Raw genomic sequence first — 72,089 nt, forward strand, 5'->3', positions numbered from 1 at the left:
GAAGTGTAAGATCAGATTTATATTGATGATACATCAATATTTTCCCTGTTAATAACTACATTTAATGAGAAAGTCTGCAAATGTATGTTCACTTAGGAACTTTTGCGAGGAGTCCGCACCCGGTGGACACCCCGTGAGTACGCCTCTGCACTTGACTATACTTCGAATTATACTGCAAACAGTTGTATTTTAGTTTCCCCGTTTAGTTCATCGATATCATTAACACAAAGAAAATAGATGTTATAGATGCGTATTCTCAGTTCTCGCTTTATATCCGGACGTCTGCAAAAATCTACTCCTTTTCTTTCTTTCACGCATCCACCAAACTAACAATGATTTGTATTATAATATTTGCGCATAAAATGTATATCTCATACCTTCCATGTTCTCAAGTATTCATAGACAAAAACGGTTACTTTCTGCGAACAAATTGTCCAAACACAGTGCAAATGTCATCTATAGATTGTCCTGGTTCCGTCTGCGTGTACATAACAATGCGTCATAATCATACATTGCACATTAAGGATATCAAATAATCTTCCCAAATTCCTAGATATGCCTGGCAAAAGTTCCGCGTGTTGTAAGGATATTACATTTGTACTACCGACAAGGTGGTATCTTCCAACATTGAAGTTCAATAAACCCCAAATGTGTCGGATATAGTATTTGATTTCTTGTCTCATTGTTTGCGTCAGAGATGTCTTCTCAAGTTAGGATTTACGATACATACAGGATGAGTTGTATATATTGTTGCTGCCAGCTCTATATTAATCCCATATTTGTAAACGAATAAAAACAGTATTCTAATTATAACAATGTGCTCACAATTAATTTTATTCTTAATTGTTATACGTATTGTTGATTAAAAATGAAAATGTTGCTAAGTGAATTTTATTAATATTTTCTGTTGCGTGATATAGGAAGTGAGTGAAATATTGGAGGAATATAGTGTGCGTAGCAGATGATGTGCAGTGGCTTTGGATCGCCTGTGATAAGGTAAGGCATTTGCTATTTTAATTAACACATTTTATATACTGTAATCCTAATTATTTTTATGTGAATGTGCTTACTACTTGTGTATTCAGTGGGACCGATGTTTTAATATGTATGGTCAAGCAGTGTCGAGCCTGGTCAGTGTGTGGATAGGTGACCATTTTTTGTAAATCGATAACATTTAACTTTGTAAACACGGATGAAGTAGAAGTATAATTATTTTATTTTTTACCTCAAATATGTAGGACACTTCTCCTTTGTACATCAATTATTATTATTAGTTCAACTTGTTTACAAGTTAAATGAAAAGAATAGTCGTTATCGTGTGATGATTGTGCTCATTAGGCTAAAGAAGACTCGTGATAAGAAAGAAAAGAAGAACGGTGCTCAAGTTTCGTCACAGCATATTCTCAAAAATTTACAGGCAAAATTCAGTGTTCTGCATGAAAAGGCATATTTGTACGAAAAAAAAAAATTCTGCAGACGACAGAATTAAATAAAGTAATACACATGTATTTTACAGTTACTGGTGTAAAATCATTACAAGTGCTTTCCCAGGTGGTCAATAAAAAGCACGAATACTATTTAAGGGAGCCAAAACAGGAGAAAGCTGGGGGCCTGAGCGATAGCAAGAATGTGCGTCCAAAGTGAACAGGAGCGAAGGCGACGCGGGTATACGTATAAGCAAGGGTAGTGGAAACCAGTTAGTTTTCGAGTTTCAATAGCACTTGTCATGCATCCATACTAGTAGCGCCCCGCTTGTAAACATTAAGTACACTATGCAAGAATACACCGCCGGTGGAAAATAGTACCTAATACAGTTATCTTTCATATATACTGACTTATTTTACAGTAGTAACCCAACACTAGTAAACGTAAAATAAAAGTGTATAACTTTATATTTAATTCTATCGCCTGGCTTAGTTTTTCACCTGTAAGATGTACTTATTTAGAGCAAGTTTCTTAACTAGCAAATTAAACCGAGAACCACAGCAACCATATATATATTCTTATGATGTACTTTTCTTTGAGTGGTGTTCTCTGTCTATTGAATAACATTTTCTCAGTTTAATGCTAGCAAAAAACAAAACAAAATCAAAGTGTTTCTATATAAATTTAGTTCACCGTGTTGTAATATCACATGGAATTGAAAAACGAATAGTCGAACCTCTGCTATCTCGATCAAACTTCTCAGGATGATATACTGACTTACCGCAGAAGTTCGACTGAATACGTTTCTCAGTTCCATGGGAGAACCTGGAGAAGCAAAAGCCTGCGCAACGGAAAATACTAAATAAACTTGTAGAGCAGGTCAAGATGTATCATCATGCCAAGTTTCATTCAGATCAGAGAAGTTTGGCTGCAGCCATTTTCATTACAAAGCACAAAATGGATGGTCCCTAACCTCGAGAATCTTCACAATTGTCGACGAGTTGAACTGCACTCATCTGATCAAAATCAAACTTAAAATGGCAGTTCACTTTCAACTGTTAAATAATATGATATGCAGGCTTCTGCTTTCCTAGTTACAGTCTATCCACTGTGGTATGCATATTAGTAGAAATGTGAGAGTGCATATTTATTAAAGATTTGCTTCAAAAAGCGATGAAAGACATAGGCATTGCCGCGGGCGGTGATAACAAGATGCCGGAAAACGAACAAGCAGAAAGAATATGGGCTGAAGAAGTGTAAACGACGACGCGGCGGCCCGTAAAGGTGTTGCCGTCCTATTAAATGAATAATATCAAAAGAAAGAAAAAAAAGTAAAAAATTTCGCGCTCGTAATCAAGACAGAAAGCAACTAAAGGAAATCTTTGTTTTACGTCCCACGTTATGCCGCTTAGGCTAAAAGAGGCGCTGATTATGAGAAATGATTGAAATGGTGGTGGAATGAAGAAAGTGGGAGGAAACGGGAGAACCCCGCGGTAACCCACCGCACATAGTTTTTGTCCACCATAAAGTTAACTTGGCGGGGGCTCAAGATAGAAAGACGGTTGCAAAAACAAATAAACGATGTTGCATCCCGTAAAAATGTTGGCGACCTATGAAATCAATATTTTTTCTTAAAGAAAAAAAAGAATTAAAAAGAGAAAAAAAGGTCAAAATTTCGCGCTCGCTTCGCTCGCGATCAGCAGAGAAAAGAGGACGTGACGCACCCCTAAAAGTGTTGGCGACCGATTGAATAAATATTGTGGGTAAAAAAAAAAAAGTCAAAAATTTCGCGCTCGCTTCGCTCGCGATCGACATGAAAAAGGCAACGACGTGACGCCCGGTAAAATTGTCGGCGACCTATTCAATCAATATATTCGGTTGAAAAACAAAGTCAAAAGTTTCCCAATCGCTTCCCTCCCGATCGACATAAAAAAAAGGCAACCCCTTCACCTCTCCTTATGCATTCATCAGTAAACATACAACCATAGATCACAATACCACTCACATCACCTATCAGTTCTCCACGTCCATCAAGATCCAATCATCGCCCTGGCCCTTTATGATGATACACAACATTACATGTTATTGTGTGCATTGCCCCGCGTTACAATACATGACCAAAAAAAAAGAGAAAAAGAGCTGCACTGCCTTCAGTGTAGACATGTTCGTATTCGTAGAAAATGATTTTAGGTACACGATAGTACAGTAATCTATCTTCACATGCTTCACATGTGAACGATACCTACACATGAAGAGGGCTCCCGAGGTTTCCTTTTCCAATAGGATGGAGCTCCACCACACTTGCAGAATGACGAGAAGTTATGTTAATAAATATATCCCAGAGTGTTTCGTAACTCGCCCTTGGTCCTAATGATGAAGCGTTCTTCAGATGGCCCCGATGTCTCCACACATGATACTATGCGACTTCTTTTCACGAGGCTCTCAAAGATCACGTTTGTGTCCTAACATTCTCTGCAGATATGACACAGCTGCGATAGCGGATCACAGAAGCCTTTCCTCTCCTTACAAGAGACGTGTTCATTCGAGTATGGGAGTAATTCGACTATCGATCAAATATCTCCCGTGTCACGATAGTAGTCACTTTCAATTCTTCTAACGAAGGTAAGAAAAAATGCTATACAAACTTCCTTTCGGTATATAAAGGATTAGGGGCCCAGAGAATATTTTCTTTCAAGAGGATACATTCTTTTTCGAACACCCTGTATATAGATCCTCTAATTATAACTGCAAACAAAATGTTGATTTTGCAATTGCTTCCATGAGAGAAAATTCTGTGCACTTTCTTTCTGAAGGGCCGGGCCTAAACGTTTTCCTTAATCATTAAATTTAGTAGTTATCTACAATTACATAGTTTTCCATTGTTCTCAAAATAAAGATTTTTCTCTATGAATTGTTGAATGTTGCTAGGGATATTGAAGTAATTCTTTTTAGTGTTTTTTTCTTTACAATAATGTACTGAACGCCTGCATTAAGGAAGTTCGTGTGTCCATCTTGCAAAATGTTTCGTCTTTTTTCATGCCCACTAAGGTAAATATTCATTTTGCTCTTTTCTCTGTATGCAAACCACATTTCTTAAAGGCAACATTTTCATACAAATGTAGTACTAAAAACTTCTAATTGGCAACATCTGGGCTGCGAAGAGGAAAAAGAAAGAAATCTCGTACGTATTCGCGCGCAATTCGGAATTAGCCAATGAAAAGCACAAAAGCGGCCACCATCTCTCTCTCTTTCTTATTAACGGTTTTGTACTTTCTGCAGTTCTATCAGTGCTGCTAACCTCTTACTATATCATTGAATATGTATGTTTATATATATATTTTTTTTACAAAAAATCATACTACTACGGAATAATATTAAATGCCTGTAAACCCTCATTTCTGTTTGCACTTTCTGTTACACTACCTTCCCCGAACTTCTTTCAAGTTATTAAGTGCAGAACGGGGAGTTATACATATTTACTTGCGCTTTCACAATATCTGCACATTGTGTAATAATAGGAGACGTATAAAATAAAACTATATACTAATATATATACAGTACACATTCCACTATCCGAGGCTTTCCTTTTCTTTTCTTGCTGACGATAAATTACGCTTTTAGAAATGTTGTCTGAAAACAATAAGAATATGTGCAAAAAATACAATCAGAGGTAGAGGTCTTTAACAGGAAATAAGCAAGGGAGTTGAAAAATTTTTTATGCATGTAAAAAATATAGACATGAACCAACTTGTGAAATAAAAAGACCAGAAAACTACTCTTTCTAAATTATGTGTAAACTTTTTACCGAAAACGAAAGTTGCACGAAAGACTTTTTGTCCCTTTTTTGGCCTCCGGTGCTTGGGGTCCCTGGTTCAATCCCAGCTCGTGCCGTGTGAACTTTGTCGTGCATAAAGACCGTGCTCATGGGTTTTCTCGGGTTTCTCCCGTTTCCTCCCACTTTCTTCATTCAGTACTCATCATCACCGTCTCCTTTAGCGTAACCGGTATAAGTATGGGACGTAAATCTAAAGATTTCATTTCATTTCCCTTTTCTGCTCATACTGCTGATTATGCGCGATTATGCCAACATCCAACTCCGCGGATAATCGTGCGATTACTGTATATACAACTAATACAGATACGTAATTACATTATCAGTTACAGTATCGGTTTTTATTTACTAATTTGCCTCACTTTATTTGCATCCCTGCAGTAAATAATTCTTATCGATAATAGTTAAAATGTATATTACATTTTAGTGCTTCACGACTGAATGATCATCTGCCTTACGTTATCTCGCAGCTGAAGAGGATGCTACACTGAAAACTACCTTGCGTTATAAAGGGTAAGTGAAACATATCTTAAAAATATCTTTCATACATTTCATTGTGTACATTAAAGAATGTAAGTTTGCCTTTTTCCTGTAATCAATACTTAATAAAGGATTTATTTTTATTTATTTATATACAATTTCATACGTGGTTCGTGATAGTAAACTCGATAGGACACAGTGGCACTATGAACATCCGAATCACTCATCATTCGAACATTCAAATATTTATTCGAATATTAGTATATTCCAAGTAATGTTAACGACGTTAATATGCTTGCCTTTATAGTTAATAATGTCAATTCTTACTTAAAACATACTTCCTTAACAGGACATTGAAGAAAAGGTAGTTGCCAACGGCCATACCATGCTGAATATACCGGTTCTCGTCTGATCACCGAAGTCAAGCAGCATCGGGCCTGGTCAGTACTTGGATGGGTGACCGCCTGGGAACACCAGGTGCTGTTGGTATACTTTTTCTAATTTTGTTTTTCACAAAGACGAATATTCTCACATCGTTCACCACGATAATTTCGTAATCATGCATTACTTAAAACAATTAGCAACGCTTTGCACGCGCTGGTCTTTTTGAGTATTCACCGACAAACCTACGTAGCTACAATAACTCACTCGAAGCCATATGCATTCGCCAACGGCCATACCATGCTGAATATACCGGTTCTCGTCCGATCACCGAAGTCAAGCAGCATCGGGCCTGGTCAGTACTTGGATGGGTGACCGCCTGGGAACACCAGGTGCTGTTGGCATCTCTTTTTCAAATTTCATTATCCTTCAAGTACGAAAATACTAGAAACATTAATTTTATAGTACTTTCAAGAGATAATTTATCAACATTATTTCATAGCGATTAATCGATATTCTAAGCGTTATACCCACTATTTCTTACACTAACAGCCTGTTTATTTGCACGGCACATTAAAATAACCTGATTTCCGATCCGTGTGCACCTACTACTATACTTAACACGGAATGTATTACCACTTTTTAAAAGTAAATTATTATGACGAAGTGTAGATCTCCGGCGAGTAAATGCCTTTCGTATACAAGCACGACACATCTCCGCTATGTGCTTTACTTTTTTACTAACAGCATATAGAAATTGGATTTCAAGGTGTTTCTACATAACAGAATGAAGCAAATTTCGTGATTTAACTCTTTCGAATAATGTGTTGGTCCTGACAAGGACCGTTTGAAATGAAAAATCTTGAAGAAGATTTTTACTTAGAGCTTGTGTACTTGGTAACAGCCTTCGTACCCTCACTTACAGCGTGCTTGGCAAGTTCACCAGGCAAAAGAAGGCGCACAGCTGTTTGGATTTCCCGGCTGGTGATAGTTGACCGCTTATTGTAATGGGCCAAACGAGAAGCTTCAGCAGCAATACGCTCGAAGATGTCATTAACAAAGCTGTTCATGATACTCATAGCTTTGCTAGATATGCCAGTGTCAGGATGCACCTGCTTCAAAACTTTGTAGATGTAAATGGCATAGCTCTCCTTCCTCCTCCTCTTCTTCTTCTTATCTCCCTTGGAGATATTCTTTTGGGCTTTACCAGCCTTCTTTGCAGCCTTTCCGCTAGTTTTTGGTGGCATGATGACTCACTCGTTCAGCAAAATTAGATGTGTCCGCCGATTTATCGACTTCATTTAAATTACAGTACGTGTTTCAATTCGCGCCAACTGCCTTGCTTTTCATTTGATGCACTCGGGTGCACGCTTGAAGTAGTAACAAAACTGACTTGATTCATGGGAGGCCGCATACAGCGTCGGGAAATCAGTGAGAAATGCAGTCATTTACTCGCGCTCCAACCACGACACCCGGAAAACGTGTTGTACATCTACGCAACACTAACGGTACTTATCATACCTACGAACGGGAGATTCCTGAGGATCCCAGAAACTTCAATACACAAGATATTGTAGGCAATGACACGACGTGCGCTTGGTGTTCAGGCCCGCACTTAAGATCACATCATAGGGATATCTACGGAGAACCTACTACACCATTGAAGACCATCTCCTCTTCTCCCTCGACACAGCAGACCCCACGAGACTACAGTAAAATGGCGCTTCAAATGATACAATCCGTGTCTCAGGGGAACTCCACCCCCTCTACCTCAACCAGTCCATCAAGATCAGATACACAAGATGCAGAATTTCAGTTACCAAAGAAGACTTGCAAACCATTTGCAGAATCTGTCACTCCGGTTCCTACCTCAAACAAATTTGCGGCTCTTACAGGAGCCAACATCGATCCAGAACCGATGGATGCTACTAACGAAACATCCAAAACTTGGATGTATATATACAACTGCCCGTATTATCGGGGTTATGAACTCATAGCCAAGATACAGCAGAAATGCAAAGAAACCCCCACCTTTCGCCTAATGAAAGGTTTCATCAAGATCAAGTGTACTCTACAGGAGGACTTTTCTGTTATACAAGAAATCTGCTCAGAAGAAAAGCTCGAATACGCAACAGAAATACAGAAAAAGAATGATGTCGTCAAAGCAGTGATTCGTCACTTGCCCCTTGACACCAAAATTGAAGCCATCATTTCAGAACTGAAAGACAAAGGTTATCCTGTCCTTTCTGTCATACAATTATCTAAACGGAACATTCAAGACCCGTTTGGGAAGACTTTCTTCCCCCTTTTCTTAGTGATAATGAGAAAAACACTACGAGCCACATCAATTTTTAAGGAAGACTTACTACTTCATATGAAGATTCGTATTGAACCATATCGTTCTAAAGCATATTTACAATGCTATAAGTGCCAGCGTTTTGGCCACGGCCAAAGCACTTGTAAAGCACATCCCCGATGCGTCAAATGTGCCGGTGACCACTGGACTTTTGAGTGTAAAAAACGAGACCAGCTCACGCCTGCTACATGTGTTAATTGCACGGGAGATCATCCCGCAAACTACTCCGGATGTCCCAAAATTCAACGTCTTCTTCAGGGGAAAACCAACAAGACCGTTTCATCAGAAACAACGCAGACTTCCACGACCCAACAAATCACGCAGCCTATCCAGACCTTCTCCAACACAGATGACGGGACCTCATGGCCCCCTCTTCCGAAGAAAGATACACTTCCTTCAGTACCAGAAGACACTGCTGCTAACTCTTTCAAGGATCTTCTTCAGCTACTGAAAGACTTTGAAATCTTCAAATTACTCCCTCTCCTCAAGAAGTATATGCCGAAACTGAAAGAAGACAAAGACGTGTTCAGCAAGCTGTCAATCTTCATTGACATGCTTAGTGAATTCTTCAATTAACCACGACCTTTCCATACATACAGGATCACACCCTTATGAGGGCCACTCCAGGCCACCTCATTGGTTATCGCCGCTGCCAATCAGGATTCTTCCAAGCTCCCAGTGCTAATACTCTCTCATCAGCAACGACCAGACTCACAGCTGCTCAGGCGTTATGCAAGACTTCTACCAGACTCCACATTCCCTGGAAATCAGCGACAGTGGCTGGTTTGGTTACTACTTCATCTGTTAAAACTTCATATGCTCACACACTTCAAATAAGAGGCAGGGGCTTTAGGTAGCCCGGAACTCCGAATCGACTGAATTGTCATGATAAACTGCGGAAACTGCGGAAGCCGCAATTCCTCATCTAATCATCTGATCTTCTCAAGAAGTTCTTGCAGTGAGAATGAAGTTTAACGCCGAGAGAAGAGAAGACGCCGTGACACACCAGTAAACCTTGCGGTGTTAACTGAGGTGTGCTCCCCAACAAAGTGATCTCAGAGCTGAGATACTTAAAGACTCTGCATTGAGTCAATTAGAGAAGAGAAACTGTGTTTCACTGTGTTCTAATAAAGAAAAATTCACAACACATTTAACACACACCGCTTCCTGTGGAAATAGGCATTGTTTTTCGTCGGCTGGACCCCCTATTGTGAGTCAAGCTTCGCGCTGGCCATATAGGTTGTACAGCCTTTGGCGACAGTCGGCTGACGAGAACGCAATACTATCTCCCCGGGACAGCTTAGAGAAGCACAAGACACTAAAAATTTAGAGACTAACGGGCCCTTTGAAGGACCAAACCACCCCTATAGTGCAAAAGTGACATTGTGTGTACTCAGAAAGTGTGGCCCTTTTCAGGACCAAAGTGCAAAGTGTTACCAAACATGCCGCGTCCAAGGAAGATGACTCCTACCCGGAGAGTGCCAACCGTGCAAGACAAGACGGAGCGAGGGGAAGCTTCGTTCGAGATCACCAACCCAGATGCCTCAATAGATTTTGACCTGCTAGTAACGCTAGTCAACTTTAGCGGAGGGTTCAAAAGAGGAAGGGACATTATGGACCTTGTAGCAAGTAAGATGGACCTAACAAACGTGAAGATGAGAAAAACTGGACACAGGGAAATTACTTTTCTTTTTTCCAATCTTGTTACAAAAAATATGTTCCTTCGGCTATTCAGAGCTTCCGAGTTCGGCCCACAAGCGTACTTCGTGGAAGATGAAGAAGCCAACAACACAGAAGAAGAAGCCCAACAAGAGAAACACGACAAACAAGACCAAGATAAGAAGAAACCAACAACGCACAAAGACGAACCTTCCTTAGAAGAGAACAACACACACCAAGAAACCAATGAAGGAAGAGCTCCAGAAGAATCGAACGGCTTCACCCTGGTGAAGCCAAGAAGACAGAAGAAAGAAGCCAAACAAGAAGAAAAACAAAAGCACACCGGCCCTCTTCAGGACCAAACACCCAGAGAAAATCAGAAGACAGAGCAACGATCACCCACAAAAGCCAGCAACCAAACCCACTCTTCACCCCTGCCACATAATAGAGAGAATCATGATGGACCAATAGCTACAGCAGAATCCAGGAGCAGAACAAATCAAAGCAGAAGAAACAGCACCACCTTTACATGCGTCGTAAAAAGTGTACCAACTAACTTAGATGTGGAAGAAATAAAGTTGGAACTTAGGAAACAAAAACTCAACATCCGGAACATCACAAGAATCAAAACGGACAGAGGCCCAACACCCTTGCTGAGAATTTTCTCTGACGATCCACAGCAAGTGAACCAGCTACTAGCAACCGGAGTGAAGATACAACATAAACTATACAAAGTAGAAACTTCGAGGACGCTCCCAAGGCCGATGCCATGTCATAACTGCTACCAGTACGGGCACCTGAAGTACTGGTGCAAAGAAGAGAGAGTATGCAACCGCTGTGGCAAACAGCACAAAGAAGAGTGCAACAAACAAAGAAACAATAACTTCTGTGCCACGTGCATCAGCGATTCACACCGTACTGGTAGCAGCAGTTGCCCAAAAAGACCGCCAGCGCAACAACCAAGACGACCGCCACCACTAATAACAATAGAAGACAAATCAGATCCAACCACCGGCTCTTTTCAGGACCATCAGTCACCACAAACGCCCACAACAAGTACAGAAGAAGAAAGCACCAGTGAAATGAAGAAATGGATAGAAGCAGCAATAGAAAAAGCCACAAACAAAATAGTAACTTGGACGACATACATACTCACAACAACCACAAGTCAACAACAACGCAGAAACCTCACAATAGCCATAACAGCAGCGTCCAGAAAAATCTTCGGAAATACAGTCAACGCAATTACAACCACTACAGGCCAGATCTACATCAGCAACACCTACGCAGATACTGTGAAGAGGAATCCAAACTTAGACAGACCACCATTAAAGCAGAAGAAGCAGTGCGGAGATAACAGTGTAGAGCAGGGGTAATCAACGCAACTGGGACTGATGCAAACCGATGACGACCTGGCGAGACCATGGACAATGAATACAGATATGCATGCTTAAAAAATAACAGACTTCCCTACTAACAAAACACCTCCCAATTACAGACAACACAGCTAGTGTAACATTTACAGATAGGTTTTGTAATTTAAATTAAAATATAATTTATTAATTTATTAATACAGACATTTTTACATGGATTTTCACCACCCTTCACAAGTGGTTTTGCCATGTAAATACTATTGCATGCAGCATGACCGATACAGGGGGCTTTTTCCTGGATTCCAGGTTTTTTGTCCCTCTATCAGGACAATAAAATCTTCTTACGCGCTTTCCTGTCTTCTAATTTACTCTTCTTTCTTTCTATTTACACTTTATTCACAGATACGCGTGTAAATGTCTTCCGAAAAGATAGAAACCGCGAGACATACCCACCGACAGCAGCTTTAGGCTACTAATTGCATGGGGGAGAGGCATGTAGAATGTTGGTTGATGCCTTACCCACTATCCAGGGCGCGGGCTTTCCCGAGGGGCGTCCTTATTTTTAACTTTCTGTTTCTGGAGGCCGCAATTTTTCCTCTCATCTTATTACGAAAGAATATTGAACAATGTCTGGTCGCGGCAAAGGTGGAAAAGTCAAGGGAAAGAGCAAGTCCCGCTCCAGCAGGGCTGGCCTTCAATTCCCAGTAGGCAGAATCCATCGTCTTTTGCGAAAGGGTAACTATGCCGAACGAGTTGGTGCTGGCGCTCCCGTGTATTTGGCTGCAGTCATGGAATACCTGGCAGCTGAAGTTCTTGAGTTGGCAGGCAACGCTGCTCGTGACAACAAGAAGACTAGGATTATTCCACGTCATCTGCAGTTAGCTATCCGTAACGACGAGGAATTAAACAAGTTGTTGTCTGGAGTTACAATCGCTCAGGGTGGTGTTTTGCCCAACATTCAAGCTGTACTTCTGCCCAAGAAAACTGAGAAGAAGGCATAAATGTAAGACCTATATCTCATACAAATCGGCCCTTATGAGGGCCACAAACCCCTTTATAGAGGAGATTTATGATTGAAATGAATTGTTTTCGATATACAGACTCATCAAAAGTGTCTGAGATAGTTGCTTAGTGTCATTCGAAATTCTCGCTGCTATTCGATTAATTAGTATGTGTAGTCGTCGATCGTAATTGAAGCCCATAGGAAGTCACACTAACTTTAGAATACTCCAAACAGCGATGTGCTTAGTTCCCACTACATTATTAATTATAAGATCATTACCTTTTGTATTGTCGCTAGCTACATTTTTTTGATATTTGCGTACATCGGGCTCATATTACCCAGAGGACAGGACAGTCGAGCCCAGATTCTCAGCAATGGAAGAAAACCTCATACCACATATTCTCATGTACTTCATGCTAGACAAAGGAATTTCCAACATTCTTAAAGCACTCATGTTTCTCTCTTGCGTTGGCTTGGCTGAAATTACTCTGTTCAATATGTTCTCGACATTTATTATTGTTCATTACTATGCCCCAATGACATCATGAACAGAGCGGATCAGAAAACTTTCCTAAATTTCTTTTGCAACATAGTAATGACATTAAATGCACACTTAAGTACGATTTATTCTTTGCAAGGTCGATATTCATATTTGTGTGATATGTGTTATATGTATATGGTTTGTAATACGCAACTACTCTTATTCTCTGATCTCAGAACTCATTTGCTACTGTGCCCAACGAGCGAGCCTAGGTTTCTTGTAACTACTGCCTTTCTTTAGTAAATAATGTGAAGTATACAATGCATTAACCTACATCTCATATTTGTATTACTCTTTATTTTAGTAACCCGCTACGAAGTGTCATTAATTTACATGTAAATCACAATAGACACTACCGCAAAAGAAAAAAATCGAACCCAAGACCACGTAAACAAGATAAAGGACAAGATTCAGGTTTCTAACGCATTATTCGCCCCTCACAGCACAGTATAGAAGTTGTATAAGCCTCTATACGTACATCCTACTGTCAGAACAGAAATTCCGACTTGCGTTTCGCATCTCTCATGCTCGCTACTTCCAACAAATCGCCAATTTCCAACCAGAACCCCTTCTCCAGCATTAATACTGCTACATGATATGAATACGTATACATGAACGTACATAATGTAAAAAAAAACGTATGATTTTCTCAAATTAATCTCTCTACGTCTGTAATTTTGTGTGCATCAAAAGGCTTTAATGTAGTTACAAGAATTCTTATAATCTAACAGAAAATCGCACAAAGTAAATCTTTCCCTTTATATAAATTTGTTGGCTCTGAAAAGAGCCGTTTATGCCAATTTTATATCCAAAATAGGAGGAACCCCAACTTAACCTCCGAAACCGTACAGGGTTCTTCCTTGCCTTTTCAAGGCATACACAACATCCATAGCTGTCACTGTCTTCCTCTTGGCGTGTTCTGTGTATGTAACAGCATCTCTAATTACGTTCTCCAGGAATACTTTCAATACTCCTCGGGTCTCTTCATAAATGAGACCAGAGATACGCTTCACACCACCACGGCGAGCAAGACGCCTAATAGCGGGTTTGGTGATACCCTGGATGTTGTCACGAAGAACTTTACGGTGGCGCTTGGCACCTCCTTTGCCAAGACCCTTGCCTCCTTTTCCACGTCCTGTCATTTCGATATGTTACTGCTTCGCTCACCACACACGAGAAATACAAGCCCAAGCAGCCCAAGACTCGTGGTTTTGTTCCTTCGATCATGCAGGGAAAGCACGGAGGAAAAACACAAAACGTGTCTAAGCCAATGAGAACTGTCCTTTTCGACTGACTTTATCCAATGAGAAATAGCTTGATTTAACGGTTTTGCTCTTTATATAACTTGACTTCATTCAGCGCGCAATTATTTGAAACAAGTCGTGACAGTTGCAATGGCACGTACCAAGCAGACAGCTAGGAAATCTACTGGAGGCAAAGCTCCTCGAAAGCAGCTTGCCACCAAAGCTGCAAGAAAGAGTGCTCCAGCTACCGGTGGAGTGAAAAAGCCCCATCGTTACAGGCCTGGTACTGTGGCTCTCCGAGAAATTCGTCGTTACCAGAAGAGCACTGAATTGCTCATCCGCAAGCTGCCCTTCCAACGACTCGTCCGAGAAATTGCACAAGATTTCAAGACAGATCTTCGCTTCCAAAGCTCAGCTGTCATGGCTTTACAGGAGGCAAGTGAAGCTTACCTTGTAGGGCTTTTCGAAGACACCAACTTGTGTGCTATTCACGCAAAGAGAGTCACAATCATGCCTAAGGACATTCAGCTTGCTCGCCGCATCCGTGGGGAACGTGCTTAAGTTTGAAGTTCTGGCACTGAGTTCAAAAACGGTCCTTTTTAGGACCAATACACTACTTAGAGATGCTGTTATCCTAACAAGGATCTTGTCCATACTTGTTATCTTTTTTTTTAAATTCTCACGCCGTATGTTGCATAGTTAATACATCTACCTTCGTTTTCCTGTCGTTTCGTATATCATCCTATCTTTCAAGTATATTCTTTAGTTTTCCCCTATGTTTACCGATTGATTATCTTCGTTTTATGTGGTCAAGGGTTCGATTTTGCCATATGTTGCATAACTTAACTTCGATTCAACCACTGTTTGCCCTTCTCAACGTTATTAATCTGATAGAACTCGCAGGCGAAATATGTACTTCTTCCAAGGTAGCAAAAGTAATATTATTTTGTCAGAGGTCGCTGCTGTTGAATGCAAACGTTAAACTAAACTTTCTTTAAGTGTCTGTTTGTACTTAACATCAGTTCAATTGTACACCTACATTTCTGCTGGTGTTACTATTTTTCTTTATAGCAATATTACGAATTATAAGACGGTATCCGTGGTTATTAGCGTGTTCCCTTTTCCTAACACTTTCTCATTACACCAGTATTTCCATCATTCATTAGGCGTAATCACCCGTCTCCTTTATCATAAAAATCATAATAGTACGACGTTAAATTGAAACATAGTCTACTTCACTTTCACGAGTTGTAATAAGTTCGAACATTTCTTTCACCCCAGCCTTGAAAAGAGTTGATTTTAGTTTAGTGTCCCTTTCAGCAGCAAGGCTGTTTCAAACGTGGACCTACTTATTAACGTGCAATGCGAAACATTTGAGCTCCCACCGAGAATCGAACCCAGTCAGCCTGCAAAAGTTTTTCTAACAAATGCATTAAGTGCGTTTTCTGTACTGTTTCGCTACTTGAAGATAGGAACAAGGAAAAAGTAAGTGATCACAAATTGACATTACGTAATGTGTTCCCCATTTTTTTTCGAGTACACCATTCTTGACACCCGTGAAAGCTTTCTTTCCCCACCCTCAATTCCCCTCTGTTATAAAGCACTTACATCAAGAAGTGCTTCGGTTAAAAAGAAAACTCAAAGTCCCTTCCGTGTATACTATACATTGCTATGAATGAACATGTGATAATGATAGGAAAAGCACAATTTTACTCTTCTCAAAGTATTTGATGGCTCTAAAAAGAGCCGTTTTAAAATGTCAGATGATTTACTGACACATTTACTTCTTCTTTGGTGCAGCCTTCTTAGCACTTTTCGGTTTTGCTGTAGCCTTCTTTGGCTTCGGGGCCTTTGGCTTCTTGGGAGTTTTTGCCTTCTTCACTTTAGATGGTGATTTCTTAGGTTTGGGAGCAGCAGCCTTTTTCTTTTCACCAGTCTTCTTGGGACGTTTAGCTGCTGGCTTTTTCGCAGGCTTCTTCTCCTTTGATGCTGATCGTTTCGCCTTGGTTGAAGATCCACCTTCAGGCTTCTCCTTCAGCGATGAAGCACTAAGCTTAAACGATCCAGATGCACCTTTTCCCTTGGTCTGAACCAAAGACCCAGAAGCAACTGCACTTCTCAAGTATTTCTTGATAAATGGAGCAAGCTTCTCGGCATCCACTTTGTAGTTCTGAGAGATGTATTTCTTAATAGCTTGCAGTGAACTTCCTCCCCTTTCCTTCAAATTCTTGATGGCGTTGTTCACCATTTCTGATGTTCTTGGATGAGAAGGTGTTGTTTTTGGTTTCTTAGGCTTTGCAGACTTCTTAGGAGAAGCCTGTGCCGAGGCTGCAGGTGCTGATGCCGTATCTGCCATTGCTTTCTGCAATAAACTCAACGATACTGAAGAATGAAATTTTCGCTGGCAGGCAGCGTTGAGTTTGGTTACGGAGCGCGGACTGGATAGAAAGCACTTGCTGAGGCGGGCTGAGGTAAACAGAAGTTCGTAGTTGCCACAACGATAAGTGTGTTTCCTTCTATTTTGATAAACGATTTTTTTCAGGTATTCAATGAATGCACCAGATCCTATTCTTCCTTACTGGCTAGAAGAAACTTTATTCCACATAACTCAAAAGGCATTTGTTTTTATTCGCTTTTCTATTTTATGTTTCAGTCATTGCTAAGTCGGTCACACTACTTTTTCACCCTCCTTGTGCTTATAATTTTCATAATTTAACATGGAAATACTTATCAATAAATAATTATATTACCATGGTAATTAACTTCAATCCTTCCTGTGATTATACGCAAAGTACCATCTTCGTACTGCTTACTATAGTTCAATGAAGGGAATCTATAAAGTAACGCGTGTCGCACACATCTGCCTTGCAAACTCCCTGGCCTACTTCCAATGTATAGACTTTTATTTCAAATCCTGATTTAATTTCATAATTTTCTGTAGATTTTAACATTTTATTACCCAGCTTCTTAATACGAATGACAATCAAGCCTAAATATTTATTCCCTTTAACTTTATTTTTCTTTTTTATTTTGTGCCTTGTTTCATATTTGTTCTTACGTTAGCAATTAACGCACTTACCGTAGTTATGTATGAACAGGTTGTTTCTATATTTATTTTATTCCAAATAAATTAAATATATATACGGATTATTTTATGGTAGTTGATATTTTCTGTTGTTTCCTACGTGAATTGAGAAAACGCACGGACTTTCGCCTAATTCTTGTGCTACTTTCATATGTCTGTATCTGTCGAATGCTGTCGATCTGTCGAAATGTGTATTACTATCTGTCGATTCATCGAGTGAACTGAATTCGTTAACCATTTCACCAGGCGCGCATGCATTTTTTTTTCTTCTAAGGGATCCAAGCTTCGGGGGGCAAGGTTCCAATACTACAAGCCACTATGTCTATATACTATTATTCTGCATTCGAAAACACGATAAATATTCCACTTACTTTTTCACAAAAACATGATACAGACAGAGTACAGATGAAGTGTAAGATCAGATTTATATTGATGATACATCAATATTTTCCCTGTTAATAACTACATTTAATGAGAAAGTCTGCAAATGTATGTTCACTTAGGAACTTTTGCGAGGAGTCCGCACCCGGTGGACACCCCGTGAGTACGCCTCTGCACTTGACTATACTTCGAATTATACTGCAAACAGTTGTATTTTAGTTTCCCCGTTTAGTTCATCGATATCATTAACACAAAGAAAATAGATGTTATAGATGCGTATTCTCAGTTCTCGCTTTATATCCGGACGTCTGCAAAAATCTACTCCTTTTCTTTCTTTCACGCATCCACCAAACTAACAATGATTTGTATTATAATATTTGCGCATAAAATGTATATCTCATACCTTCCATGTTCTCAAGTATTCATAGACAAAAACGGTTACTTTCTGCGAACAAATTGTCCAAACACAGTGCAAATGTCATCTATAGATTGTCCTGGTTCCGTCTGCGTGTACATAACAATGCGTCATAATCATACATTGCACATTAAGGATATCAAATAATCTTCCCAAATTCCTAGATATGCCTGGCAAAAGTTCCGCGTGTTGTAAGGATATTACATTTGTACTACCGACAAGGTGGTATCTTCCAACATTGAAGTTCAATAAACCCCAAATGTGTCGGATATAGTATTTGATTTCTTGTCTCATTGTTTGCGTCAGAGATGTCTTCTCAAGTTAGGATTTACGATACATACAGGATGAGTTGTATATATTGTTGCTGCCAGCTCTATATTAATCCCATATTTGTAAACGAATAAAAACAGTATTCTAATTATAACAATGTGCTCACAATTAATTTTATTCTTAATTGTTATACGTATTGTTGATTAAAAATGAAAATGTTGCTAAGTGAATTTTATTAATATTTTCTGTTGCGTGATATAGGAAGTGAGTGAAATATTGGAGGAATATAGTTTGCGTAGCAGATGATGTGCAGTGGCTTTGGATCGCCTGTGATAAGGTAAGGCATTTGCTATTTTAATTAACACATTTTATATACTGTAATCCTAATTATTTTTATGTGAATGTGCTTACTACTTGTGTATTCAGTGGGACCGATGTTTTAATATGTATGGTCAAGCAGTGTCGAGCCTGGTCAGTGTGTGGATAGGTGACCATTTTTTGTAAATCGATAACATTTAACTTTGTAAACACGGATGAAGTAGAAGTATATTTATTTTATTTTTTACCTCAAATATGTAGGACACTTCTCCTTTGTACATCAATTATTATTATTAGTTCAACTTGTTTACAAGTTAAATGAAAAGAATAGTCGTTATCGTGTGATGATTGTGCTCATTAGGCTAAAGAAGACTCGTGATAAGAAAGAAAAGAAGAACGGTGCTCAAGTTTCGTCACAGCATATTCTCAAAAATTTACAGGCAAAATTCAGTGTTCTGCATGAAAAGGCATATTTGTACGAAAAAAAAAATTCTGCAGACGACAGAATTAAATAAAGTAATACACATGTATTTTACAGTTACTGGTGTAAAATCATTACAAGTGCTTTCCCAGGTGGTCAATAAAAAGCACGAATACTATTTAAGGGAGCCAAAACAGGAGAAAGCTGGGGGCCTGAGCGATAGCAAGAATGTGCGTCCAAAGTGAACAGGAGCGAAGGCGACGCGGGTATACGTATAAGCAAGGGTAGTGGAAACCAGTTAGTTTTCGAGTTTCAATAGCACTTGTCATGCATCCATACTAGTAGCGCCCCGCTTGTAAACATTAAGTACACTATGCAAGAATACACCGCCGGTGGAAAATAGTACCTAATACAGTTATCTTTCATATATACTGACTTATTTTACAGTAGTAACCCAACACTAGTAAACGTAAAATAAAAGTGTATAACTTTATATTTAATTCTATCGCCTGGCTTAGTTTTTCACCTGTAAGATGTACTTATTTAGAGCAAGTTTCTTAACTAGCAAATTAAACCGAGAACCACAGCAACCATATATATATTCTTATGATGTACTTTTCTTTGAGTGGTGTTCTCTGTCTATTGAATAACATTTTCTCAGTTTAATGCTAGCAAAAAACAAAACAAAATCAAAGTGTTTCTATATAAATTTAGTTCACCGTGTTGTAATATCACATGGAATTGAAAAACGAATAGTCGAACCTCTGCTATCTCGATCAAACTTCTCAGGATGATATACTGACTTACCGCAGAAGTTCGACTGAATACGTTTCTCAGTTCCATGGGAGAACCTGGAGAAGCAAAAGCCTGCGCAACGGAAAATACTAAATAAACTTGTAGAGCAGGTCAAGATGTATCATCATGCCAAGTTTCATTCAGATCAGAGAAGTTTGGCTGCAGCCATTTTCATTAAAAAGCACAAAATAGATGGTCCCTAACCTCGAGAATCTTCACAATTGTCGACGAGTTGAACTGCACTCATCTGATCAAAATCAAACTTAAAATGACAGTTCACTTTCAACTGTTAAATAATATGATATGCAGGCTTCTGCTTTCCTAGTTACAGTCTATCCACTGTGGTATGCATATTAGTAGAAATGTGAGAGTGCATATTTATTAAAGATTTGCTTCAAAAAGCGATGAAAGACATAGGCATTGCCGCGGGCGGTGATAACAAGATGCCGGAAAACGAACAAGCAGAAAGAATATGGGCTGAAGAAGTGTAAACGACGACGCGGCGGCCCGTAAAGGTGTTGCCGTCCTATTAAATGAATAATATCAAAAGAAAGAAAAAAAAGTAAAAAATTTCGCGCTCGTAATCAAGACAGAAAGCAACTAAAGGAAATCTTTGTTTTACGTCCCACGTTATGCCGCTTAGGCTAAAAGAGGCGCTGATTATGAGAAATGATTGAAATGGTGGTGGAATGAAGAAAGTGGGAGGAAACGGGAGAACCCCGCGGTAACCCACCGCACATAGTTTTTGTCCACCATAAAGTTAACTTGGCGGGGGCTCAAGATAGAAAGACGGTTGCAAAAACAAATAAACGATGTTGCATCCCGTAAAAATGTTGGCGACCTATGAAATCAATATTTTTTCTTAAAGAAAAAAAAAGAATTAAAAAGAGAAAAAAAGGTCAAAATTTCGCGCTCGCTTCGCTCGCGATCAGCAGAGGAAAGAGGACGTGACGCACCCCTAAAAGTGTTGGCGACCGATTGAATAAATATTGTGGGTAAAAAAAAAAAAAAAGTCAAAAATTTCGCGCTCGCTTCGCTCGCGATCGACATGAAAAAGGCAACGACGTGACGCCCCGTAAAATTGTCGGCGACCTATTCAATCAATATATTCGGTTGAAAAACAAAGTCAAAAGTTTCCCAATCGCTTCCCTCCCGATCGACATAAAAAAAAAGGCAACCCCTTCACCTCTCCTTATGCATTCATCAGTAAACATACAACCATAGATCACAATACCACTCACATCACCTATCAGTTCTCCACGTCCATCAAGATCCAATCATCGCCCTGGCCCTTTATGATGATACACAACATTACATGTTATTGTGTGCATTGCCCCGCGTTACAATACATGACCAAAAAAAAGAGAAAAAGAGCTGCACTGCCTTCAGTGTAGACATGTTCGTATTCGTAGAAAATGATTTTAGGTACACGATAGTACAGTAATCTATCTTCACATGCTTCACATGTGAACGATACCTACACATGAAGAGGGCTCCCGAGGTTTCCTTTTCCAATAGGATGGAGCTCCACCACACTTGCAGAATGACGAGAAGTTATGTTAATAAATATATCCCAGAGTGTTTCGTAACTCGCCCTTGGTCCTAATGATGAAGCGTTCTTCAGATGGCCCCGATGTCTCCACACATGATACTATGCGACTTCTTTTCACGAGGCTCTCAAAGATCACGTTTGTGTCCTAACATTCTCTGCAGATATGACACAGCTGCGATAGCGGATCACAGAAGCCTTTCCTCTCCTTACAAGAGACGTGTTCATTCGAGTATGGGAGTAATTCGACTATCGATCAAATATCTCCCGTGTCACGATAGTAGTCACTTTCAATTCTTCTAACGAAGGTAAGAAAAAATGCTATACAAACTTCCTTTCGGTATATAAAGGATTAGGGGCCCAGAGAATATTTTCTTTCAAGAGGATACATTCTTTTTCGAACACCCTGTATATAGATCCTCTAATTATAACTGCAAACAAAATGTTGATTTTGCAATTGCTTCCATGAGAGAAAATTCTGTGCACTTTCTTTCTGAAGGGCCGGGCCTAAACGTTTTCCTTAATCATTAAATTTAGTAGTTATCTACAATTACATAGTTTTCCATTGTTCTCAAAATAAAGATTTTTCTCTATGAATTGTTGAATGTTGCTAGGGATATTGAAGTAATTCTTTTTAGTGTTTTTTTCTTTACAATAATGTACTGAACGCCTGCATTAAGGAAGTTCGTGTGTCCATCTTGCAAAATGTTTCGTCTTTTTTCATGCCCACTAAGGTAAATATTCATTTTGCTCTTTTCTCTGTATGCAAACCACATTTCTTAAAGGCAACATTTTCATACAAATGTAGTACTAAAAACTTCTAATTGGCAACATCTGGGCTGCGAAGAGGAAAAAGAAAGAAATCTCGTACGTATTCGCGCGCAATTCGGAATTAGCCAATGAAAAGCACAAAAGCGGCCACCATCTCTCTCTCTTTCTTATTAACGGTTTTGTACTTTCTGCAGTTCTATCAGTGCTGCTAACCTCTTACTATATCATTGAATATGTATGTTTATATATATATATATATATATATATATTTTTTTTTTTTTTTTTACAAAAAATCATACTACTACGGAATAATATTAAATGCCTGTAAACCCTCATTTCTGTTTGCACTTTCTGTTACACTACCTTCCCCGAACTTCTTTCAAGTTATTAAGTGCAGAACGGGGAGTTATACATATTTACTTGCGCTTTCACAATATCTGCACATTGTGTAATAATAGGAGACGTATAAAATAAAACTATATACTAATACGTATATATATATATATATATATATATATATATATATATATATATATATATATATATATATATATATATACAGTACACATTCCACTATCCGAGGCTTTCCTTTTCTTTTCTTGCTGACGATAAATTACGCTTTTAGAAATGTTGTCTGAAAACAATAAGAATATGTGCAAAAAATACAATCAGAGGTAGAGGTCTTTAACAGGAAATAAGCAAGGGAGTTGAAAAATTTTTTATGCATGTAAAAAATATAGACATGAACCAACTTGTGAAATAAAAAGACCAGAAAACTACTCTTTCTAAATTATGTGTAAACTTTTTACCGAAAACGAAAGTTGCACGAAAGACTTTTTGTCCCTTTTTTGGCCTCCGGTGCTTGGGGTCCCTGGTTCAATCCCAGCTCGTGCCGTGTGAACTTTGTCGTGCATAAAGACCGTGCTCATGGGTTTTCTCGGGTTTCTCCCGTTTCCTCCCACTTTCTTCATTCAGTACTCATCATCACCGTCTCCTTTAGCGTAACCGGTATAAGTATGGGACGTAAATCTAAAGATTTCATTTCATTTCCCTTTTCTGCTCATACTGCTGATTATGCGCGATTATGCCAACATCCAACTCCGCGGATAATCGTGCGATTACTGTATATACAACTAATACAGATACGTAATTACATTATCAGTTACAGTATCGGTTTTTATTTACTAATTTGCCTCACTTTATTTGCATCCCTGCAGTAAATAATTCTTATCGATAATAGTTAAAATGTATATTACATTTTAGTGCTTCACGACTGAATGATCATCTGCCTTACGTTATCTCGCAGCTGAAGAGGATGCTACACTGAAAACTACCTTGCGTTATAAAGGGTAAGTGAAACATATCTTAAAAATATCTTTCATACATTTCATTGTGTACATTAAAGAATGTAAGTTTGCCTTTTTCCTGTAATCAATACTTAATAAAGGATTTATTTTTATTTATTTATATACAATTTCATACGTGGTTCGTGATAGTAAACTCGATAGGACACAGTGGCACTATGAACATCCGAATCACTCATCATTCGAACATTCAAATATTTATTCGAATATTAGTATATTCCAAGTAATGTTAACGACGTTAATATGCTTGCCTTTATAGTTAATAATGTCAATTCTTACTTAAAACATACTTCCTTAACAGGACATTGAAGAAAAGGTAGTTGCCAACGGCCATACCATGCTGAATATACCGGTTCTCGTCCGATCACCGAAGTCAAGCAGCATCGGGCCTGGTCAGTACTTGGATGGGTGACCGCCTGGGAACACCAGGTGCTGTTGGTATACTTTTTCTAATTTTGTTTTTCACAAAGACGAATATTCTCACATCGTTCACCACGATAATTTCGTAATCATGCATTACTTAAAACAATTAGCAACGCTTTGCACGCGCTGGTCTTTTTGAGTATTCACCGACAAACCTACGTAGCTACAATAACTCACTCGAAGCCATATGCATTCGCCAACGGCCATACCATGCTGAATATACCGGTTCTCGTCCGATCACCGAAGTCAAGCAGCATCGGGCCTGGTCAGTACTTGGATGGGTGACCGCCTGGGAACACCAGGTGCTGTTGGCATCTCTTTTTCAAATTTCATTATCCTTCAAGTACGAAAATACTAGAAACATTAATTTTATAGTACTTTCAAGAGATAATTTATCAACATTATTTCATAGCGATTAATCGATATTCTAAGCGTTATACCCACTATTTCTTACACTAACAGCCTGTTTATTTGCACGGCACATTAAAATAACCTGATTTCCGATCCGTGTGCACCTACTACTATACTTAACACGGAATGTATTACCACTTTTTAAAAGTAAATTATTATGACTAAGTGTAGATCTCCGGCGAGTAAATGCCTTTCGTATACAAGCACGACACATCTCCGCTATGTGCTTTACTTTTTTACTAACAGCATATAGAAATTGGATTTCAAGGTGTTTCTACATAACAGAATGAAGCAAATTTCGTGATTTAACTCTCTCGAATAATGTGTTGGTCCTGACAAGGACCGTTTGAAATGAAAAATCTTGAAGAAGATTTTTACTTAGAGCTTGTGTACTTGGTAACAGCCTTCGTACCCTCACCTACAGCGTGCTTGGCAAGTTCACCAGGCAAAAGAAGGCGCACAGCTGTTTGGATTTCCCGGCTGGTGATAGTTGACCGCTTATTGTAATGGGCCAAACGAGAAGCTTCAGCAGCAATACGCTCGAAGATGTCATTAACAAAGCTGTTCATGATACTCATAGCTTTGCTAGATATGCCAGTGTCAGGATGCTCTTGCTTCAAAACTTTGTAGATGTAAATGGCATAGCTCTCCTTCCTCCTCCTCTTCTTCTTCTTATCTCCCTTGGAGATATTCTTTTGGGCTTTACCAGCCTTCTTTGCAGCCTTTCCGCTAGTTTTTGGTGGCATGATGACTCACTCGTTCAGCAAAATTAGATGTGTCCGCCGGGAAATACGGAAATACGGAAATAAATTAGAGAATAAAGAGGGCCCCTTAGCAAGAAAGCTCGCCCCCTTGAGTGATGCACCAACCTATATCTACGTGCACCTCCTACATGCAGTTAGAGATCTAAAGCAGCATGTCGTCTGTGGTGTCGCGCCGCGGTTTTTATCCTAAGACATTTACCGGACAGTGTGTATTAGAGAATGAAAGAAGGGTAAAAAAAGAAGATAGGAAAGCGCGTGAAGAATTTTTCACCTCACCATTGGCTTGGGTAGTAGGAGGAAAAACCCCGGAAACACATGGAGTCCAGGAAAACCCCCTTTATCGGTCATGCACATGCTCAAGTTATTTACATGGTAAACCACACAAAGAAGGGGTGGGAAAAACCATGTAAAAGCATATTTTACTGTCTGTAATATTTCAACTTTAAAAGCTGGGTGTGATTTAATCTAACTTGTTAATTGTCTGTATTTTGGTGGGATATTTTGGTTAGTGGGACATGATGTTATTTTTTAGCATGCAATTTGGCTTCTTCTTCTTCTCCTTCATCCCGTTGCTGCCTGGTTTGGTGTTGTCTTGGTCGGTCTCTTCCTCTCTCTCCTTTGCTTTGGGTCAATGTATTCTGGATCTGGGATGTACATGAATCCGTCTGAACTGGTTATTGGCTGTAGGTGTGCGTTGAGGATTCTCAGTGATGCTATTTTGATGTCTTTAGCTAGTTGTCTGCTGGTTTCTTGGTTTGTAGCATTGGTTAGTAGGCTGGATACCCACACTATGATCCTATTGGTGGCTTCTTTTATGGCTTCATTAACATACTGTTTGATGTGATCTGGTACTGGTATCTGCTGTTGTGGTTCTTTGTCTTGTTGACTTGTCTTCTGTTTCTCTTGTGGTCTGTGTGTCACTCTTTGATGCTCTTGTCGTTTGCTTTCTACGGTATGCTTCTTTGTGAAGATCGTCCTTGTTTGTTGTGGAGGTTCTGGATGACGAGGCCGTTTGGGGCAGTTTCCACTTCCGGTCCTGTGTCCGTCCATAGCACAAGTAGCACAGAACATGTTGGAGATAGGTCTGTTACAGTTGTTACTGTGTGATTTCCCACAACGAAAACAAACTCTTTTCTGGTTACACTGGTGCCTATGGTGCCCATACTGGTAACAGTTCCAGCATGGGTCTGGTCTTGCCTGAACTTTGGATTCCTCTACTCTGTGGAGCTTTCCCTTGATGTGTAGTCCGTGCATTATCAGAAAATGGACCTGCTCTGGATTTGTTGTGAAGACCCTTAGCAGCGGGAGTGGGCCATCTGCTGATCTTATTCGTATGATATTCGAGAAATCAATGCTCTTCTTGCGTAACTCCTGTTTAATAGGTTCTAAGTCTTCATCTAGTGGTATTCCCTTTATTACATAGGTAAATGTTGGGGTTCTTTGCTTCTGTTTGCGGTCGGGGCCTGAACTCCTTTTCTCCTCTGGTCCTGGAAAGGGCCGGTTGGCCTGCACTTCTGGCTGAGCTTTCTTCTTTCTTCTAGACTTTACTTCTTCAAAGCTCCCAGTTTCTTCTTCTTCTACATTGTGGCTCTGAGAAGGGCCACTCTCGCTGTTTGTGCACTTGGAAGGAGTAGCGTCTTCTGCTTGTGGTACCTTTGGGGGAAACTTTCTATTGAAGGCCTCGAGTTTCTCTTTAAAAGCTGGGCTTGCATAGAAGTCTTCCTTCCTCTGACGCTGTTGATCCTCTTCTTGGTTTCTCACCTGTATTTGATCTTTCTCTGTGTGTGCTGGTTGGCTATTCACCTGTAAGGTTTCCTCCTGTGTGTGTGTGTTTCCATGTCTCTGAAAAGGGCCACTTTCTTCTGGTTCTTCATCAGAGCTCGCCGTTTCCTCCCCATCGTCGATCACGCAGTGAGCTCCGAAGTCTTCATGGCTGAAGATGCGTAAGAATAGCTCTCGAACAAGCTGAGAGGGGAAGTTTATCATAAACCTTCTTTTTCTGATTTGTGTTACTTCCATCCCGGAAGTGTCCATCTTCTTTTTTATCTCGGTGACGACGTTCTCTGGGGTCTGAAATTTGTGGCCAACGGAGTACATCACCACGGGTAGACATTCGCTCCGTCCCTTCTCTTGTTCAGCTACTACAGTTTCATCTGGGTTTGGGTGCTGTGGCTCCTCTAGGTTTGGTGTCTTCTCTTCGGCAGGGTTCTTCTGTCCCTCCTTCTTCTTAGCTGGTCGCTTCTGCTTCGGCATCTTGGACAGTTACGCTATGTTTCAGACTGTGGCTCTAATAAGGGCCGAATATCTATATAGGTATTGTGGACCTAAAAAGGACCTTATTTGCTCTACTTTGTGTGTGTTTTGTCTCTATGCGAACTAAAAAGAATAGTACTGAGTTCCTGTCAGCCGACTGTCGGCAAAGCCTGTTCAACCTATACGGCCAGTGCGAATCTTGGTCCGCGATAGGGGGTCCAGCCGACAGAAAAACAATGACTATTCCTTATAGAAAGCAGTGTGTGTAGGTCAATGTTGTGTTACTGAGTAACTTTATTTCGCAAATCTTCTCTTCTCTCAGCAGCCTATCTGAAAAGACTGGCTACTGGCTCTCTTCTCTAAAGCAACTCCTTCAGTTGGCACCGTTAGGTTTCCGGAGTATTAAATTGCAGGTCATTTGATCTCGAAGTTCTACGACGAAAAATCTTCATCCGCAATCTTCTCTCTGTGATTTCTGCTGCTCTCACTACACACGAGCGACCTCCTCTCTCTGCGCGCTGCCAAATAATTGCCGTGTCCGCCGATTTATCGACTTCATTTAAATTACAGTACGTGTTTCAATTCGCGCCAACTGCCTTGCTTTTCATTTGATGCACTCGGGTGCACGCTTGAAGTAGTAACAAAACTGACTTGATTCATGGGAGGCCGCCGCATAGACATCGTTGGGAAACCACGAGAGCAGGAACATATTACTCGTCTGTTCGACTATGTCTGAATCACAGAAATTAGTCAGTTTACGAAATGGTAAAGGTGAATATAAAACCTTTCGCATCACAATACCTCAAGACCCTGTCTCACTAGACACATCTAGCATCATGGAACGTAAAGTGACGTGCGGCTGGTGTTCCGGCCCCCACCTCATGCAACATCACCGAGCCGTCTACGGAGCAATTCCGCCACCACTGAAGCATCTCTCTCCAGCTTCCACCTCTACTCAAGCACCATCAGCTACTCAAGCAGATGTATTGGCCCATCTTCGCACTGAGTCTGCGAGCACCACCCCCAGTGCCTCATTGCACGCCTCCCAAGAGAGCTTGGCATCACTAACAGATGATTTTCGACCCCCGAAGAAGACATGCAAGCCACGTGCACTATCTCCCTCACCGGTCGACACATCCAACAAGTATGCGGCTCTTACCAGAGACGGAAAGGAAGAAAAAGAGGAACCAATGGAGACCACAGCAGTCCTCTCCACCAATTGGCTATATGTCTATGACTGCCCGTACCAAAAGGGCTATGAACTATTAGCTAAGATGCAGGAAAGATGCAAGGAAACGCCAACCTTTCAACTCATGAAGGGATTCATCAAAATCAAATGTCGATCACAAGAAGATTACACTGCTATACAGGACATCTGTATCAACCAAAGACTCCAATATGCCACTGAACTTCGCAAGAAGCAGGATATAATCAAGGCAGTGATCCGCAACCTGCCCACTGATACCAGCATTCAAGACATCCGTCGCACTCTTCAGGACAAGGACTATCCTATCCTATCAGTTACCCAATTGACAACTCGAGATAAATCATCTAACAAGGGGAAGCTCCCTCTCCCCCTTTTTCTAGTAACACTGAGGAAAACGCTCAGAGCGTCTAATATTTTCAAAGAAGACCTCCTCCTACACTGCAAAGTACGAGTTGAAGCCTATCAGTCTAAGCAATATCTCCAATGCTACAAATGTCAGCGTTTTGGCCACGGCCAGAGTACGTGCCAGGCTAATCCAAGATGAGTAAAGTGCGCCGGTGACCACTGGACGTATGCCTGTACCAAACAAGACCGCAACACCGCAGCTAAATGTGTGAATTGTGCCGGGGAGCACCCAGCGAATTTCTCTGGCTGCCCCCGAATTCAGAGCCTTCTCAAAGGCAAGAAACAACTGACTGTCACCCCAGCCAACAAAGATGCCCAGAAGTCCACGCCACCGCTTGGACCGAACCTCAACAAAGATGACAAGAAGACCTGGCCCTCTCTCCCCCGATCTGAGGAGCCCACTCATTCACCCGTTCAAGACACCACTGCCTCCATCAAGGAACTCTTGCACCTCTTACAAGATCTCGATCTCTCAAGAATAGTGTCCATCCTGAGACGTCAAGTGCCCAAGTTAAAAACTGAACAAGACATGCTTCCAAAGCTGACCATCTTAATCGATATAATCTCCGAGATTTTCTCATAATCCAAGACCAGCACATGTACAGGACCACACCCTTATGAGGGCCACTCCAGGCCGCCTCATTGGCTAAGCTATCAACCACTCAGAACTCAGAATTGCTCCCAGCGTCAACTCTCCATACAGCCTGCAGCCCCAGACGTTGTTGAAGTTTCTACGTGAAAGCCAGCTTTTCAGGCTACATCCATATACTTCAGAAGTTACCACAACTTCTCCAAGAGGCTAAATTCAACTACCTCAGCAGTAGATCACAAATACCCGCAGTAATCAGCGACAGTGGCTGATTCGGCTGTCACTCATGGGGATGCACATCAAATACTCCTTTTTCATCACAAATACGAGGCAGGGGCTTTAGGTAGCCCGGAACTCAGTACCGATAAATTGTCAAGATTAACCTGGAACCTGGAACCTGTAGGCCGCAATTTTTCCTCTCATCTTATTACGAAAGAATATTGAACAATGTCTGGTCGCGGCAAAGGTGGAAAAGTCAAGGGAAAGAGCAAGTCCCGCTCCAGCAGGGCTGGCCTTCAATTCCCAGTAGGCAGAATCCATCGTCTTTTGCGAAAGGGTAACTATGCTGAACGAGTTGGTGCTGGCGCTCCCGTGTATTTGGCTGCAGTCATGGAATACCTGGCAGCTGAAGTTCTTGAGTTGGCAGGCAACGCTGCTCGTGACAACAAGAAGACTAGGATTATTCCACGTCATCTGCAGTTAGCTATCCGTAACGACGAGGAATTAAACAAGTTGTTGTCTGGAGTTACAATCGCTCAGGGTGGTGTTTTGCCCAACATTCAAGCTGTACTTCTGCCCAAGAAAACTGAGAAGAAGGCATAAATGTAAGACCTATATCTCATACAAATCGGCCCTTATGAGGGCCACAAACCCCTTTATAGAGGAGATTTACGATTGAAATGAATTGTTTTCGATATACAGACTCATCAAAAGTGTCTGAGATAGTTGCTTAGTTTCATTCGAAATTCTCGCTGCTATTCGATTAATTAGTATATGTGTAATCGTCGATCGTAATTGAAGCCCATAGGAAGTCACACTAACTTTAGAATACTCCAAACAGCGATGTGCTTAGTTCCCACTACATTATTAATTATAAGATCATTACCTTTTGTATTGTCGCTAGCTACATTTTTTTGATATTTGCGTACATCGGGCTCATATTACCCAGAGGACAGGACAGTCGAGCCCAGATTCTCAGCAATGGAAGAAAACCTCATACCACATATTCTCATGTACTTCATGTTAGACAAAGGAATTTCCAACATTCTTAAAGCACTCATGTTTCTCTCTTGCGTTGGCTTGGCTGAAATTACTCTGTTCAATATGTTCTCGACATTTATTATTGTTCATTACTATGCCCCAATGACAACATGAACAGAGTGGATCAGAAAACTTTCCTAAATTTCTTTTGCAACATAGTAATGACATTAAATGCACACTTAAGTACGATTTATTCTTTGCAAGGTCGATATTCATATTTGTGTGATATGTGTTATATGTATATGGTTTGTAATACGCAAGTACTCTTATTCTCTGATCTCAGAACTCATTTGATACTGTGCCCAACGAGCGAGCCTAGGTTTCTTGTAACTACTGCCTTTGTTTAGTAAATAATGTGAAGTATACAATGCATTACCCTACATCTCATATTTGTATTACTCTTTATTTTAGTAACCCGCTACGAAGTGTCATTAATTTACATGTAAATCACAATAGACACTACCGCAAAAGAAAAAAATCGAACCCAAGACCACGTAAACAAGATAAAGGACAAGATTCAGGTTTCTAACGCATTATTCGCCCCTCATAGCACAGTATAGAAGTTGTATAAGCCTCTATACGTACATCCTACTGTCAGAACAGAAATTCCGACTTGCGTTTCGCATCTCTCATGCTCGCTACTTCCAACAAATCGCCAATTTCCAACCAGAACCCCTTCTCCAGCATTGATACTGCTACATGATATGAATACGTATACATGAACGTACATAATGTAAAAAAAAAACGTATGATTTTCTCAAATTAATCTCTCTACGTCTGTAATTTTGTGTGCATCAAAAGGCTTTAATGTAGTTACACGAATTCTTATAATCTAACAGAAAATCGCACAAAGTAAATCTTTCCCTTTATATAAATTTGTTGGCTCTGAAAAGAGCCGTTTATGCCAATTTTATATCCAAAATAGGAGGAACCCCAACTTAACCTCCGAAACCGTACAGGGTTCTTCCTTGCCTCTTCAAGGCATACACAACATCCATAGCTGTCACTGTCTTCCTCTTGGCGTGTTCTGTGTATGTAACAGCATCTCTGATTACGTTCTCCAGGAATACTTTCAATACTCCTCGGGTCTCTTCATAAATGAGACCAGAGATACGCTTCACACCACCACGGCGAGCAAGACGCCTAATAGCGGGTTTGGTGATACCCTGGATGTTGTCACGAAGAACTTTACGGTGGCGCTTGGCACCTCCTTTGCCAAGACCCTTGCCTCCTTTTCCACGTCCTGTCATTTCGATATGTTACTGCTTCGCTCACCACACACGAGAAATACAAGCCCAAGCAGCCCAAGACTCGTGGTTTTGTTCCTTCGATCATGCAGGGAAAGCACAGAGGAAAAACACAAAACGTGTCTAAGCCAATGAGAACTGTCCTTTTCGACTGACTTTATCCAATGAGAAATAGCTTGATTTAACGGTTTTGCTCTTTATATAACTTGACTTCATTCAGCGCGCACAACACAACAACGAGAAGATTGCTAACGTACACAGTTATATTTTACTCCGCTATAATGGGGCGAAAACGTCTTCGGAAGCCTACCAACTCCAAACCAGACCCCCCCTCAACACACGAAGATAGTGATACACAACAGTCTACAGAAACAGAGAAGAACACTAATATTTCACCCACCAACACACATACAGAGAAGAACTCTGACAATTCACTCACCAATACAAATCCAGAGAAGAACTCTGATACTTCAACCACCAACTCAGAAACATGCCCTCATCAAACAGAGAAGAATACTAAGCCAATAGACGACTCATATACTGCACATTATGTGCTTACACATTTAGCTACCCAATTTCATGACCTTGAAGAATTCTATTCGCCTCTCAGAGACCGACTTCCCGGCTTTGAATATTGCATTGCAGGCCGACCAACCCTTAACAAAGAAGGATATCATATTGCCTTTAGGTGTCAAGAAGCTCTTGAAGCATTTCATAAGAAGTTCAAACCGAGTGATTTTGGCCCCAAAACCAGAATGACAACAATCTTGACTCCTGATGACATCAAAAAGGCTGACGGAATCCTACCACCACCGCCAAACAAACATACCAAGAAGAACAGCAGACATACTTATACATGCGTCATCAAAGGTGTAGATGTCGACCTTACTATTCCAGAGCTCAAGGAATCGTTCATAAAAGCGGGATTAGATTTTTGCAACTTAACAAGAATCCGCAACTCTGATGGTCCACTTCCGCTAATAAGGCTTTTCTCTTCAAATACAGAAACCATTAGCAGCTTAATTGCGAAGGGTATCATCATTAACAACAAGAAGCATCGAGTTGAGGCATCACGATCGGCGGCACGACCTACACCATGTTACAATTGTTACAAATACGACCATCTAACCCATCTCTGTACGCAGAGTAGAGTCTGTTTTCGTTGTGGCGAAAGTCACACTTCACCTTGTGGAAGACCAATTAACCGCATGTTCTGCGCCACCTGTAAGACAATAGGACACCGCACAGGAAGCAGTGATTGCCCCAAGAGGCCACACTTCACAGAAAGAAGACAGATCATCCCAAACATTTTAAATACAACCGAATTTCCACCACTACCAGAAACTGGCCCTTGCAAGGATCACCACCAGACCTCCACAATTCCAGAAGATGAAGAAGCAGAAGAACCCAACCAGCAACAGACCACTCCAAATTCAGATTTTCAAGACCAAATCAACGAAGCAATTGAACGAGCCACAAATTCCATCATGAAATGGGTAGCATCCATACTTGCAATAGTAACAGAACCCCCGAAACAAAAAACACTCCATCAGGCCATTTCTCAAGCCACCCGACAAATTTTTCGAAAACAGTTAAACATTCTCACAACCACCCATGGCAATATCTATATCACTCATAAAAATTTATCCTCATTTCCACAGAAAAACAACACATCTAATTCTTCTCACATTACATAAATCATCCCACCTACATTAACACACACATAATGTTTTTGAACTCAATGCCAAAAACTTCTCTCTTTGGCACTCTTCACGGATTCACAACGAGAAGAAGATAGAAGATCAAAAGTTCCAACCAAGAAGACAAGAAGACTTTTCAACGGCCAAGTACAGGACCACGAACAGGACCATCGGAAATACGGAAATACGGAAATAAATTGGAGAATAAAGAGGGCCCCTTAGCAAGAAAGCTCGCCCCCTTGAGTGATGCACCAACCTATATCTACGTGCACCTCCTACATGCAGTTAGAAATCTAAAGCAACATGTCGTCTGTGGTGTCGCGCCTCGGTTTTTATCCTAAGACATTTACCGGACAGTGTGTATTAGAGAAAGAAAGAAGGGTAAAAAAGAAGATAGGAAAGCGCGTGAAGAATTTTTCACCTCACCATTGGCTTGGGTAGTAGGAGGAAAAACCCCGGAAACACATGGAGTCCAGGAAAACCCCCTTTATCGGTCATGCACATGCTCAAGTTATTTACATGGTAAACCACACAAAGAAGGGGTGGGAAAAACCATGTAAAAGCATATTTTACTGTCTGTAATATTTCAACTTTAAAGCTGGGTGTGATTTAATCTAATATTGTTAATTGTCTGTAGTTTGGTGGGATATTTTGGTTAGTGGGACATGATGTTATTTTTTAGCATGCAATTTGGGCTTCTTCTTCTTCCCCTTCATCCCGTTGCTGTCTGGTTTGGTGTTGTCTTGGTTGGTCTCTTTCTGTCTCTCCTTTGTTTTGGGTCGATATATTCTGGATCTGGGATGTACATGTATCCGTCTGAACTGGTTATTGGCTGTAGATGTGCGTTGAGGATTCTCAGTGATGCTATTTTGATGTCTTTAGCTAGTTGTCTGCTGGTTTCTTGGTTTGTAGCGCTGGTTAGTAAACTGGAGACCCACACTATGATTCTATTTGTGGCTTCTTTTATGGCTTCATTAACATACTGTTTGATGTGATCTGGTATTGGTAACTGCTGTTGTGGTTCTTTGGTTTCTTGTCTTGCCTTCTGTTTTTCTTGTGGATTATGCGTCACATTTTGAAGATCCTGTTGTTTGTTTTGCTTGGTGTACTTCTTTGTGAAGATCGTCCTTGTTTGCTGTGGAGGCTCTGGATGTCGAGGCCGTTTGGGACAACTGCCACTTCCGGTCCGATGTCCGTCCGTAGCACAAGTTGCGCAGAACATATTGGAAATGGGTCTGTTACAGGTGTTCCTATGTGCTTTCCCACAACGAAAGCAAACTCTTTCTTGGTTGCACTGCTGTCTACGGTGCCCGTACTGGTAACAGTTCCAGCATGGGTCTGGTCTTGCCTGTACTTTGGATTCCTCTACCCTGTGGTGCTTTCCCTTGATGTGAATTCCATGCATTATCAGAAAATGGACCTGCTCTGGATTTGCTGTGAAGACCCGTAGAAGCGGGAGTGGCCCATTTGCTGATTGTATTCTTATGATATTCAAGAATTCAATGCTCTGCTTGCGTAGCTCTTGTTTAATAGGTTCTAAGTCTTCTTCTGGGGGTATCCCTTTTATAACATATGTAAACGTTTGGGTTTTTTGCCTCTGTTTGCGATTTGGACCTGTGCTTCTTTTCTCTTCTGGGCCTGGAAAGGGCCGGTTCTCCTGCATTTCTGGCTGTGTTGTCTTTCTTCTTCTGGATTTGACTTCAATGAAGCTCCCAGTTTCTTCATTTTCTTCCTCATTGTGGCTCTGAGAAGGGCCGCTTGCGCTGTTTCTGCTCTCGGTACGAGTGGAGTTTTCTGCCCGTGTTGCCTTTGGGGGAAACTTTCTGTTGAAGGCATCAAGTTTCTCTTTAAAAGCCGGGCTAGCATAGAAATCTTCCTTCTTCTTTCGCTGTTGATCGTCTTCTTGGTTTTTCACCTGTGTTTTGTCTTTCTCTTTGTTTGGTGGTTGGCTTTTTACCTGTGAGGTTTCCTCCTGTGTGAGTGTTTTTCCGTGGCTCTGAAAAGGGCCACTTTCTTCTTGTTCTTCATCAGAGTTCGGCAGCTCCTCCCCATTATCGATCACGCAGTGGACACCGAAATCTTCATGGTTGAAAATTCGTAGGAATAGCTCTCGAACAACATGAGTAGGGAAGTTTACCATAAACCTCCTCTTTCTGATTTGAGTTACTTCCATCCCGGAAGCATCCATCTTCTTCTTTATCTCCTCGATGATATCCTCTGACGTCTGAAGTTTGTGTCCAACGGAGTACAACACCACGGGTAGAAGGTTACACCGTTCCTTCCCTGGTTCAACTATTACGGTTTCATCTGGTTGTGGGCTCTGTGGCTTCTCTTGGATTGCTGTTTCCTCTGCGGTGGGGTTCTGCTGTCCCTCCTTCTTCTTTGCTGATCGCTTCTGCTTCGGCATCTCGGACTGTTATACTTTGTTTCAGATTGTGGCTCTAAGAAGGGCCGAATGTCTATATAGGGATTATGGACCTAAAAAGGACCTAATTTTCTCTATTTTTGTGTGTTTTGTCTCTATGCGAACTAAAAAGAATAGTACTGAGTTCCTGTCAGCCGACTGTCGGCAAAGCCTGTTCAACCTATACGGCCAGTGCGAATCTTGGTCCGCGATAGGGGGTCCAGCCGACAGAAAAACAATAACTATTCCTTATAGAAAGCAGTGTGTGTAGGTCAATGTTGTGTTCTGAGTAATTTTATTTCGTAAATTTTCTCTCAGCAGCCTATCTGAAAAGACTGGCTACTGGCTCTCTTCTCTAAAAGCAGCTCCTTCAGTTGGCACCGTTAGGTTTCCGGAGTATTAACTTGCAGGTCATTTGATCTCGAAGTTCTACGATGACGACAAAATCTTCAACCGCAATCTTCTCTCTGTGCTCTCTACTGCTTCTCTCACTGATGGACGCACTTATGCATCGGCTTCACTCAACATCGGAAGCACACAATCAGCAGATCCAAGAACAGAAGCCTTCGTGTCAAGACTTGTTGAGACCAGTTGTGCGCTTATCATCGATACTACCAACTCATCACATACATTTATTAATATTTTCTCTGGATGAAGTAGCTAATAGCTAATATATCCTTCCATCTTCTGATGGTAAACAGACTATTGCCTATGCCTATGCCCTATGCCAGCGCGCAATTATTTGAAACAAGTCCTGACAGTTGCAATGGCACGTACCAAGCAGACAGCTAGGAAATCTACTGGAGGCAAAGCTCCTCGAAAGCAGCTTGCCACCAAAGCTGCAAGAAAGAGTGCTCCAGCTACCGGTGGAGTGAAAAAGCCCCATCGTTACAGGCCTGGTACTGTGGCTCTCCGAGAAATTCGTCGTTACCAGAAGAGCACTGAATTGCTCATCCGCAAGCTGCCCTTCCAACGACTCGTCCGAGAAATTGCACAAGATTTCAAGACAGATCTTCGCTTCCAAAGCTCAGCTGTCATGGCTTCACAGGAGGCAAGTGAAGCTTACCTTGTAGGGCTTTTCGAAGACACCAACTTGTGTGCTATTCACGCAAAGAGAGTCACAATCATGCCTAAGGACATTCAGCTTGCTCGCCGCATCCGTGGGGAACGTGCTTAAGTTTGAAGTTCTGGCACTGAGTTCAAAAACGGTCCTTTTTAGGACCAATACACTACTTAGAGATGCTGTTATCCTAACAAGGATCTTGTCCATACTTGTTATCTTTTTTTTAAATTCTCACGCCGTATGTTGCATAGTTAATACATCTACCTTCGTTTTCCTGTCGTTTCGTATATCATCCTATCTTTCAAGTATATTCTTTAGTTTTCCCCTATGTTTACCGATTGATTATCTTCGTTTTATGTGGTCAAGGGTTCGATTTTGCCATATGTTGCATAAGTTAACTTCGATTCAACCACTGTTTGCCCTTCTCAACGTTATTAATCTGATAGAACTCGCAGGCGAAATATGTACTTCTTCCAAGGTAGCAAAAGTAATATTATTTTGTCAGAGGTCGCTGCTGTTGAATGCAAACGTTAAACTAAACTTTCTTTAAGTGTCTGTTTGTACTTAACATCAGTTCAATTGTAGACCTACATTTCTGCTGGTGTTATTATTTTTCTTTATAGGAATATTACGAATTATAAGACGGTATCCGTGGTTATTAGCGTGTTCCCTTTTCCTAACACTTTCTCATTACACCAGTATTTCCATCATTCATTAGGCGTAATCACCCGTCTCCCTTATAAAAATCATAATCGTACGACGTTAAATTGAAACATAGTCTACTTCACTTTCACGAGTTGTAATAAGTTCGAACATTTCTTTCACCCTAGCCTTGAAAAAGAGTTGACTTTAGTTTAGTGTCCCTTTCAGCAGCAAGGCTATTTCAAACGTGGACCTACTTATTAACGTGCAATCCGAAACATTTGAGCTCCCGCCGAGAATCAAACCCAGTCAGCCTGCAAAAGTGTTTCTAACAAATGCATTCATTAAGTGCGTTTTCTGTACTGTTTCGCTACTTGAAGATAGGAACAAGGGAAAAGTAAGTGATCACAAATTGACATTACGTAATGTGTTCCCCATTTTTTTTCGAGTACACCATTCTTGACACCCGTGAAAGCTTTCTTTCCCCACCCTCAATTCCCCTCTGTTATAAAGCACTTACATCAAGAAGTGCTTCGGTTAAAAAGAAAACTCAAAGTCCCTTGCGTGTATACTATACATTGCTATGAATGAACATGTGATAATGATAGGAAAAGCACAATTTTACTCTTCTCAAAGTATTTGATGGCTCTAAAAAGAGCCGTTTTAAAATGTCAGATGATTTACTGACACATTTACTTCTTCTTTGGTGCAGCCTTCTTAGCACTTTTCGGTTTTGCTGTAGCCTTCTTTGGCTTCGGGGCCTTTGGCTTCTTGGGAGTTTTTGCCTTCTTCACTTTAGATGGTGATTTCTTAGGTTTGGGAGCAGCAGCCTTTTTCTTTTCACCAGTCTTCTTGGGACGTTTAGCTGCTGGCTTTTTCGCAGGCTTCTTCTCCTTTGATGCTGATCGTTTCGCCTTGGTTGAAGATCCACCTTCAGGCTTCTCCTTCAGCGATGAAGCACTAAGCTTAAACGATCCAGATGCACCTTTTCCCTTGGTCTGAACCAAAGACCCAGAAGCAACTGCACTTCTCAAGTATTTCTTGATAAATGGAGCAAGCTTCTCGGCATCCACTTTGTAGTTCTGAGAGATGTATTTCTTAATAGCTTGCAGTGAACTTCCTCCCCTTTCCTTCAAATTCTTGATGGCGTTGTTCACCATTTCTGATGTTCTTGGATGAGAAGGTGTTCTGCTGGAACGCGGACTCGATAGAAATCTATTTATAAATACCTTGTAAAAAGGAATTAGGATGCAGGATGCCATTGGCTGGATAGAAGTACTTTTCTAAGATGTGATTGGTTTTCTATGTGGCCAATGGGAGTAGAATGTTCTGATAGATGTATTTCTTTACGAGTTACAAGGATCATTCTTCGCTCTCTTTCATTGCTTGTCGACCAATGAGAATTAACCTTTTGTAATGATTTTAGCCAATCAGAAAGAGGTTGAGTGTAGGGTTTTAGTATATAAGGGCTTGTTTTGATATAATTTGCATTCGACTGTGACTTGACGTTTGACTGCCTGACGCTTGACGGTGTCTTCTTGAGGAGATCGTAAGCAGAAGTGCGGTTCACGCGAGTTCGCGATTAGGGCTTGAAGCTGTCTTTCTAAAGGCACTTCAAGCAGGTAGGGTAGAGAAGAGTTTACCTGCTTAAGCCTTTCTTAAGGCTGCAGGAATAGTTTAGTCGCTTTCCCTGTTATTGGTACATAGTAACGTTTCCTTCAGCCTTTATAAAGGTAGAGGGAAACAGCGCATGCATAATTGGGACCGCGTGCGATCCTGTTATGTATGCTAACAACATTCATAAAACGCTAGGTTCCCAAATGAACATGAACACTGCACGGCAGGAATCAACTTCAAGTGCTAGTGATATCATGCAGATGGCAATGGAAAATGTGAAGAATATGACCGGAGAGGACAGGCAAATAATAGAAAGAGGATGTCAGCAAGGGAAGAAAATGATGCTTCAACCCTCCAAAATGAATGATGGTTTATTGAATAAAGGAGTTGTGCCTGTACCTTATCCAGGACAAGCACTAGTAACTCCTGTTAACCAGTCATATCAACCTGAACCTGATCCTATATATCCTGACGACCAGTATCCACCTTTACCAAATAAGTCCCTTCCTTCTGAATCTTCCATGGGAATGGGAAATATGTTATACTATTCAAATGAGTCAGGGTATACAGATAATTCAAAGAGACCCAAGTATTCAGAAAATGGGTCCAGTATTACGTCCAGAAATATCTCTGATGGGCGCTATGCTCAAGATAGTACTTCAGAAATTGTTGGTCACGGAAAAGGGAAATACGTTGAAAGAGTTTCTGGCCATGTTATGGGAAAGAACGCGATCACACGTAACGCTGCGTATGAAAATGGCCCGGAAAAGGAAGTAAACGCTTCGTGTCATCCAAACCACCTTAGTGATGGGAATGAAGCTAACCAAGGGTATCAGCCCGTACCAAGGAGAAAACAGTTTCATGCACGCCAAGCCTTACAAAATGCTGTTCCAATACCGACCTCTAATCAGTATGAGTTGCTTAATAATACTGAAAGCACAGAAAGTCAATATCAAGATGATTTGATGGATATTGGAGAAGTTCATAAAAATACCAAACCAAAAAGTATATTTATATATGGTGTGAAAGATAAATATAAACTATCAAAGTCTTTAATAGCTGCTTGTAAATCTCAAGTAAAGAGCAGGGCTACTCCTGATTATTTACAATTACATTGTAAGGAAGCGGAAGCCTATGATAAAATAAAAGCTTATTGTGAAAATATGAATTATGAATATGCAATAGAAGAACCAAAAACAAATAAACCATTAAAAGTAGTAATAAGAAAACTGCCAGTTGACACGGAGCTTGAGGATATCAAAGACGATCTCATTACAATGCGATATCCAGTTCTGGAAGTAAAACAGCTCAGAGGGAAGTCAACTACATCAGCAGAACGCATCAAACTTCCTCTATTCATGGTGGTTCTCCGTAAAGATTCATCCAGCCCGAACATATTCCAGTTACAATATCTTCTTAGTTACAGAGTTAGCGTAGAACTATACCGTCCGATCCAAATTCTGCAATGTTTTAATTGCCAACGCCTAGGCCATTCTCAGGATACCTGTAAAGCAAAACCTAGATGTTTAAAATGCCCGCATAGTCACCTAACAAGAGACTGTCCCAAGAAAAACCGGAATGAACCTGCATATTGCCAAAATTGCGGAGGTGATCATCCCGCCAACTTTAGAGGATGTAAAGTGTTCCAAGATGAAATTCGGCGAAGAGAAAGTCAGAAAAAAGTAGAAACCACAGAACAGTTAATAAAGACAAAGAACGGTTCATCATCAGTTTCCAGTGATAAAAGTTCAAAAGCCATAAACCCAGTCACCACATCACGAAGAACTAGTTCATCATACGCATCTCGAGTGGAAGATTCAACCAGAAAGGAAGATAACAGTAAAGAATCAAATGACTTTTCTGAAATAGGTTCAGGTTTTAAAGAAATTCTGAAATTATTTAAAGATCTAAACATTTCCAAGATCATGAATAAAATAAAACAAGGGATAGCAAAATTGAAAAATACTAAGGATCCTTTTAATAAAATTACGATTGTCATTGAGACTATAGTGGAAATATTCGATAATGGATCAGATTAAAGAAAAAAATAGACCAGTTCAAATTGCTTATTGGAATGCAAACGGTGTCTTCAATCAAAAACAAGAGCTCCAATATTTCACAGAAGAATACAAGATAGACATACTACTAATTCAAGAAATACATTTAAAGCCATCCACACCATTTAAACTCCGAAATTTTGAAATCATTCGCAAAGACAGAGTGGGACCGAAAGGAGGAACAGCCATAGCCATTAAACCTCACTTATGCTACGAAGAAGTACAACTTCCCACGCTCAACAGTATAGAAGCCACAGCGATTAAGCTGATTAACACATCATCAAAAATAGTAATCATCTCAGCATATAAAAAACCACAAGAACGAATAGACATACAGGACCTACGGAAACTAAGAAGAATCCACGATCATATCCTCATTGCTGGAGATTTAAATGCCAAACACATAGCCTGGAATTCTTTCAAATGTAACAAAACAGGAACCACTTTAGAAGCCAATCTTCAAAATCTAGATCTTATAGCAGATGCACCAACAGAACCCACTCACTTTCCTTATGGAAGAGGAGACCCAGATATTATGGATATGATTCTTTATGCAAACATTGAAATAGCACAGGAACCGCAGTCTATCAATGCTTTACATTCCGACCATAACCCAGTTACGATGGCCATTTATTTTCATTATCATACGTCACCAACACATTTTCCATATATTACTAGAACAAACTGGGATGATTACCGACTTCTTCTTAAGAATATGTTAGATCTTCGACAATCAATATCAACTCCGGAAAACATTGAAGAAACAGTTTTATTAATAACAGCAGCAATTAGAAGTGCATATACAAAGTCATCTATAAAACTACCGGAATCATCATCAAATAACAAAACTCCAGACGATTTGAGGACTAGTTTACTGATACAACTTAAGAGATGGGCCCGCAAAAAATGGCAATATACCAGAATTCAACAATATAAAAAGCTGTATAATTTCCTGATAACTAAAGTAAAAGACAGAATAAAAAGGATCAAAGAAACAGAATGGGGACAAAAATTAAGATCTTTAAAAGCCCCGAATCATGAATTTTGGAAACTAATAAAAACAGTTAAAAATACAGACATAGGAAGATCCAAACCTTTACATGGACCAAATGGACTAGTCTTTGATGATGAAGCAAAAGCACAGACATTTGCAGTGTACCTAGAAAATCAATTTGTTCCGAATGATAATCCTTCAGATGAAATAACAATACGTTCAGTCAACAGATTCGTCAATAGTTTTCAATGTTCTCAACAAGTAACAGCAGAACACCTCACTACTCCAAGGGAAGTTGCAGCAATTATGAAAAGCTTAAACCCACGAAAAGCAGCCGGACCGGACAAAATAACAGCCGCCACGTTAAAACATGCTCCTAGGAAACTAGCAATACTGTTGTGTAAAATTTTTAATGCAATGCTAAAAACTGGATATTTTCCAAAAAGCTGGAAGACATCAATTATTAGCATGCTGCCGAAACCGGGGAAAAATCAGTTATTTCCTCAAAACTACAGACCAGTAAGCCTAATTTCACATATTAGCAAAATCATAGAAAAATTACTATATGTCAGACTGTTGAAACATGTTGAAAAGAGAAAACTACTACCAGATCATCAATTTGCATTCCGTCCAGAGTTTAGCACTACAGCCCAGCTGACTAGAATCTCAGAGAGGATCATTCAAAATTTCAACGATAGGACTTCCACTACAGCAGTATTTCTGGATATAGAAAAAGCTTACGATAGGATATGGCATAAAGGACTGATTTACAAACTGTACCAATTACAAGTCCCGCAAATATATATAGTTTTAATTGCATCATTTCTTAGAAACAGGAATTTTCAAGTAAGATATGGACAAGCAACGTCAACAATAAAAGAAATGCGAGCTGGTGTCCCACAGGGCTCAAGCATCTCCCCTTTACTGTATTCACTGTATACAGCAGACTTACCAGTAACCCGGAATACAATGTTGGCCACATTTGCAGACGACATAGCCATCTTTGCATACAATAGAAATCAACGATATACAACACTATGGATTCAAAGACACCTAAATAGTATAGAAGAGTGGACAACGAAGTGGAGAATCAAGATTAATCCAAGAGAAAACGAATTTCATACAATTTCATAAAGGAAGAGAGCAGGCTCCCAACCAACTTTTCTATAATAATCAACAACTTAAAAATACAAATGGAATCCGGTACCTAGGACTTTTTCTAGATCAGAAATTGACTTTTGCACGTCATATTCAGATAATTTTGGGCAAAGCACAGCAACGTCTCCAGGCTACATCATGCTTACTTCGTTCACCCTACATGGACTTAGCAACTAAAAAACACATATATGTAATGATGATACGATCAGTAATACTATACGCTCATCCAGCATGGCAACAGGCAGCTACTATTCATCGAAGAAAGTTACAAATATTTCAGAATCAGGCATTAAGACTCATCACTGGGCAGACAAGGAAAACCAGGACAGTTCAACTGCATGAGGACATAGATTTACCGACCATCGAAGAAGCTATGCAGCAATACTCTCGGAAATTCTGGAATTCTATCTCCAGCTCTGATTATACCATACTCAACCAAATCGGAAAAATAGAAGCGCAGCGAGAAGTCTACAGGAAACCTATGGAAAGATAATGAAGTGATACAAATTTCCGATAAACTGGGGAAAAAGTTCAGAAGTGTTCCCACTGAAAATCAATGGATGGGTGAAATATCAAATGCCATAATAACATAACACAAGTTGTTTTCATAATGACATAATAAAAAACTATTAGCGCCAAGATAAAATTAGGAAGCAATCAAGAATCATCAGTAAACTAAAGATGAAGAAGAAGTTCTGAAATCGGCAAACCTGCACAGACAAATAAAAAATAACACTACATAAAACAAATAAAAAAGTGAAACACATCACTATAAAACAATTAACACTAATTCCTATACTAACAGGGTTCTGCGACAGTCGCGTCCCTGCCAAAACATATGCCCCACCAACTCAAATGCCTATAACTCAAATAAGAGGTAAAGGTTCAATGAACCTGGGACTCGGACATAAGAATTGTCAGTATCGCCTTTGCCTTTGCCTTTGCGGACACATCTAATTTTGCTGAACGAGTGAGTCATCATGCCACCAAAAACTAGCGGAAAGGCTGCAAAGAAGGCTGGTAAAGCCCAAAAGAATATCTCCAAGGGAGATAAGAAGAAGAAGAGGAGGAGGAAGGAGAGCTATGCCATTTACATCTACAAAGTTTTGAAGCAAGTGCATCCTGACACTGGCATATCTAGCAAAGCTATGAGTATCATGAACAGCTTTGTTAATGACATCTTCGAGCGTATTGCTGCTGAAGCTTCTCGTTTGGCCCATTACAATAAGCGGTCAACTATCACCAGCCGGGAAATCCAAACAGCTGTGCGCCTTCTTTTGCCTGGTGAACTTGCCAAGCACGCTGTAAGTGAGGGTACGAAGGCTGTTACCAAGTACACAAGCTCTAAGTAAAAATCTTCTTCAAGATTTTTCATTTCAAACGGTCCTTGTCAGGACCAACACATTATTCGAAAGAGTTAAATCACGAAATTTGCTTCATTCTGTTATGTAGAAACACCTTGAAATCCAATTTCTATATGCTGTTAGTAAAAAAGTAAAGCACATAGCGGAGATGTGTCGTGCTTGTATACGAAAGGCATTTACTCGCCGGAGATCTACACTTAGTCATAATAATTTACTTTTAAAAAGTGGTAATACATTCCGTGTTAAGTATAGTAGTAGGTGCACACGGATCGGAAATCAGGTTATTTTAATGTGTCGTGCAAATACACAGGCTGTTAGTGTAAGAAATAGTGGGTATAACGCTTAGAATATCGATTAATCGCTATGAAATAATGTTGATAAATTATCTCTTGAAAGTACTATAAAATTAATGTTTCTAGTATTTTCGTACTTGAAGGATAATGAAATTTGAAAAAGAGATGCCAACAGCACCTGGTGTTCCCAGGCGGTCACCCATCCAAGTACTGACCAGGCCCGATGCTGCTTGACTTCGGTGATCGGACGAGAACCGGTATATTCAGCATGGTATGGCCGTTGGCGAATGCATATGGCTTCGAGTGAGTTATTGTAGCTACGTAGGTTTGTCGGTGAATACTCAAAAAGACCACCGCGTGGAAAGCGTTGCTAATTGTTTTAAGTAATGCATGATTACGAAATTATCGTGGTGAACGATGTGAGAATATTCGTCTTTGTGAAGAACAAAATTAGAAAAAGTATACCAACAGCACCTGGTGTTCCCAGGCGGTCACCCATCCAAGTACTGACCAGGCCCGATGCTGCTTGACTTCGGTGATCGGACGAGAACCGGTATATTCAGCATGGTATGGCCGTTGGCAACTACCTTTTCTTCAATGTCCTGTTAAGGAAGTATGTTTTAAGTAAGAATTGACATTAAGTATAAAGGCAAGCATATTAACGTCGTTAACATTACTTGGAATATACTAATATTCGAATAAATATTTGAATGTTCGAATGATGAGTGATTCGGATGTTCATAGTGCCACTGTGTCCTATCGAGTTTACTATCACGAACCACGTATGAAATTGTATATAAATAAATAAAAATAAATCCTTTATTAAGTATTGATTACAGGAAAAAGGCAAACTTACATTCTTTAATGTACACAATGAAATGTATGAAAGATATTTTTAAGATATGTTTCACTTACCCTTTATAACGCAAGGTAGTTTTCAGTGTAGCATCCTCTTCAGCTGCGAGATAACGTAAGGCAGATGATCATTCAGTCGTGAAGCACTAAAATGTAATATACATTTTAACTATTATCGATAAGAATTATTTACTGCAGGGATGCAAATAAAGTGAGGCAAATTAGTAAATAAAAACCGATACTGTAACTGATAATGTAATTACGTATCTGTATTAGTTGTATATACAGTAATCGCACGATTATCCGCGGAGTTGGATGTTGGCATAATCGCGCATAATCAGCAGTATGAGCAGAAAAGGGAAATGAAATGAAATCTTTAGATATACATCGCATACTTATACCGGTTACGCTAAAGGAGACGGTGATGATGAGTACTGAATGAAGAAAGTGGGAGGAAACGGGAGAAACCCGAGAAAACCCATGAGCACGGTCTTTATGCACGACAAAGTTCACACGGCACGAGGTGGGATTGAACCAGGGACCCCAAGCACCGGAGGCCAAAAAAGGGACAAAAAGTCTTTCGTGCAACTTTCGTTTTCGGTAAAAAGTTTACACATAATTTAGAAAGAGTAGTTTTCTGGTCTTTTTATTTCACAAGTTGGTTCATGTCTATATTTTTTACATGCAGAAAAAATTTTTCAACTCCCTTGCTTATTTCCTGTTAAAGACCTCTCCTTTACCTCTGATTGTATTTTTTGCACATATTCTTATTGTTTTCAGACAACATTTCTAAAAGCGTAATTTATCGTCAGCAAGAAAAGAAAAGGAAACCTCGGATAGTGGAATGTGTACTGTATATATATATATATATATATATATATATATATATATATATATACGTATTAGTATATAGTTTTATTTTATACGTCGAATTACTCCCATACTCGAATGAACACGTCTCTTGTAACGAGAGAAAAGGCTTCTGTGATCCGCTATCGCAGCTGTGTCATATCTGCAGAGAATGTTAGGACACAAACGTGATCTTTGAGAGCCTCGTGAAAAGAAGTCGCATAGTACCATGTGTGGAGACATCGGGGCCATCTGAAGAACGCTTCATCATTAGGACCAAGGGCGAGTTACGAAACACTCTGGGATATGTTTATTAACATAACTTCTCGTCATTCTGCAAGTGTGGTGGAGCTCCATCCTATTGGAAAAGGAAACCTCGGGAGCCCTCTTCATGTGTAGGTATCGTTCACATGTGAAGCATGTGAAGATAGATTACTGTACTATCGTGTACCTAAAATCATTTTCTACGAATACGAACATGTCTACACTGAAGGCAGTGCAGCTCTTTTTCTCTTTTTTTTGGTCATGTATTGTAACGCGGGGCAATGCACACAATAACATGTAATGTTGTGTATCATCATAAAGGGCCAGGGCGATGATTGGATCTTGATGGACGTGGAGAACTGATAGGTGATGTGAGTGGTATTGTGATCTATGGTTGTATGTTTACTGATGAATGCATAAGGAGAGGTGAAGGGGTTGCCTTTTTTTTTTATGTCGATCGGGAGGGAAGCGATTGGGAAACTTTTGACTTTGTTTTTCAACCGAATATATTGATTGAATAGGTCGCCGACAATTTTACGGGGCGTCACGTCGTTGCCTTTTTCATGTCGATCGCGAGCGAAGCGAGCGGTTTTTTTTTTTTTTTTTTACGACAATATGTATTGAATCGGTTGCCAACACCTTTAGGGGCGCGTCACGTCCTTCTTTCTGTGCTGATCGCGAGCGAAGCGAGCGCGAAATTTTTGACTTTTTTTTTTTTTTACCCACAATATTTATTCAATCGGTCGCCAACACTTTTAGGGGTGCGTCACGTCCTCTTTTCTCTGCTGATCGCGAGCGAAGCGAGCGCGAAATTTTGACCTTTTTTTCTCTTTTTAATTCTTTTTTTTCTTTAAGAACAAATATTGATTTCATAGGTCGCCAACATTTTTACGGGATGCAACATCGTTTATTTGTTTTTCCAACCGTCTTTCTGTCTTGAGCCCCCGCCAAGTTAACTTTATGGTGGACAAAAACTATGTGCGGTGGGTTACCGCGGGGTTCTCCCGTTTCCTCCCACTTTCTTCATTCCACCAGCATTTCAATCATTTCTCATAATCAGCGCCTCTTTTAGCCTAAGCGGCATAACGTGGGACGTAAAACAAAGATTTCCTTTAGTTGCTTCCTGTCTTGATTACGAGCGCGAAATTTTTTACTTTTTTTTTTCTTTCTTTTGATATTATTCATTTAATAGGACGGCAACACCTTTACGGGCCGCCGCGTCGTCGTTTACACTTCTTCAGCCCATATTCTTTCTGCTTGTTCGTTTTCCGGCATCTTGTTATCACCGCCCGCGGCAATGCCTATGTCTTTCATCGCTTTTTGAAGCAAATCTTTAATAAATATGCACTCTCACATTTCTACTAATATGCATACCCCAGTGGATAGACTGTAACTAGGAAAGCAGAAGCCTGCATATCATATTATTTAACAGTTGAAAGTGAACTGCCATTTTAAGTTTGATTTTGATCAGATGAGTACAGTTCAACTCGTCGACAATTCTGAAGATTCTCGAGGTTAGGGACCATCCATTTTGTGCTTTGTAATGAAAATGGCTGCAGCCAAACTTCTTTGATCTGAATGTAACTTGGCATGATGATACATCTTGACCTGCTCTACAAGTTTATTTAGTATTTTCCGTTGCGCAGGCTTTTGCTTCTCCAGGTTCTCCCATGGAACTGAGAAACGTATTCAGTCGAACTTCTGCGGTAAGTCAGTATATCATCCTGAGAAGTTTGATCGAGATAGCAGAGGTTCGACTATTCGTTTTTCAATTCCATGTGATATTACAACACGGTGAACTAAATTTATATAGAAACACTTTGATTTTGTTTTGTTTTTTGCTAGCATTAAACTGAGAAAATGTTATTCAATAGACAGAGAACACCACTCAAAGAAAAGTACATCATAAGAATATATATATGGTTGCTGTGGTTCTCGGTTTAATTTGCTAGTTAAGAAACTTGCTCTAAATAAGTACATCTTACAGCTGAAAAACTAAGCCAGGCGATAGAATTAAATATAAAGTTATACACTTTTATTTTACGTTTACTAGTGTTGGGTTACTACTGTAAAATAAGTCAGTATATATGAAAGATAACTGTATTAGGTACTATTTTCCACCGGCGGTGTATTCTTGCATAGTGTACTTAATGTTTACAAGCGGGGCGCTACTAGTATGGATGCATGACAAGTGCTATTGAAACTCGAAAACTAACTGGTTTCCACTACCCTTGCTTATACGTATACCCGCGTCGCCTTCGCTCCTGTTCACTTTGGACGCACATTCTTGCTATCGCTCAGGCCCCCAGCTTTCTCCTGTTTTGGCTCCCTTAAATAGTATTCGTGCTTTTTATTGGCCACCTGGCAAAGCACTTGTAATGATTTTACAGCAGTAACTCTAAAATACATGTGTATTACTTTATTTAATTCTGTCGTCTGCAGATTTTTTTTTCCGTACAAATATGCCTTTTCATGCAGAACACTGAATTTTGCCTGTAAATTTTTGAGAATATGCTGTGACGAAACTTGAGCACCGTTCTTCTTTTCTTTCTTATCACGAGTCTTCTTTAGCCTAATGAGCACAATCATCACACGATAACGACTATTCTTTTCATTTAACTTGTAAACAAGTTGAACTAATAATAATAATTGATGTACAAAGGAGAAGTGTCCTATATATTTGAGGTAAAAAATAAAATAAATATACTTCTACTTCATCCGTGTTTACAAAGTTAAATGTTATCGATTTACAAAAAATGGTCACCTATCCACACACTGACCAGGCTCGACACTGCTTGACCATACATATTAAAACATCGGTCCCACTGAATACACAAGTAGTAAGCACATTCACATAAAAATAATTAAGATTACAGTATATAAAATGCGTTAATTAAAATAACAAATGCCTTACCTTATCACAGGCGATCCAAAGCCACTGCACATCATCTGCTACGCACACTATATTCCTCCAATATTTCACTCACTTCCTATATCACGCAACATTAAATATTAATAAAATTCACTTAGCAACATTTTCATTTTTAATCAACAATACGTATAACAATTAAGAATAAAATTAATTGTAAGCACATTGTTATAATTAGAATACTATTTTTTTTCGTTTACAAATATGGGATTAATATAGAGCTGGCAGCAACAATATATACAACTCATCCTGTATGTACCGTAAATCCTAACTTGAGAAGACATCTCTGACGCAAACAATGAGACAAGAAATCAAATACTAAATCCGACACATTTGGGGTTTATTGAACTTCAATGTTGGAAGATACCACCTTGTCGGTAGTACAAATGTAATATCCTTACAACACGCGGAACTTTTGCCAGGCATATCTAGGAATTTGGGAAGATTATTTGATTTCCTTAATGTGCAATGTATGATTATGACGCATTGTTATGTACACGCAGACGGAACCAGGACAATCTATAGATGACTTTTGCACTGTGTTTGGACAATTTGTTCGCAGAAAGTAACCGTTTTTGTCTATGAATACTTGACAACATGGAAGGTATGAGATATACATTTTATCCGCAAATATTATAATACAAATCATTGTTAGTTTGGTGCATGCGTGAAAGAAAGAAAAGGAGTAGAATTTTGCAGACGTCCGGATATAAAGCGAGAACTGAGAATACGCATCTATAACATCTATTTTCTTTGTGTTAATGATATCGATGAACTAAACGGGGAAACTAAAATACAACTGTTTGCAGTATAATTCGAAGTATAGTCAAGTGCAGAGGCGTACTCAGGGGGTGTCCACCGGGTGCGGACTCCTCAGAAAAGTTCCTAAGTGAACACACATTTGCAAACTTTCTCATTAAATGTAGTTATTAACAGGGAAAATATTGATGTATCATCAATATAAATCTGATCTTACACTTCATCTGTACTCTGTCTGTATCATGTTTTTGTGAAAAAGTAAGTGGAATATTTATCGTGTTTTCGAATGCAGAATAATAGTATATAGACATAGTGGCTTGTAGTATTGGAACCTTGCCCCCCGAAGCTTGGATCCCTTAGAAGAAAAAAAAATGCATGTGCGCCTGGTGAAATGGTTAACGAATTCAGTTCACTCGATGAATCGACAGATAGTAATACACATTTCGACAGATCGACATCATTCGACAGATAGAGACATATGAAAGTAGCACAAGAATTAGGCGAAAGTCCGTGCGTTTCCTCAATTCACGTAGGAAACAACAGAAAATATCAACTACCATAAAATAATCCGTATATATATTTAATTTATTTGGAATAAAATAAATATAGAAACAACCTGTTCATATATAACTACGGTAAGTGCGTTAATTGCTAACGTAAGAACAAATATGAAACAAGGCACAAAATAAAAAAGAAAAATAAAGTTAAAGGGAATAAATATTTAGGCTTGATTGTCATTCGTATTAAGAAGCTGGGTAATAAAATGTTAAAATCTACAGAAAATTATGAAATTAAATCAGGATTTGAAATAAAAGTCTATACATTGGAAGTAGGCCAGGGAGTTTGCAAGGCAGATGTGTGCGACACGCGTTACTTTATAGATTCCCTTCATTGAACTATAGTAAGCAGTACGAAGATGGTACTTTGCGTATAATCACAGGAAGGATTGAAGTTAATTACCATGGTAATATAATTATTTATTGATAAGTATTTCCATGTTAAATTATGAAAATTATAAGCACAAGGAGGGTGAAAAAGTAGTGTGACCGACTTAGCAATGACTGAAACATAAAATAGAAAAGCGAATAAAAACAAATGCCTTTTGAGTTATGTGGAATAAAGTTTCTTCTAGCCAGTAAGGAAGAATAGGATCTGGTGCATTCATTGAATACCTGAAAAAAATCGTTTATCAAAATAGAAGGAAACACACTTATCGTTGTGGCAACTACGAACTTCTGTTTACCTCAGCCCGCCTCAGCAAGTGCTTTCTATCCGGTCCGCGCTCCGTAACCAAACTCAACGCTGCCTGCCAGCGAAAATTTTATTCTTCAGTATCGTTGAGTTTATTGCAGAAAGCAATGGCAGATACGGCATCAGCACCTGCAGCCCCGGCACAGGCTTCTCCAAAGAAGTCTGCAAAGCCTAAGAAACCAAAAACAACACCTTCTCATCCAAGAACATCAGAAATGGTGAACAACGCCATCAAGAATTTGAAGGAAAGGGGAGGAAGTTCACTGCAAGCTATTAAGAAATACATCTCTCAGAACTACAAAGTGGATGCCGAGAAGCTTGCTCCATTTATCAAGAAATACTTGAGAAGTGCAGTTGCTTCTGGGTCTTTGGTTCAGACCAAGGGAAAAGGTGCATCTGGATCGTTTAAGCTTAGTGCTTCATCGCTGAAGGAGAAGCCTGAAGGTGGATCTTCAACCAAGGCGAAACGATCAGCATCAAAGGAGAAGAAGCCTGCGAAAAAGCCAGCAGCTAAACGTCCCAAGAAGACTGGTGAAAAGAAAAAGGCTGCTGCTCCCAAACCTAAGAAATCACCATCTAAAGTGAAGAAGGCAAAAACTCCCAAGAAGCCAAAGGCCCCGAATCCAAAGAAGGCTACAGCAAAACCGAAAAGTGCTAAGAAGGCTGCACCAAAGAAGAAGTAAATGTGTCAGTAAATCATCTGACATTTTAAAACGGCTCTTTTTAGAGCCATCAAATACTTTGAGAAGAGTAAAATTGTGCTTTTCCTATCATTATCACATGTTCATTCATAGCAATGTATAGTATACACGCAAGGGACTTTGAGTTTTCTTTTTAACCGAAGCACTTCTTGATGTAAGTGCTTTATAACAGAGGGGAATTGAGGGTGGGGAAAGAAAGCTTTCACGGGTGTCAAGAATGGTGTACTCGAAAAAAAATGGGGAACACATTACGTAATGTCAATTTGTGATCACTTACTTTTCCCTTGTTCCTATCTTCAAGTAGCGAAACAGTACAGAAAACGCACTTAATGAATGCATTTGTTAGAAACACTTTTGCAGGCTGACTGGGTTTGATTCTCGGCGGGAGCTCAAATGTTTCGGATTGCACGTTAATAAGTAGGTCCACGTTTGAAATAGCCTTGCTGCTGAAAGGGACACTAAACTAAAATCAACTCTTTTTCAAGGCTAGGGTGAAAGAAATGTTCGAACTTATTACAATTCGTGAAAGTGAAGTAGACTATGTTTCAATTTAACGTCGTACGATTATGATTTTTATAAGGGAGACGGGTGATTACGCCTAATGAATGATGGAAGTACTGGTGTAATGAGAAAGTGTTAGGAAAAGGGAACACGCTAATAACCACGGATACCGTCTTATAATTCGTAATATTCCTATAAAGAAAAATAATAACACCAGCAGAAATGTAGGTCTACAATTGAACTGATGTTAAGTACAAACAGACACTTAAAGAAAGTTTAGTTTAACGTTTGCATTCAACAGCAGCGACCTCTGACAAAATAATATTACTTTTGCTACCTTGGAAGAAGTACATATTTCGCCTGCGAGTTCTATCAGATTAATAACGTTGAGAAGGGCAAACAGTGGTTGAATCGAAGTTAACTTATGCAACATATGGCAAAATCGAACCCTTGACCACATAAAACGAAGATAATCAATCGGTAAACATAGGGGAAAACTAAAGAATATACTTGAAAGATAGGATGATATACGAAACGACAGGAAAACGAAGGTAGATGTATTAACTATGCAACATACGGCGTGAGAATTTAAAAAAAAGATAACAAGTATGGACAAGATCCTTGTTAGGATAACAGCATCTCTAAGTAGTGTATTGGTCCTAAAAAGGACCGTTTTTGAACTCAGTGCCAGAACTTCAAACTTAAGCACGTTCCCCACGGATGCGGCGAGCAAGCTGAATGTCCTTAGGCATGATTGTGACTCTCTTTGCGTGAATAGCACACAAGTTGGTGTCTTCGAAAAGCCCTACAAGGTAAGCTTCACTTGCCTCCTGTAAAGCCATGACAGCTGAGCTTTGGAAGCGAAGATCTGTCTTGAAATCTTGTGCAATTTCTCGGACGAGTCGTTGGAAGGGCAGCTTGCGGATGAGCAATTCAGTGCTCTTCTGGTAACGACGAATTTCTCGGAGAGCCACAGTACCAGGCCTGTAACGATGGGGCTTTTTCACTCCACCGGTAGCTGGAGCACTCTTTCTTGCAGCTTTGGTGGCAAGCTGCTTTCGAGGAGCTTTGCCTCCAGTAGATTTCCTAGCTGTCTGCTTGGTACGTGCCATTGCAACTGTCAGGACTTGTTTCAAATAATTGCGCGCTGAGGCATAGGCATAGGCATAGGCAATAGTCTGTTTACCATCAGAAGATGGAAGGATATATTAGCTATTAGCTACTTCATCCAGAGAAAATATTAATAAATGTATGTGATGAGTTGGTAGTATCGATGATAAGCGCACAACTGGTCTCAACAAGTCTTGACACGAAGGCTTCTGTTCTTGGATCTGCTGATTGTGTGCTTCCGATGTTGAGTGAAGCCGATGCATAAGTGCGTCCATCTGGTAGATGGTCCTGTTCGTGGTCCTGTACTTGGCCGTTGAAAAGTCTTCTTGTCTTCTTGGTTGGAACTTTTGATCTTCTATCTTCTTCTCGTTGTGAATCCGTGAAGAGTGCCAAAGAGAGAAGTTTTTGGCATTGAGTTCAAAAACATTATGTGTGTGTTAATGTAGGTGGGATGATTTATGTAATGTGAGAAGAATTAGATGTGTTGTTTTTCTGTGGAAATGAGGATAAATTTTTATGAGTGATATAGATATTGCCATGGGTGGTTGTGAGAATGTTTAACTGTTTTCGAAAAATTTGTCGGGTGGCTTGAGAAATGGCCTGATGGAGTGTTTTTTGTTTCGGGGGTTCTGTTACTATTGCAAGTATGGATGCTACCCATTTCATGATGGAATTTGTGGCTCGTTCAATTGCTTCGTTGATTTGGTCTTGAAAATCTGAATTTGGAGTGGTCTGTTGCTGGTTGGGTTCTTCTGCTTCTTCATCTTCTGGAATTGTGGAGGTCTGGTGGTGATCCTTGCAAGGGCCAGTTTCTGGTAGTGGTGGAAATTCGGTTGTATTTAAAATGTTTGGGATGATCTGTCTTCTTTCTGTGAAGTGTGGCCTCTTGGGGCAATCACTGCTTCCTGTGCGGTGTCCTATTGTCTTACAGGTGGCGCAGAACATGCGGTTAATTGGTCTTCCACAAGGTGAAGTGTGACTTTCGCCACAACGAAAACAGACTCTACTCTGCGTACAGAGATGGGTTAGATGGTCGTATTTGTAACAATTGTAACATGGTGTAGGTCGTGCCGCCGATCGTGATGCCTCAACTCGATGCTTCTTGTTGTTAATGATGATACCCTTCGCAATTAAGCTGCTAATGGTTTCTGTATTTGAAGAGAAAAGCCTTATTAGCGGAAGTGGACCATCAGAGTTGCGGATTCTTGTTAAGTTGCAAAAATCTAATCCCGCTTTTATGAACGATTCCTTGAGCTCTGGAATAGTAAGGTCGACATCTACACCTTTGATGACGCATGTATAAGTATGTCTGCTGTTCTTCTTGGTATGTTTGTTTGGCGGTGGTGGTAGGATTCCGTCAGCCTTTTTGATGTCATCAGGAGTCAAGATTGTTGTCATTCTGGTTTTGGGGCCAAAATCACTCGGTTTGAACTTCTTATGAAATGCTTCAAGAGCTTCTTGACACCTAAAGGCAATATGATATCCTTCTTTGTTAAGGGTTGGTCGGCCTGCAATGCAATATTCAAAGCCGGGAAGTCGGTCTCTGAGAGGCGAATAGAATTCTTCAAGGTCATGAAATTGGGTAGCTAAATGTGTAAGCACATAATGTGCAGTATATGAGTCGTCTATTGGCTTAGTATTCTTCTCTGTTTGATGAGGGCATGTTTCTGAGTTGGTGGTTGAAGTATCAGAGTTCTTCTCTGGATTTGTATTGGTGAGTGAATTGTCAGAGTTCTTCTCTGTATGTGTGTTGGTGGGTGAAATATTAGTGTTCTTCTCTGTTTCTGTAGACTGTTGTGTATCACTATCTTCGTGTGTTGAGGGGGGGTCTGGTTTGGAGTTGGTAGGCTTCCGAAGACGTTTTCGCCCCATTATAGCGGAGTAAAATATAACTGTGTACGTTAGCACTCTTCTCGTTGTTGTGTTGTGCGCGCTGAACGAACGAACGAAAAAATATTAATTTACTCTGTCTAGGCAGAGAAGGACGTCTAGCGTGTCTTGCTATTTTGTCCAGTGCAGTCAAGTGTAGTTGCTGTCAAAGTCTGTAGAAACAAGATAACGACTGTCAGAAGTAGTGTAGTGTGTTATGTTGTGTTTTTTGTGGAGAGCGTGGGGAGTAACGTGCTTAAGTTAAGGGAGTTTGTTTGATTTTTAGCTTTAAAAAAAAAAAAAGAAAAAAAAAAAAAAACTGGTAGGACTGTGGTTTGAGGATCCGAGGTGCTTTGACTTTTTATGTATTTGTTTTTTTTTCTCCTCTCTCTTCTTTTTCTTCTCTTCCCCTCTTCTTCTTTTCCTCGTTCTTTACATAGCTAGGAGAGAGTGCAGGGTTGTTATTGGTGGGTCTGTGGGAGATCTCTCTTCATTCGTAAAGTTGTCGATGAAGAACTTTTTTTGTGGAATTCTGTCCCTGTATCTCCTGTTTAGGTTGACGATTACATCTTTTATAGGTTGAAGTTTGAGCTTGTCATAGTATGGCTTGATGTCATCTTGGTAGTTTTTTGTGATTCTTCTGAGCCAGAAGCGCTCTGCACGAGATACATCTGCGACGTTGTGTCTGTTGTATAGAGGGTGTCCATAGAGTAGTATGGGACGAATTGCCATTTTGTATAAGTATATTTTGTTTTTGTTGCTCAGCGATGGATTCGCACATATGCCACTGAGGGCTAGGATGGTGCGGATGGCACGTCTTCTAGAGTCTTGTATGTGAGCGTTGAGATTAAGTCGCTTATCAAGCATTACTCCTAAATATTTTGCTGTAGTAGTGACTGGGATCTTTTGGCTTTGGATAGTGATGTTATTGCGAGTGTCCTTAATGGAATGTCGTCGCCTGCGAGGTGGAATGAAAATGATAAGTTGTGTTTTTTTTTGGGTTAAGTTGTAGCTTCCATTTAGTGCACCACTGTGAAAACTCGATTATTTGTTTGCGTAGGCGGTTGAGGATGTCTCTCGTGAGCTTGGTAGACGTCCAGTAGGCTGTGTCGTCCGCAAACAGGCCTAGTTGTGTTGAGTACTGTTGGTTGACAGGTGTATCGTTCACGTAGAGTAGGTAGATTAGTGGTGCTATTGTGGATCCCTGGGGGACGCCTCGATGGATCGGTATTGGTGCTGAAAGATGATCGTTGAGTTTGATGCATGTAGTGCGTCCAGTTACGAAATTGTGTAGCCATCTTATTATGGTGGTGGGCAGGTTGTAGCGGGTGAGTTTACAGAGGAGTCCGTCGTGCCATACGGAGTCGAAGGCCCCGGTGAGGTCCATAAAGGCAGCGCCAGAGTTGTGCCCCACAGCGAAAGCTTTCTGTATGCAGTGACATATGCGGACTAGCTGGTCTATAGTGCTGTGGTTGGGTCTGAATCCTGCTTGTTGGGGAATGAGGAGTTTGATGTGGGTGAGATATGTGTGTAGGCGGGTTACGAGTATTTTTTCCATTAGCTTAGAAAAGATATTGGTTAGGGCTATGGGTCTGAGGTTGTTTGAGTTGTTCTTGGGTTTTCCAGGTTTGGGTAGAAGTATGGTGCAGGATGTTTTCCATGATGTGGGTACGTAGCCCGTGCGCATGCTTGCCGTGTAGAGCTCCGCCAGCTTGCTGTGTAGAATTGGTGGAGCTGCTTTTAGGTGTTGCGTTGTGATTTTGTCAGGTCCAGGTGCTGTGTTTTTCCTTCTCCGGATAGCGTCCTCGACTTCTGCTGGTTGGATGTCTGCTAGCAGGTGGGTTACTTCGGGGTGGTGGCGGTCCCTCAGGTCTGCGTTCACCAGGTCCTCGTGATGTGAGATTATGTTTTTAATTGTGTCAGCGAGGCGTTCCATCTCACGCTGCGAACTCGTGGTCGTTGGCGGGTCTTGGAATTTGTTCGTTAGTATGCCGGCTAGGTATTGTAGTTTGTCTTGTTCTGTTGATAGATGTACTCCGTCGATGTCGTCGGGGAGCGTCGTTTTCTCAGTGGTTCTATGGTGTTTCCTTATCTCGCGCCAGAATTTAGAGATGTTCTGCTTTTGTAGTTCATTGAGCTTGTCGCAGAATGCGTTAAATCTTTCTTGCTTGTACTGTTTGATCATCGTTTTGATGGTGTGGTTCAGTCTATTGATTTCAGTCTTGATGGTGGGCGAATGATATTTATTGTACATCTTCTGTAGGTGACGTTTGTGTCTTATCTCGCTGAGGATGTCCCTGGGTATCCTTTCCAAACCTGGTATTATTCTGGTGCATGGAATGTGTTCCTGATCTGCTTCCTGGATGTAGTCAGTAATGGTGGTAACTGTGGCCTCTATGGAGAGTGGTGTTGGTTCGGTTGAGATGGCTTGTAGTTGTTCTTCCAGTGCTGTCCTGTATCCCTCCCAGTCCGCCTTCGCGAAGTCTTTGATTATACGATGTTCCTGTGGGCGTTTAGGGTTATGCAGCGTGATGTGTAGTGCTGCGTGGTCAGATTGTAGGCCTGTTGTCGTGTTGGTTGATGGCCGATATTTAAGAAGTCCGGCGGTGCAATAGATTTTGTCGGGCTTGGTGTCGGTTTCTCCTTCCCTCTGGGCGAATCTGGTAGGGCCATCTGTTTTTAGTTGTATTACGGGGCTGTTAACCATATATTGGAGCAGTTTCTTCCCGTTGTTGTTTGTTACTGGGTCTCCTAGCAGCTCGTGTTGTGAATTGATGTCGAGGGCCAGAAGTAGGTTGGGTAGTTTGGACAGGTGGTCAAGCAGTTTGAACGACTCTTCTATGGATGACCCCGGGTTATTATAGAAAGTAGCTATGTGGACCGGTGTTTCTAGTAGTACTTTCAGTAATATTGGCGTAGTCATTTTCTTGTAGTGCGTAGTTGGAATGGTGACTTCGGAGTATTTGATGTCCTTCTTCAGTATGATGGCCGTTCCTCCTGCTGGTGCGTCCCGGTCATGTCTGACGATGTTGTATCCGCTCAGGTGTGTTGGGTAAGTTCTTGTGAGATGTGTTTCGTTGATGATGGCTATGTCTATATCAAAGTCCTGTAGAAAAGTTAAAATTTCGTATAGTTTGGAGCGAATGCCCTGGATGTTGATGAACATAATGTTTGTGACTGCACGGTTTTGTCTATCCTGCTTGGTTTGGCTTCTGCACATCTTGTCGTGTCGGTTTAGGTATGTTGATGTAGGCGTACCCTTGGCTGGAGTTTAGAATGTTGATCTTTTCGTTGAATATTGCAGCTGTCGCCTTCTTGATTGAGGCGTGGAGTGTTTGCGTTTCGTCTGGTTTCATCGCTAGCGTGAGTACGGCAGTTACCCATTGAATTATGTTGTGTGTGATTTCTTCAACTGCGTTCTTGATTGCTTCAGTGGCGTCAGTGGTTGGATGACGTGGTGCGGGCTGCTGTTCCGTGTTTCCTTGGGCTGGCGGAGGTTGGTCGTCGTTTACAGCGGTGGTGGCCTCTGAGGTCTTGTTGAAGAGCGTTTTGTTCCTGTCGTTCGGGTAGATGCGTGTGATGTTCTCTGGAGCTGCAGTTTTTGGTCGTTTCGGGCAGGTGCTGCTGCCTGTTTTGTGGCCGTTTGTCCTGCATGTTGCGCAGAAAAGTGTGTTGTCCACGATTCTGCACATATGGTTTGGGGATCTTCTGAGTCCACATTTGTAGCAATGTTGCGTCTCGGGGCAATTTGTTTGGTTGTGTCCGTATTGGAAGCATCTTGTGCAGGGGAGCGGGCGTCCTTGGCTTCTTGAGGCTTCGACCCTGTGATAGTAGTTGTCAATTATGAGCCCATTGGTGATCAGCGAGCTGACCTGTTCAGGGTTGCGTGAGAAGAGACGTACTAAAGGGAGAGGTCCTTTGTCTGATTTAATTCTAATTAGATTGTAGAAATCTATTTGCTGTGTTTGTAGTTCTTCTTTGAGTTCCTCAATTGTGTAGTTGCGGTCCACATTGGTGATGACGCATGTGAACGTTGCTTTCGGGGTGGTGGGCTTGTGATGTTCTTCCTCTTTCTTGTGCCATGTTTTATCGTAGCTCAAGTCAGATGGTTTGAATTTATAGCCAAAGAGTTCTTTGTCGGAGGCGGTGGTGAATTGGATTCTGATTCCTTGTATGCTTTTGACAAAGAAGATCGTGTATTTGGCATTTGGCAGGCGTTGATAAATTTTAGTGTTTAGCGCTTTCTTGTTGTGGTATTCTGTTCTTAAGTTGCTGATGGTGACACACATGTCGTTTGGCTGGTGGGTTGGTATCTTCTGTGTGACGTGAGATTGCTGTGAATTGTCTGGTGTTATGTCGGAGGGGATGGGCGCTTCTTTGTCTGTCTTTTGTGATGTCTTCCTGCGTGGGGCAGCTTCTTCTTCTTCTTCTTCTTCTTCTTCTGCGTGGGACGAGCTGTTGTCCAGGTCGTGCATCGTTGGTTTGCTGTAATCGCCCTGGTTGAGGGGCCGGCTGGTTGGTGAGTCGATGTCTGAGCTGAATGTGGAGTCGTTGCTTCGCTCTGAAGGGCTCTTGGGTGCTTCTAGCAGCGGGAGATCATTCTTCTGCGTTGGACTGCTAGGTGTCGAGTCAGTGGTTGGAGACTGGCGCACTGCGTGAAGCTGTGTCTCGTTCCAGTTGAGGTTCAGTTCCCTTGGTTTGTCGCTACGTAGCACTCTTTGGGTCTTCGTATGGTCGTCCGCCGCTTGCTTCTTTAACGATGGAGTTTGAGCAGGTTTCGGTAGCGTCTTAGGGTTCTTCGTCTTCCTTCCTGTATTCTTGCACTCCATGTTCGTGACTTCTTTCTAACCTCGGTGTGGGGTAGGGATGGGATTAAAAAAAAAAAAAAGTGTTGCGTTTGAGGAGCTCCTTCGTCTAACACCGCTGGGTATCCAGAGCTGTGGTGTTGTTTGTGTGTGTTGTGTATTGTGTTGTGTATTTTGTGGGGTAGTCCTTATCACAACAGTCCCGTTGGGATAGGCTAGTTCCACGCGCTGCCCGGCTGTCGGCAAGGCCTGTACATGCAAGAGCACCTACTCTAAGCTCGGTAACTCAAGAGGGCCAGGGCAGCGAATGATCTTAACCTCTCCTTCCGGTGCGTAGAACGTCGACACTGTCGGGGAGGGAAGAAATATATTTAGCTCTGGCCCTGAAAAGAGCCGGAAGGACCCGTCCTGAGAAGAACAGGTCAATCCTGGTCACGTCAGAGGTCGGTGGCCCTAATAAGAGCCGGACAAGTACTGTTCATAAGAACAGTGCTGTCCAAGTCGGTTGTCAACAATAGTAGTAGGTCTGGGGTGGCTCTGAAAAGAGCCAGTTGGTTATAAGTCTTGGTCTGTAGTCCTAGACAGTTAGCATAACAGGATGTGGCACTAACCACACGCTGCTGAAAATTACTATCACTAGCACTTATTAAACGCGGATCATCCGAACACTGCCAGTTCCAAAGACTCGTGTGGTCCTGTGTGCTGATTCTTTCTTCAGAAACTGCGCGAGGAGCCGCTTGCTTCTCTTAATCCGTGTAGAGTTGCTTCAGCTTGCCTTTCTGACGATTGATTGATGATGATGATGTGTGCGCGCTGAATGAAGTCAAGTTATATAAAGAGCAAGTCAAGTTATATAAAGAGCAAAACCGTTAAATCAAGCTATTTCTCATTGGATAAAGTCAGTCGAAAAGGACAGTTCTCATTGGCTTAGACACGTTTTGTGTTTTTCCTCCGTGCTTTCCCTGCATGATCGAAGGAACAAAACCACGAGTCTTGGGCTGCTTGGGCTTGTATTTCTCGTGTGTGGTGAGCGAAGCAGTAACATATCGAAATGACAGGACGTGGAAAAGGAGGCAAGGGTCTTGGCAAAGGAGGTGCCAAGCGCCACCGTAAAGTTCTTCGTGACAACATCCAGGGTATCACCAAACCCGCTATTAGGCGTCTTGCTCGCCGTGGTGGTGTGAAGCGTATCTCTGGTCTCATTTATGAAGAGACCCGAGGAGTATTGAAAGTATTCCTGGAGAACGTAATCAGAGATGCTGTTACATACACAGAACACGCCAAGAGGAAGACAGTGACAGCTATGGATGTTGTGTATGCCTTGAAGAGGCAAGGAAGAACCCTGTACGGTTTCGGAGGTTAAGTTGGGGTTCCTCCTATTTTGGATATAAAATTGGCATAAACGGCTCTTTTCAGAGCCAACAAATTTATATAAAGGGAAAGATTTACTTTGTGCGATTTTCTGTTAGATTATAAGAATTCGTGTAACTACATTAAAGCCTTTTGATGCACACAAAATTACAGACGTAGAGAGATTAATTTGAGAAAATCATACGTTTTTTTTACATTATGTACGTTCATGTATACGTATTCATATCATGTAGCAGTATCAATGCTGGAGAAGGGGTTCTGGTTGGAAATTGGCGATTTGTTGGAAGTAGCGAGCATGAGAGATGCGAAACGCAAGTCGGAATTTCTGTTCTGACAGTAGGATGTACGTATAGAGGCTTATACAACTTCTATACTGTGCTATGAGGGGCGAATAATGCGTTAGAAACCTGAATCTTGTCCTTTATCTTGTTTACGTGGTCTTGGGTTCGATTTTTTTCTTTTGCGGTAGTGTCTATTGTGATTTACATGTAAATTAATGACACTTCGTAGCGGGTTACTAAAATAAAGAGTAATACAAATATGAGATGTAGGGTAATGCATTGTATACTTCACATTATTTACTAAACAAAGGCAGTAGTTACAAGAAACCTAGGCTCGCTCGTTGGGCACAGTAGCAAATGAGTTCTGAGATCAGAGAATAAGAGTACTTGCGTATTACAAACCATATACATATAACACATATCACACAAATATGAATATCGACCTTGCAAAGAATAAATCGTACTTAAGTGTGCATTTAATGTCATTACTATGTTGCAAAAGAAATTTAGGAAAGTTTTCTGATCCACTCTGTTCATGTTGTCATTGGGGCATAGTAATGAACAATAATAAATGTCGAGAACATATTGAACAGAGTAATTTCAGCCAAGCCAACGCAAGAGAGAAACATGAGTGCTTTAAGAATGTTGGAAATTCCTTTGTCTAACATGAAGTACATGAGAATATGTGGTATGAGGTTTTCTTCCATTGCTGAGAATCTGGGCTCGACTGTCCTGTCCTCTGGGTAATATGAGCCCGATGTACGCAAATATCAAAAAAATGTAGCTAGCGACAATACAAAAGGTAATGATCTTATAATTAATAATGTAGTGGGAACTAAGCACATCGCTGTTTGGAGTATTCTAAAGTTAGTGTGACTTCCTATGGGCTTCAATTACGATCGACGACTACACATATACTAATTAATCGAATAGCAGCGAGAATTTCGAATGAAACTAAGCAACTATCTCAGACACTTTTGATGAGTCTGTATATCGAAAACAATTCATTTCAATCGTAAATCTCCTCTATAAAGGGGTTTGTGGCCCTCATAAGGGCCGATTTGTATGAGATATAGGTCTTACATTTATGCCTTCTTCTCAGTTTTCTTGGGCAGAAGTACAGCTTGAATGTTGGGCAAAACACCACCCTGAGCGATTGTAACTCCAGACAACAACTTGTTTAATTCCTCGTCGTTACGGATAGCTAACTGCAGATGACGTGGAATAATCCTAGTCTTCTTGTTGTCACGAGCAGCGTTGCCTGCCAACTCAAGAACTTCAGCTGCCAGGTATTGCATGACTGCAGCCAAATACACGGGAGCGCCAGCACCAACTCGTTCAGCATAGTTACCCTTTCGCAAAAGACGATGGATTCTGCCTACTGGGAATTGAAGGCCAGCCCTGCTGGAGCGGGACTTGCTCTTTCCCTTGACTTTTCCACCTTTGCCGCGACCAGACATTGTTCAATATTCTTTCGTAATAAGATGAGAGGAAAAATTGCGGCCTCCAGAAACAGAAACAGAAAAGTTAAAAATAAGGACGCCCCTCGGGAAAGCCCGCGCCCTGGATAGTGGGTAAGGCATCAACCAACATTCTACATGCCTCTCCCCCATGCAATTAGTAGCCTAAAGCTGCTGTCGGTGGGTATGTCTCGCGGTTTCTATCTTTTCGGAAGACATTTACACGCGTATCTGTGAATAAAGTGTAAATAGAAAGAAAGAAGAGTAAATTAGAAGACAGGAAAGCGCGTAAGAAGATTTTATTGTCCTGATAGAGGGACAAAAAACCTGGAATCCAGGAAAAAACCCCCTGTATCGGTCATGCTGCATGCAATAGTATTTACATGGCAAAACCACTTGTGAAGGGTGGTGAAAATCCATGTAAAAATGTCTGTATTAATAAATTAATAAATTATATTTTAATTTAAATTACAAAACCTATCTGTAAATGTTACACTAGCTGTGTTGTCTGTAATTGGGAGGTGTTTTGTTAGTAGGGAAGTCTGTTATTTTTTAAGCATGCATATCTGTATTCATTGTCCATGGTCTCGCCAGGTCGTCATCGGTTTGCATCAGTCCCAGTTGCGTTGATTACCCCTGCTCTACACTGTTATCTCCGCACTGCTTCTTCTGCTTTAATGGTGGTCTGTCTAAGTTTGGATTCCTCTTCACAGTATCTGCGTAGGTGTTGCTGATGTAGATCTGGCCTGTAGTGGTTGTAATTGCGTTGACTGTATTTCCGAAGATTTTTCTGGACGCTGCTGTTATGGCTATTGTGAGGTTTCTGCGTTGTTGTTGACTTGTGGTTGTTGTGAGTATGTATGTCGTCCAAGTTACTATTTTGTTTGTGGCTTTTTCTATTGCTGCTTCTATCCATTTCTTCATTTCACTGTTGCTTTCTTCTTCTGTACTTGTTGTGGGCGTTTGTGGTGACTGATGGTCCTGAAAAGAGCCGGTGGTTGGATCTGATTTGTCTTCTATTGTTATTAGTGGTGGCGGTCGTCTTGGTTGTTGCGCTGGCGGTCTTTTTGGGCAACTGCTGCTACCAGTACGGTGTGAATGGCTGATGCACGTGGCACAGAAGTTATTGTTTCTTTGTTTGTTGCACTCTTCTTTGTGCTGTTTGCCACAGCGGTTGCATACTCTCTCTTCTTTGCACCAGTACTTCAGGTGCCCGTACTGGTAGCAGTTATGACATGGCATCGGCCTTGGGAGCGTCCTCGAAGTTTCTACTTTGTATAGTTTATGTTGTATCTTCACTCCGGTTGCTAGTAGCTGGTTCACTTGCTGTGGATCATCAGAGAAAATTCTCAGCAAGGGTGTTGGGCCTCTGTCCGTTTTGATTCTTGTGATGTTCCGGATGTTGAGTTTTTGTTTCCTAAGTTCCAACTTTATTTCTTCCACATCTAAGTTAGTTGGTACACTTTTTACGACGCATGTAAAGGTGGTGCTGTTTCTTCTGCTTTGATTTGTTCTGCTCCTGGATTCTGCTGTAGCTATTGGTCCATCATGATTCTCTCTATTATGTGGCAGGGGTGAAGAGTGGGTTTGGTTGCTGGCTTTTGTGGGTGATCGTTGCTCTGTCTTCTGATTTTCTCTGGGTGTTTGGTCCTGAAGAGGGCCGGTGTGCTTTTGTTTTTCTTCTTGTTTGGCTTCTTTCTTCTGTCTTCTTGGCTTCACCAGGGTGAAGCCGTTCGATTCTTCTGGAGCTCTTCCTTCATTGGTTTCTTGGTGTGTGTTGTTCTCTTCTAAGGAAGGTTCGTCTTTGTGCGTTGTTGGTTTCTTCTTATCTTGGTCTTGTTTGTCGTGTTTCTCTTGTTGGGCTTCTTCTTCTGTGTTGTTGGCTTCTTCATCTTCCACGAAGTACGCTTGTGGGCCGAACTCGGAAGCTCTGAATAGCCGAAGGAACATATTTTTTGTAACAAGATTGGAAAAAAGAAAAGTAATTTCCCTGTGTCCAGTTTTTCTCATCTTCACGTTTGTTAGGTCCATCTTACTTGCTACAAGGTCCATAATGTCCCTTCCTCTTTTGAACCCTCCGCTAAAGTTGACTAGCGTTACTAGCAGGTCAAAATCTATTGAGGCATCTGGGTTGGTGATCTCGAAAGAAGCTTCCCCTCGCTCCGTCTTGTCTTGCACGGTTGGCACTCTCCGGGTAGGAGTCATCTTCCTTGGACGCGGCATGTTTGGTAACACTTTGCACTTTGGTCCTGAAAAGGGCCACACTTTCTGAGTACACACAATGTCACTTTTGCACTATAGGGGTGGTTTGGTCCTTCAAAGGGCCCGTTAGTCTCTAAATTTTTAGTGTCTTGTGCTTCTCTAAGCTGTCCCGGGGAGATAGTATTGCGTTCTCGTCAGCCGACTGTCGCCAAAGGCTGTACAACCTATATGGCCAGCGCGAAGCTTGACTCACAATAGGGGGTCCAGCCGACGAAAAACAATGCCTATTTCCACAGGAAGCGGTGTGTGTTAAATGTGTTGTGAATTTTTCTTTATTAGAACACAGTGAAACACAGTTTCTCTTCTCTAATTGACTCAATGCAGAGTCTTTAAGTATCTCAGCTCTGAGATCACTTTGTTGGGGAGCACACCTCAGTTAACACCGCAAGGTTTACTGGTGTGTCACGGCGTCTTCTCTTCTCTCGGCGTTAAACTTCATTCTCACTGCAAGAACTTCTTCTCTGCGGCCTCCCATGAATCAAGTCAGTTTTGTTACTACTTCAAGCGTGCACCCGAGTGCATCAAATGAAAAGCAAGGCAGTTGGCGCGAATTGAAACACGTACTGTAATTTAAATGAAGTCGATAAATCGGCGGACACATCTAATTTTGCTGAACGAGTGAGTCATCATGCCACCAAAAACTAGCGGAAAGGCTGCAAAGAAGGCTGGTAAAGCCCAAAAGAATATCTCCAAGGGAGATAAGAAGAAGAAGAGGAGGAGGAAGGAGAGCTATGCCATTTACATCTACAAAGTTTTGAAGCAAGTGCATCCTGACACTGGCATATCTAGCAAAGCTATGAGTATCATGAACAGCTTTGTTAATGACATCTTCGAGCGTATTGCTGCTGAAGCTTCTCGTTTGGCCCATTACAATAAGCGGTCAACTATCACCAGCCGGGAAATCCAAACAGCTGTGCGCCTTCTTTTGCCTGGTGAACTTGCCAAGCACGCTGTAAGTGAGGGTACGAAGGCTGTTACCAAGTACACAAGCTCTAAGTAAAAATCTTCTTCAAGATTTTTCATTTCAAACGGTCCTTGTCAGGACCAACACATTATTCGAAAGAGTTAAATCACGAAATTTGCTTCATTCTGTTATGTAGAAACACCTTGAAATCCAATTTCTATATGCTGTTAGTAAAAAAGTAAAGCACATAGCGGAGATGTGTCGTGCTTGTATACGAAAGGCATTTACTCGCCGGAGATCTACACTTAGTCATAATAATTTACTTTTAAAAAGTGGTAATACATTCCGTGTTAAGTATAGTAGTAGGTGCACACGGATCGGAAATCAGGTTATTTTAATGTGTCGTGCAAATACACAGGCTGTTAGTGTAAGAAATAGTGGGTATAACGCTTAGAATATCGATTAATCGCTATGAAATAATGTTGATAAATTATCTCTTGAAAGTACTACAAAATTAATGTTTCTAGTATTTTCGTACTTGAAGGATAATGAAATTTGAAAAAGAGATGCCAACAGCACCTGGTGTTCCCAGGCGGTCACCCATCCAAGTACTGACCAGGCCCGATGCTGCTTGACTTCGGTGATCGGACGAGAACCGGTATATTCAGCATGGTATGGCCGTTGGCGAATGCATATGGCTTCGAGTGAGTTATTGTAGCTACGTAGGTTTGTCGGTGAATACTCAAAAAGACCAGCGCGTGGAAAGCGTTGCTAATTGTTTTAAGTAATGCATGATTACGAAATTATCGTGGTGAACGATGTGAGAATATTCGTCTTTGTGAAGAACAAAATTAGAACATTTTTACCAACATTTTTACGGGATGCAACATCGTTTATTTGTTTTTCCAACCGTCTTTCTGTCTTGAGCCCCCGCCAAGTTAACTTTATGGTGGACAAAAACTATGTGCGGTGGGTTACCGCGGGGTTCTCCCGTTTCCTCCCACTTTCTTCATTCCACCAGCATTTCAATCATTTCTCATAATCAGCGCCTCTTTTAGCCTAAGCGGCATAACGTGGGACGTAAAACAAAGATTTCCTTTAGTTGCTTCCTGTCTTGATTACGAGCGCGAAATTTTTTACTTTTTTTTTTCTTTCTTTTGATATTATTCATTTAATAGGACGGCAACACCTTTACGGGCCGCCGCGTCGTCGTTTACACTTCTTCAGCCCATATTCTTTCTGCTTGTTCGTTTTCCGGCATCTTGTTATCACCGCCCGCGGCAATGCCTATGTCTTTCATCGCTTTTTGAAGCAAATCTTTAATAAATATGCACTCTCACATTTCTACTAATATGCATACCCCAGTGGATAGACTGTAACTAGGAAAGCAGAAGCCTGCATATCATATTATTTAACAGTTGAAAGTGAACTGCCATTTTAAGTTTGATTTTGATCAGATGAGTACAGTTCAACTCGTCGACAATTCTGAAGATTCTCGAGGTTAGGGACCATCCATTTTGTGCTTTGTAATGAAAATGGCTGCAGCCAAACTTCTTTGATCTGAATGTAACTTGGCATGATGATACATCTTGACCTGCTCTACAAGTTTATTTAGTATTTTCCGTTGCGCAGGCTTTTGCTTCTCCAGGTTCTCCCATGGAACTGAGAAACGTATTCAGTCGAACTTCTGCGGTAAGTCAGTATATCATCCTGAGAAGTTTGATCGAGATAGCAGAGGTTCGACTATTCGTTTTTCAATTCCATGTGATATTACAACACGGTGAACTAAATTTATATAGAAACACTTTGATTTTGTTTTGTTTTTTGCTAGCATTAAACTGAGAAAATGTTATTCAATAGACAGAGAACACCACTCAAAGAAAAGTACATCATAAGAATATATATATGGTTGCTGTGGTTCTCGGTTTAATTTGCTAGTTAAGAAACTTGCTCTAAATAAGTACATCTTACAGCTGAAAAACTAAGGCAGGCGATAGAATTAAATATAAAGTTATACACTTTTATTTTACGTTTACTAGTGTTGGGTTACTACTGTAAAATAAGTCAGTATATATGAAAGATAACTGTATTAGGTACTATTTTCCACCGGCGGTGTATTCTTGCATAGTGTACTTAATGTTTACAAGCGGGGCGCTACTAGTATGGATGCATGACAAGTGCTATTCAAACTCGAAAACTAACTGGTTTCCACTACCCTTGCTTATACGTATACCCGCGTCGCCTTCGCTCCTGTTCACTTTGGACGCACATTCTTGCTATCGCTCAGGCCCCCAGCTTTCTCCTGTTTTGGCTCCCTTAAATAGTATTCGTGCTTTTTATTGGCCACCTGGCAAAGCACTTGTAATGATTTTACAGCAGTAACTCTAAAATACATGTGTATTACTTTATTTAATTCTGTCGTCTGCAGATTTTTTTTTCCGTACAAATATGCCTTTTCATGCAGAACACTGAATTTTGCCTGTAAATTTTTGAGAATATGCTGTGACGAAACTTGAGCACCGTTCTTCTTTTCTTTCTTATCACGAGTCTTCTTTAGCCTAATGAGCACAATCATCACACGATAACGACTATTCTTTTCATTTAACTTGTAAACAAGTTGAACTAATAATAATAATTGATGTACAAAGGAGAAGTGTCCTATATATTTGAGGTAAAAAATAAAATAAATATACTTCTACTTCATCCGTGTTTACAAAGTTAAATGTTATCGATTTACAAAAAATGGTCACCTATCCACACACTGACCAGGCTCGACACTGCTTGACCATACATATTAAAACATCGGTCCCACTGAATACACAAGTAGTAAGCACATTCACATAAAAATAATTAAGATTACAGTATATAAAATGCGTTAATTAAAATAACAAATGCCTTACCTTATCACAGGCGATCCAAAGCCACTGCACATCATCTGCTACGCACACTATATTCCTCCAATATTTCACTCACTTCCTATATCACGCAACATTAAATATTAATAAAATTCACTTAGCAACATTTTCATTTTTAATCAACAATACGTATAACAATTAAGAATAAAATTAATTGTAAGCACATTGTTATAATTAGAATACTATTTTTTTTCGTTTACAAATATGGGATTAATATAGAGCTGGCAGCAACAATATATACAACTCATCCTGTATGTACCGTAAATCCTAACTTGAGAAGACATCTCTGATGCAAACAATGAGACAAGAAATCAAATACTAAATCCGAAACATTTGGGGTTTATTGAACTTCAATGTTGGAAGATACCACCTTGTCGGTAGTACAAATGTAATATCCTTACAACACGCGGAACTTTTGCCAGGCATATCTAGGAATTTGGGAAGATTATTTGATTTCCTTAATGTGCAATGTATGATTATGACGCATTGTTATGTACACGCAGACGGAACCAGGACAATCTATAGATGACTTTTGCACTGTGTTTGGACAATTTGTTCGCAGAAAGTAACCGTTTTTGTCTATGAATACTTGACAACATGGAAGGTATGAGATATACATTTTATCCGCAAATATTATAATACAAATCATTGTTAGTTTGGTGCATGCGTGAAAGAAAGAAAAGGAGTAGATTTTTGCAGACGTCCGGATATAAAGCGAGAACTGAGAATACGCATCTATAACATCTATTTTCTTTGTGTTAATGATATCGATGAACTAAACGGGGAAACTAAAATACAACTGTTTGCAGTATAATTCGAAGTATAGTCAAGTGCAGAGGCGTACTCAGGGGGTGTCCACCGGGTGCGGACTCCTCAGAAAAGTTCCTAAGTGAACACACATTTGCAAACTTTCTCATTAAATGTAGTTATTAACAGGGAAAATATTGATGTATCATCAATATAAATCTGATCTTACACTTCATCTGTACTCTGTCTGTATCATGTTTTTGTGAAAAAGTAAGTGGAATATTTATCGTGTTTTCGAATGCAGAATAATAGTATATAGACATAGTGGCTTGTAGTATTGGAACCTTGCCCCCCGAAGCTTGGATCCCTTAGAAGAAAAAAAATGCATGTGCGCCTGGTGAAATGGTTAACGAATTCAGTTCACTCGATGAATCGACAGATAGTAATACACATTTCGACAGATCGACATCATTCGACAGATAGAGACATATGAAAGTAGCACAAGAATTAGGCGAAAGTCCGTGCGTTTCCTCAATTCACGTAGGAAACAACAGAAAATATCAACTACCATAAAATAATCCGTATATATATTTAATTTATTTGGAATAAAATAAATATAGAAACAACCTGTTCATATATAACTACGGTAAGTGCGTTAATTGCTAACGTAAGAACAAATATGAAACAAGGCACAAAATAAAAAAGAAAAATAAAGTTAAAGGGAATAAATATTTAGGCTTGA

The 72,089-nt window shown here is 40.5% G+C and overlaps 7 non-coding genes across 7 annotated transcripts; 4 read left to right on the forward strand and 3 right to left on the reverse strand.

Moving 5' to 3' along the window:
• The first annotated feature begins 6,107 nt into the window (after positions 1 to 6,107).
• Positions 6,108 to 6,226, forward strand: LOC145676265 (5S ribosomal RNA). Its single transcript, XR_014129361.1, has one exon. It is a non-coding gene; the product is annotated as a 5S ribosomal RNA (ribosomal RNA).
• Positions 6,227 to 6,403: 177 nt separating this feature from the next.
• On the forward strand, positions 6,404 to 6,522 carry LOC145676237 (5S ribosomal RNA). The gene has a single exon (XR_014129333.1). It is a non-coding gene; the product is annotated as a 5S ribosomal RNA (ribosomal RNA).
• A 17,463-nt stretch (positions 6,523 to 23,985) lies between these two features.
• On the forward strand, positions 23,986 to 24,104 carry LOC145676259 (5S ribosomal RNA). Its single transcript, XR_014129355.1, has one exon. It is a non-coding gene; the product is annotated as a 5S ribosomal RNA (ribosomal RNA).
• Positions 24,105 to 24,281: 177 nt separating this feature from the next.
• Positions 24,282 to 24,400, forward strand: LOC145676239 (5S ribosomal RNA). Its single transcript, XR_014129335.1, has one exon. It is a non-coding gene; the product is annotated as a 5S ribosomal RNA (ribosomal RNA).
• A 21,280-nt stretch (positions 24,401 to 45,680) lies between these two features.
• On the reverse strand, positions 45,681 to 45,799 carry LOC145676240 (5S ribosomal RNA). Its single transcript, XR_014129336.1, has one exon. It is a non-coding gene; the product is annotated as a 5S ribosomal RNA (ribosomal RNA).
• Positions 45,800 to 45,976: 177 nt separating this feature from the next.
• Positions 45,977 to 46,095, reverse strand: LOC145676261 (5S ribosomal RNA). The gene has a single exon (XR_014129357.1). It is a non-coding gene; the product is annotated as a 5S ribosomal RNA (ribosomal RNA).
• A 22,157-nt stretch (positions 46,096 to 68,252) lies between these two features.
• LOC145676241 (5S ribosomal RNA) lies at positions 68,253 to 68,371 on the reverse strand. The gene has a single exon (XR_014129337.1). It is a non-coding gene; the product is annotated as a 5S ribosomal RNA (ribosomal RNA).
• Positions 68,372 to 72,089: the final 3,718 nt, after the last annotated feature.

The sequence above is a fragment of the Thermobia domestica genome, chromosome 18 (assembly GCF_964235325.1).
Source record: "Thermobia domestica chromosome 18, izTheDome1.hap1.1, whole genome shotgun sequence".
In the NCBI taxonomy this organism is placed as follows: domain Eukaryota; kingdom Metazoa; phylum Arthropoda; class Insecta; order Zygentoma; family Lepismatidae; genus Thermobia; species Thermobia domestica.